The sequence below is a fragment of the Phaseolus vulgaris genome, chromosome 4, assembly GCF_000499845.2.
Source record: "Phaseolus vulgaris cultivar G19833 chromosome 4, P. vulgaris v2.0, whole genome shotgun sequence".
Classification (NCBI taxonomy): domain Eukaryota; kingdom Viridiplantae; phylum Streptophyta; class Magnoliopsida; order Fabales; family Fabaceae; genus Phaseolus; species Phaseolus vulgaris.
In genome coordinates this window covers 354,308-418,462 of record NC_023756.2, presented here as the reverse complement: position 1 = coordinate 418,462, position 64,155 = coordinate 354,308, and the positions used below count along the sequence as shown (strand labels likewise).

General features: G+C 36.1%; 4 protein-coding genes, 1 long non-coding RNA gene and 2 pseudogenes across 6 annotated transcripts; all 7 read right to left on the bottom strand.

The window, feature by feature from the left end:
* Positions 1–15,058: 15,058 nt before the first annotated feature.
* LOC137836356 (alkane hydroxylase MAH1-like) lies at positions 15,059–16,747 on the bottom strand. Its single transcript, XM_068645087.1, has one exon. The coding sequence runs from the start codon at positions 16,705–16,707 to the stop codon at positions 15,178–15,180; it is 1,530 nt and encodes a 509-aa protein (XP_068501188.1). The 5' UTR covers positions 16,708–16,747; the 3' UTR covers positions 15,059–15,177.
* A 5,821-nt stretch (positions 16,748–22,568) lies between these two features.
* On the bottom strand, positions 22,569–24,292 carry LOC137836355 (alkane hydroxylase MAH1-like; annotated as a pseudogene).
* A 5,821-nt stretch (positions 24,293–30,113) lies between these two features.
* On the bottom strand, positions 30,114–31,798 carry LOC137836354 (alkane hydroxylase MAH1-like; annotated as a pseudogene).
* Positions 31,799–35,817: 4,019 nt separating this feature from the next.
* Positions 35,818–37,564, bottom strand: LOC137836353 (alkane hydroxylase MAH1-like). Its single transcript, XM_068645086.1, has one exon. The coding sequence runs from the start codon at positions 37,491–37,493 to the stop codon at positions 35,964–35,966; it is 1,530 nt and encodes a 509-aa protein (XP_068501187.1). The 5' UTR covers positions 37,494–37,564; the 3' UTR covers positions 35,818–35,963.
* Positions 37,565–44,444: 6,880 nt separating this feature from the next.
* On the bottom strand, positions 44,445–46,387 carry LOC137836662 (alkane hydroxylase MAH1-like). The gene has a single exon (XM_068645342.1). It carries the CDS (start codon positions 46,115–46,117, stop codon positions 44,591–44,593), a length of 1,527 nt encoding a protein of 508 aa, XP_068501443.1. The 5' UTR covers positions 46,118–46,387; the 3' UTR covers positions 44,445–44,590.
* Positions 46,388–48,324: 1,937 nt separating this feature from the next.
* Positions 48,325–49,911, bottom strand: LOC137836352 (alkane hydroxylase MAH1-like). Its single transcript, XM_068645085.1, has one exon. It carries the CDS (start codon positions 49,900–49,902, stop codon positions 48,391–48,393), a length of 1,512 nt encoding a protein of 503 aa, XP_068501186.1. The 5' UTR covers positions 49,903–49,911; the 3' UTR covers positions 48,325–48,390.
* Positions 49,912–53,092: 3,181 nt separating this feature from the next.
* On the bottom strand, positions 53,093–56,232 carry LOC137836661 (uncharacterized). 2 transcript variants are annotated; one of them, XR_011085326.1, is made up of 3 exons: positions 55,892–56,232; positions 53,578–55,031; positions 53,093–53,372 (listed from the first exon to the last, which is right to left on the bottom strand). It is a non-coding gene; the product is annotated as an uncharacterized lncRNA (long non-coding RNA). The 2 variants fall into 2 exon arrangements; XR_011085325.1 differs by lacking the exon at positions 55,892–56,232 and having other exon boundaries at positions 53,578–55,880.
* Between the last annotated feature and the right edge of the window lie 7,923 nt (positions 56,233–64,155).

Genomic DNA, 64,155 nt, shown 5'->3' with positions numbered 1-64,155 from the left:
GCCAGCGCCGAAACGAAGGTTCGTTTGTGTGCGAAACTGTTTGATTTTTTTCCTAGGTCAATACTCATCCGTTTGACCTGAAATCTGTCGCGTTTTGTCCCAAATACAGTCGAGATCCATACGTGGAATTTCATGAAAAAACTATTTCGGGAGAATTTTTCAGAAATTTTGTGCAAACCAAGGCTATCCTCTACCAAAACTTGTGAAATTTGGCCCTACTTTCTGCAATTAAATTCTGGGTCCGTATTGCGCCTAAAAAATTCAGACGAGTACCCTCATGTGTTGTTTTCACCCAGGTAAGGAGGCACGCCCATAAACAAATCACAAAAAGAAGATACGGGGAAGAAAAGCCATGACGTTTTCTTTTCGGAAAACCAGTTTTGTTCACTCTCGGCCTGGGACTTACTACGCCTTACTCCATGGGTATTTTTGTCTGAAAATTTTACCAGACATTCTTCATTTTGTCTATTGAGTTTTGGATGAGATTTGAGCCCAAAATTCGTCCCACAACATTTGCAGTAAATTTTTTATTTCATCACTGCCAGCGCCGAAAGGAAGGTTCGTTTGTGTGCGAAACTGTTTGATTTTTTTCCTAGGCCAATACTCATCCGTTTGACCTGAAATTTGTCCCGTTTTGTCCCAAATACAGTCGAGATCCTGACGTGGAATTTCAGGAAAAAACTATTTCGGGAGAATTTTTCAGAAATTTTGAGTAAACCCAGGCTATCCTCTACCAAAACTTGTGAAATTTCGCCCTACTTTCTGCAATTTTATTCTGGGTCCGTATTGCGCTGACAAAATTCACACGAGTACCCTCATGTGTTGTTTTCACCCAGGTAAGGAGGCACACCCATAAACAAATCACAAAAAGAAGATACGGGGAAGAAAAGCCATGACGTTTTGTTTTCGGAAAACCAGTTTTGTTCACTCTCGGCCTGGGACTTACTACGCCTTACTCCATGGGTATTTTGGTCTGAAATTTTTACCAGACATTCTTCATTTTGTCTATTGAGTTTTTGATGAGATTTGTGCCCAAAATTCGTCCCACAACATTTGCAATAAATTTTTTATTCATCACTGCCAGCGCCGAAACGAAGGTTCGTTTGTGTGCGAAACTGTTTGATTTTTTTCCTAGGTCAATACTCATCCGTTTGACCTGAAATCTGTCGCGTTTTGTCCCAAATACAGTCGAGATCCATACGTGGAATTTCATGAAAAAACTATTTCGGGAGAATTTTTCAGAAATTTTGTGCAAACCAAGGCTATCCTCTACCAAAACTTGTGAAATTTGGCCCTACTTTCTGCAATTAAATTCTGGGTCCGTATTGCGCCTAAAAAATTCAGACGAGTACCCTCATGTGTTGTTTTCACCCAGGTAAGGAGGCACGCCCATAAACAAATCACAAAAAGAAGATACGGGGAAGAAAAGCCATGACGTTTTCTTTTCGGAAAACCAGTTTTGTTCACTCTCGGCCTGGGACTTACTACGCCTTACTCCATGGGTATTTTTGTCTGAAAATTTTACCAGACATTCTTCATTTTGTCTATTGAGTTTTGGATGAGATTTGAGCCCAAAATTCGTCCCACAACATTTGCAGTAAATTTTTTATTTCATCACTGCCAGCGCCGAAAGGAAGGTTCGTTTGTGTGCGAAACTGTTTGATTTTTTTCCTAGGCCAATACTCATCCGTTTGACCTGAAATTTGTCCCGTTTTGTCCCAAATACAGTCGAGATCCTGACGTGGAATTTCAGGAAAAAACTATTTCGGGAGAATTTTTCAGAAATTTTGAGTAAACCCAGGCTATCCTCTACCAAAACTTGTGAAATTTCGCCCTACTTTCTGCAATTTTATTCTGGGTCCGTATTGCGCTGACAAAATTCACACGAGTACCCTCATGTGTTGTTTTCACCCAGGTAAGGAGGCACACCCATAAACAAATCACAAAAAGAAGATACGGGGAAGAAAAGCCATGACGTTTTCTTTTCGGAAAACCAGTTTTGTTCACTCTCGGCCTGGGACTTACTACGCCTTACTCCATGGGTATTTTTGTCTGAAAATTTTACCAGACATTCTTCATTTTGTCTATTGAGTTTTTGATGAGATTTGTGCCCAAAATTCGTCCCACAACATTTGCAATAAATTTTTTATTCATCACTGCCAGCGCCGAAACGAAGGTTCGTTTGTGTGCGAAACTGTTTGATTTTTTTCCTAGGTCAATACTCATCCGTTTGACCTGAAATCTGTCGCGTTTTGTCCCAAATACAGTCGAGATCCATACGTGGAATTTCATGAAAAAACTATTTCGGGAGAATTTTTCAGAAATTTTGTGCAAACCAAGGCTATCCTCTACCAAAACTTGTGAAATTTGGCCCTACTTTCTGCAATTAAATTCTGGGTCCGTATTGCGCCTAAAAAATTCAGACGAGTACCCTCATGTGTTGTTTTCACCCAGGTAAGGAGGCACGCCCATAAACAAATCACAAAAAGAAGATACGGGGAAGAAAAGCCATGACGTTTTCTTTTCGGAAAACCAGTTTTGTTCACTCTCGGCCTGGGACTTACTACGCCTTACTCCATGGGTATTTTTGTCTGAAAATTTTACCAGACATTCTTCATTTTGTCTATTGAGTTTTGGATGAGATTTGAGCCCAAAATTCGTCCCACAACATTTGCAGTAAATTTTTTATTTCATCACTGCCAGCGCCGAAAGGAAGGTTCGTTTGTGTGCGAAACTGTTTGATTTTTTTCCTAGGCCAATACTCATCCGTTTGACCTGAAATTTGTCCCGTTTTGTCCCAAATACAGTCGAGATCCTGACGTGGAATTTCAGGAAAAAACTATTTCGGGAGAATTTTTCAGAAATTTTGAGTAAACCCAGGCTATCCTCTACCAAAACTTGTGAAATTTCGCCCTACTTTCTGCAATTTTATTCTGGGTCCGTATTGCGCTGACAAAATTCACACGAGTACCCTCATGTGTTGTTTTCACCCAGGTAAGGAGGCACACCCATAAACAAATCACAAAAAGAAGATACGGGGAAAAAAAGCCATGACGTTTTCTTTTCGGAAAACCAGTTTTGTTCACTCTCGGCCTGGGACTTACTACGCCTTACTCCATGGGAATTTTGGTCTGAAATTTTTACCAGACATTCTTCATTGTGTCTATTGAGTTTTGGATGATATTTGAGCCCAAAATTCGTCCCACAACATTTGCAATAAATTTTTTATTCATCACTGCCAGCGCCGAAAGGAAGGTTCGTTTGTGTGCGAAACTGTTTCATTTTTTTCCTAGGCCAATACTCATCCGTTTGCCCTGAAATTTGTCGCGTTTTGTCCCAAATACAGTCGAGATCCTTACGTGGAATTTCAGGAAAAACCTATTTCGGGTGAATTTTTCAGAAATTTTGTGCAAACCAAGGCTATCCTCTACAAAAACTTGTGAAATTTCGCCCTGCTTTCTTCAATTTTATTCTGGGTCCGTATTGCGCTGAAAAAATTCACACGAGTACCCTCATGTGTTGTTTTCACCCAGGTAAGGAGGCACGCCCACAAACAAATCACAAAAAGAAGATACGGGGATGAAAAGCCATGACGTTTTCTTTTCGGAAAACCAGTTTTGTTCACTCTCGGCCTGGGACATACTACGCCTTACTCCATGGGTATTTTTGTCTGAAATTTTTACCAGACATTCTCCATTGTGTCTATTGAGTTTTGGATGAGATTTGAGCCCAAAATTCGTCCCACAACATTTGCAATAAATTTTTTATTCATCACTGCCAGCGCCGAAAGAAAGGTTCGTTTGTGTGGAAAATTGTTTGATATTTTTCCTAGGCCAATACTCATCCGTTTGACCTGAAATTTGTCGCATTTTGTCCCAAATACAGTCGAGATCCTTACATGGAATTTCAGGAAAAAACTATTTCGGGAGAATTTTTCAGAAATTTTGTGCAAACCAAGGCTATCCTCTACCAAAACTGGTGAAATTTCGCCCTCCTTTCTGCAATTTCATTCTGGGTCCGTATTGCGCTGAAAAAATTCATACGAGTACCCTCATGTGTTGTTTTCACCCAGGTAAGGAGGCACGCCCATAAACAAATCAAAAAAAGAAGATACGGGGAAGAAAAGCCATGACGTTTTCTATTCGGAAAACCAGTTTTGTTCACTCTCGGCCTGGGCCTTACTACGCCTTACTCCATGGGTATTTTGGTATGAAATCTTTACCAGACATCCTACATTGTGTCTATTGAGTTTTGGATGAGATTTGAGCCCATAATTCGTCCCACAACATTTGCAATAAATTTTTTATTCATCACTGCCAGCGCCGAAAGAAAGGTTCGTTTGTGTGGAAAATTGTTTGATATTTTTCCTAGGCCAATACTCATCCGTTTGACCTGAAATTTGTCGCGTTTTGTCCCAAATACAGTCGAGATTCTTACGTGGAATTTCAGGAAAAAACTATTTCGGGAGAATTTTTCAAAAATTTTGTGCAAACCAAGGCTATCCTCTACCAAAACTCCTGAAATTTCGCCCTACTTTCTGCAATTTTATTCTGTGTCCGTATTGCGCTGAAAAAATTCACACGAGTACCCTCATGTGTTGTTTTCACCCAGGTATGGAGGCACGCCCATAAACAAATCAGAAAAAGAAGATACGGGGAAGAAAAGCCATGACGTTTTCTTTTCGGAAAACCAGTTCTGTTCACTCTCGGCCTGGGACTTACTACGCTTTACTCCATGGGTATTTTGGACTGAAATTTTTACCAGACATTCTTCATTATGTCTATTGAGTTTTGGCTCAGATTTGAGCCCAAAATTCTTCCCACAACATTTGCAATAAATTTTTTATTCATCACTGCCAGCGCCGAAAGGAAGGTTCGTTTGTGTTCGAAACTGTTTCATGTTTTTCCTAGGCCAATACTGATCCGTTTGACCTGAAATTTGTCGCGTTTTGTCTCAAATACAGTCGAGATCCTTACGTGGAATTTCAGGAAAAAACTATTTCGGGAGAATTTTTCAGAAATTTTGTGCAAACCAAGGCTATCCTCTACCAAAACTGGTGAAATTTCCCCCTACTTTCTTTAATTTAATTCTGGGTCCGTATTGCGCTGAAAAAATTCACACGAGTACCCTCATGTGTTCTTTTCACCCAGGTATGGAGGCACGCCCATAAACAAATCACAAAAAGAAGATACGGGGAAGAAAAGCCATGACGTTTTCTTTTCGGAAAACTAGTTTTGTTCACTCTCGGCCTGGGACTTACTACGCCTTACTCCATGGGAATTTTGGTCTGAAAGTTTTACCAGACATTCTTCGTTGTGTCTATTGAGTTTTGGATGATATTTGAGCCCAAAATTCGTCACACAACATTTGCAATAAATTTTTTATTCATCACTGCCAGCGCCGAAAGGAAGGTTCGTTTGTGTGCGAAACTGTTTCGTTTTTTTCCTAGGCCAATACTCATCCGTTTGCCCTGAAATTTGTCGCGTTTTGTCCCAAATACAGTCGAGATCCTTACGTGGAATTTCAGGAAAAACCTATTTCGGGAGAATTTTTCAGAAATTTTGTGCAAACCAAGGCTATCCTCTACAAAAACTTGTGAAATTTCGCCCTGCTTTCTTCAATTTTATTCTGGGTCCGTATTGCGCTGAAAAAATTCACACGAGTACCCTCATGTGTTGTTTTCACCCAGGTAAGGAGGCACGCCCATAAACAAATCACAAAAAGAAGATACGGGGATGAAAAGCCATGACGTTTTCTTTTCGGAAAACCAGTTTTGTTCACTCTCGGCCTGGGACTTACTACGCCTTACTCCATGGGTATTTTTGTCTGAAATTTTTACCAGACATTCTTCATTGTGTCTATTGAGTTTTGGATGAGATTTGAGCCCAAAATTCGTCCCACAACATTTGCAATAAATTTTTTATTCATCACTGCCAGCGCCGAAAGAAAGGTTCGTTTGTGTGGAAAATTGTTTGATATTTTTCCTAGGCCAATACTCATCCGTTTGACCTGAAATTTGTCGCGTTTTGTCCCAAATACAGTCGAGATCCTTACGTGGAATTTCAGGAAAAAACTATTTCGGGAGAATTTTTCAGAAATTTTGTGCAAACCAAGGCTATCCTCTACCAAAACTCCTGAAATTTCGCCCTACTTTCTGCAATTTTATTCTGTGTCCGTATTGCGCTGAAAAAATTCACACGAGTACCCTCATGTGTTGTTTTCACCCAGGTATGGAGGCACGCCCATAAACAAATCAGAAAAAGAAGATACGGGGAAGAAAATCCATTGACGTTTTCTTTTCGGAAAACCATTTTTGTTCACTCTCGGCCTGGGACTTACTACGCTTTACTCCATGGGTATTTTGGACTGAAATTTTTACCAGACATTCTTCATTATGTCTATTGAGTTTTGGCTCAGATTTGAGCCCAATATTCTTCCCACAACATTTGCAATAAATTTTTTATTCATCACTGCCAGCGCCGAAAGGAAGGTTCGTTTGTGTTCGAAACTGTTTCATGTTTTTCCTAGGCCAATACTGATCCGTTTGACCTGAAATTTGTCGCGTTTTGTCTCAAATACAGTCGAGATCCTTACGTGGAATTTCAGGAAAAAACTATTTCGGGAGAATTTTTCAGAAATTTTGTGCAAACCAAGGCTATCCTCTACCAAAACTTGTGAAATTTCGCCCTACTTTCTTTAATTTAATTCTGGGTCCGTATTGCGCTGAAAAAATTCACACGAGTACCCTCATGTGTTGTTTTCACCCAGGTATGGAGGCACGCCCATAAACAAATCACAAAAAGAAGATACGGGGAAGAAAAGCCATGACGTTTTCTTTTCGGAAAAACAGTTTTGTTCACTCTCGGCCTGGGACTTACTACGCCTTACTCCATGGGAATTTTGGTCTGAAAGTTTTACCAGACATTCTTCATTGTGTCTATTGAGTTTTGGATGAGATTTGTGCCCAAAATTCGTCCCACAACATTTGCAATAAATTGTCCCACAACATTTGCAATAAATTTTTTATTCATCACTGCCAGCGCCGAAAGGAAGGTTCGTTTGTGTGCGAAACTGTTTGATTTTTTTCCTAGGCCAATACTCATCCGTTTGACCTGAAATTTGTCGCGTTTTGTCCCAAATACAGTCGAGATCCTTACGTGGAATTTCAGGAAAAACCTATTTCGGGAGAATTTTTCAGAAATTTTGTGCAAACCAAGGCTATCCTCTACAAAAACTTGTGAAATTTCGCCCTGCTTTCTTCAATTTTATTCTGGGTCCGTATTGCGCTGAAAAAATTCACACAAGTACCCTCATGTGTTGTTTTCACCCAGGTAAGGAGGCACGCCCATAAACAAATCACAAAAAGAAGATACGGGGATGAAAAGCCATGACGTTTTCTTTTCGGAAAACCAGTTTTGTTCACTCTCGGCCTGGGACTTACTACGCCTTACTCCATGGGTATTTTTGTCTGAAATTTTTACCAGACATTCTTCATTGTGTCTATTAAGTTTTGGATGAGATTTGAGCCCAAAATTCGTCCCACAACATTTGCAATAAATTTTTTATTCATCACTGCCAGCGCCGAAAGAAAGGTTCGTTTGTGTGGAAAATTGTTTGATATTTTTCCTAGGCCAATACTCATCCGTTTGACCTGAAATTTGTCGCGTTTTGTCCCAAATACAGTCGAGATCCTTACGTGGAATTTCAGGAAAAAACTATTTCGGGAGAATTTTTCAGAAATTTTGTGCAAACCAACGCTATCCTCTACCAAAACTGGTGAAATTTCGCCCTACTTTCTGCAATTTCATTCTGGGTCCGTATTGCGCTGAAAAAATTCACACGAGTACCCTCATGTGTTGTTTTCACCCAGGTAAGGAGGCACGCCCATAAACAAATCAAAAAAAGAAGATACGGGGAAGAAAAGCCATGACGTTTTCTTTTCGGAAAACTAGTTTTGTTCACTCTCGGCCTGGGCCTTACTACGCCTTACTCCATGGGTATTTTGGTCTGAAATTTTTACCAGACATTCTTCATTATGTCTATTGAGTTTTGGCTCAGATTTGAGCCCAAAATTCTTCCCACAACATTTGCAATAAATTTTTTATTCATCACTGCCAGCGCCGAAAGGAAGGTTCGTTTGTGTTCGAAACTGTTTCATGTTTTTCCTAGGCCAATACTGATCCGTTTGACCTGAAATTTGTCGCGTTTTGTCTCAAATACAGTCGAGATCCTTACGTGGAATTTCAGGAAAAAACTATTTCGGGAGAATTTTTCAGAAATTTTGTGCAAACCAAGGCTATCCTCTACCAAACCTCCTGAATTTTCGCCCTACTTTCTTTAATTTAATTCTGGGTCCGTATTGCACTGAAAAAATTCACACGATTACCCTCATGTGTTGTTTTCACCCAGGTATGGAGGCACGCCCATAAACAAATCACAAAAAGAAGATACGGGGAAGAAAAGCCATGACGTTTTCTTTTCGGAAAACCAGTTTTGTTCACTTTCGGCCTGGGACTTATTACGCCTTACTCCACGGGAATTTTGGTCTGAAATTTTTACCAGACATTCTTCATTGTGTCTATTGAGTTTTGGATGATATTTGAGCCCAAAATTCGTCCCACAACATTTGCAATAAATTTTTTGTTCATCACTGCCAGCGCCGAAAGGAAGGTTCGTTTGTGTGCGAAACTGTTTCATTTTTTTCCTAGGCCAATACTCATCCATTTGCCCTGAAATTTGTCGCGTTTTGTCCCAAATAAAGTCGAGATCCTTACGTGGAATTTCAGGAAAAACCTATTTCGGGAGAATTTTTCAGAAATTTTGTGCAAAACAAGGCTATCCTCTACAAAAACTTGTGAAATTTCGCCCTGCTTTCTTCAATTTTATTCTGGGTCCGTATTGCGCTGAAAAAATTCACACGAGTACCCTCATGTGTTGTTTTCACCCAGGTAAGGAGGCACGCCCATAAACAAATCACAAAAAGAAGATACGGGGATGAAAAGCCATGACGTTTTCTTTTCGGAAAACCAGTTTTGTTCACTCTCGGCCTGGGACTTACTACGCCTTACTCCATGGGTATTTTTGTCTGAAATTTTTACCAGATATTCTTCATTGTGTCTATTGAGTTTTGGATGAGATTTGAGCCCAAAATTCGTCCCACAACATTTGCAATAAATTTTTTATTCATCACTGCCAGCGCCGAAAGAAAGGTTCGTTTGTGTGGAAAATTGTTTGATATTTTTCCTAGGCCAATACTCATCCGTTTGACCTGAAATTTGACGCGTTTTGTCCCAAATATAGTCGAGATCCTTACGTGGAATTTCAGGAAAAAACTATTTCGGAAGAATTTTTCAGAAATTTTGTGCAAACCAAGGCTATCCTCTACCAAAACTGGTGAAATTTCGCCCTACTTTCTGCAATTTCATTCTGGGTCCGTATTGCGCTGAAAAAATTCACACGAGTACCCTCATGTGTTGTTTTCACCCAGGTAAGGAGGCACGCCCATAAACAAATCACAAAAAGAAGATACGGGGATGAAAAGCCATGACGTTTTCTTTTCGGAAAACCAGTTTTGTTCACTCTCGGCCTGGGCCTTACTACGCCTTACTCCATGGGTTCTTACCAGACATTCTACATTGTGTCTATTGAGTTTTGGATGAGATTTGAGCGCATAATTCGTCCCACAACATTTGCAATAAATTTTTTATTCATCACTGCCAGCGCCGAAAGGAAAGTTCTTTTGTGTGCGAAACTGTTTAATTTTTTTCCTAGGCCAATACTCATCCGTTTCACCTGAAATTTGTCGCGTTTTGTCCCAAATACAGTCGAGATCCTTACGTGGAATTTCAGGAAAAAACTATTTCGGGAGAATTTTTCAGAAATTTTGTGCAAACCAAGGCTATCCTCTACCAAAACTCCTGAAATTTCGCCCTACTTTCTGCAATTTTATTCTGTGTCCGTATTGCGCTGAAAAAATTCACACGAGTACCCTCATGTGTTCTTTTCACCCAGGTATGGAGGCACGCCCATAAACAAATCACAAAATGAAGATACAGGGAAGAAAAGGCATGACGTTTTCTTTTCGGAAAACCAGTTTTGTTCACTCTCGGCCTGGGACTTACTACGCCTTACTCCATGGGTATTTTGGTCTGAAATTTTTACCAGACATTCTTCATTGTGTCTATTGAGTTTTGGATGAGATTTGAGCCCATAAGTCGTCCCACAACATTTGCAATAAATTTTTTATTCATCACTGCCAGCGCCGAAAGGAAGGTTCGTTTGTGTGCGAAACTGTTTCATTTTTTTCCTAGGCCAATACTCATCCGTTTGACCTGAAATTTGTCGCGTTTTGTCTCAAATACAGTCGAGATCCTTACGTGGAATTTTAGGAAAAAACTATTTCGGGAGAATTTTTCAGAAATTTTGTGCAAACTAAGGCTATCCTCTACCAAAACTGGTGAAATTTCCCCCTACTTTCTGCAATTTTATTCTGGGTCCGTATTGTGCTGAAAAAATTCACACGAGTACCCTCATGTGTTGTTTTCTCCCAGGTAAGGAGGCACGCCCATAAACAAATCACAAAAAGAAGATACGGGAAAGAAAAGCCATGACGTTTTCTTTTCGGAAAACCAGTTTTGTTCACTCTCGGCCTGGGACTTACTACGCTTTACTCCATGGGAATTTTGGTCTGAAATTTTTACCAGACATTCTTTATTGTGTCTATTGAGTTTTGGCTGAGATTTTAGCCCAAAATTCGTCCCACAACATTTGCAATAAATTTTTTATTCATCACTGTCAGCGCCGAAAGGAAGGTTCGTTTGTGTGCGAAACTGTTTCATGTTTTTCCTAGGCCAATACTCATCCGTTTGACCTGAAATTTGTCGCGTTTTGTCCCAAATACAGTCGAGATCCTTACGTGGAATTTCAGGAAAAAACTATTTCGGGAGAATTTTTCAGAAATTTTGTGCAAACCAAGGCTATCCTCTACCAAACAAGATTTGAAATAAATTATTAATTCGTCAATGTCAAGGCTAGAAGGAAGGTTCGTTTGTGTGTGAAACCGTTTGATTTTTTTCATAGGTAAATACTCATTCGTTTAACCAAAATTTATCGCGTTTTATCCCAAATTCAGTAGAGATTCTTACGTGGAATTTCAGCAGAAAATTATTTCGGGGGAATTTTTCTGAAATTTTTTGCAAACCAAAGCTATACTCTACCAAAAATTTTGAAATTTCGCCCTACTTTTCTGAAATTTTATTCTAGGTCCGTATTGCGTTGAAAATTCCGAAAAAATTCACACAAGTACTTTCATATGTTGTTTGCACCCAGGTAAGGAGGCACGTCCATAAAGAAATCACAAAAACGACATATAGTGAAGAAAATCAATGACATTTTGTTTTCGGAAAACCAATTTTGTTCACTCTCGCTTTGGGACATAGTACACCTTATTCCTTGGGTCTTTTGGTCTGAAATTTTTAACAAACATTAGTCATTGTGTGTACTGAGTTTTGGCTGAGATTTGAGCCCCAAATTCTTTCCACAAGATTTTCAATTAAAAAAAATTTCTTCACTGCCAGGGCCGGAATGAAGGTTCATTTATGTGTGAAACTGTTTTATTTTTTTCCTAGGTGAATACTCATCCATTCGACCTGAATTTTGTTGCGTTTTGTCCCAAATTTAGTTGAGATTCTTACATGGAATTTCAGCATAAAATTATTTCTGGAGAATTTTTCAGAAATTTGGTGCAAACCAAGGGTACCAAAAATTGTGAAATTTTGCCCTACTTTTCTGCAATTTTATTCTGGGTTCGTATTGTTGAAACAAGTGGTGTTCAAGCTTTGAAGAATCCAAACCCTTTGAAGGATGATGAAGCCTTGGCTATGCTTGTTGTTGATGTGCTGTTATAGTCTAGTTCTGGGGTAGTTTGAGTGTTGTAATCCACCCCTTGATCGAATCTAAAGCATAGGCATTCTCAATCTTTGTGAAAGTAAAATGTTTTCAAACTAAGTTAAAACAACTGATTGTTTTGTCGAAACAACCGATTGTTTATACTTAGATGTTTTGAGAAAAGATTTGAAAACTGGTTTTCAAATGGTTAAGCTGTTAAAACCAAAACAACCGATTGATTCGAGGAAACAACCGATTGTTTGTTTTGGGACCATAACAGAAAAATTGTTTTATCTTTGACTGAGCTTAAAATGATTTAACTGATTACGCTCCAGTCATTAAATGCTTTGACCAATCTTTTAATGCAATTTAAGAGTTTGTTAAGATTTGATAACAAACTACATCTTTGAATAAATTCAGAAAAACAGAATTGAGAATCAATCTTTGAAAAGTTTTTGCTAAGAGTTTTTGAGTTTTTCAAAGAGCTGAGATTGCTAAAAGTTTGTGATTGATCAAAGTTTGTGGAATAGGATTCTGCTTGTATTGATTTCAGATTATCTTCTGTAACAAGTGTAATCCTTGTACTCTGTGAATCAAGTTTCGTTTCAGTGTTTGCTGAGATTGGCTGTGTGTTCTTGAGGGGATCAAGATCAGCAATCTTTGTGTTGGTGTGTTGGCCAAGAAGAGTGTGTGTCTTGAGGTGTTCAAGGTCACTTTCTTGGTTGTGGTGTAAGTGATCAAGGTTGTGATTGCTTAGTGGATTTCCTCAGGGTTTCTGAGAAGACTGGATGTAGCTGTGGGTTTGGAGTGAACCAGTATAAACATCTGTGTGAAATCTTTCTATCCTTAACTCTTTAAATTCAGTTTTGTTTGTTGTTTACTGGTATAAACAACCGATTGTTTCTGTGAAACAACCGATTGTTTTTCTGGTACTACTGTTTTTAATTGCTGTTTTGATAAACTGAATTTCTTATCAATTGTTTCTTGTAATAATTTCATTCTTGTATTAAAAGTTTTCGAAAATCCTCTTTAAACAATTCACCCCCCCTCTAGTTTAAAGTCATCCATTCTAACACGTATTGCATTGAAAAAATCCGAAAAAATTTATACAAGTACTTTCATATGTTGTATGCACCCAGCTATGGAGACACGTCCATAAACAAATCACAAAGAGGAGATATAGGGAAGAAAAGTCAGGACGTTTTGTTTTCGAAAAACCAATTTTGTTCACTCTCGGTTTGTGACTTACTACGCTTTATTCCTTGTGTATTTTGGTCTAATATTTTTTCCATATATTCGTCATTGTGTGTACTTTGTTTTGATTGAAATTTGAGCCTTAAATTCGTCTCACAAGATTTGTAATAAAGTTTTTATTCATCACTGTCAGGGTTAACAGAAAGGTTTGTTTCTGTGTGAAACACTTTGATTTTTTTCCTAGGTGAATACTCATCCGCTTGACCTGAAATTTTTTGCAATTTTTCCCAAATTCAGTTGAGATTCTTTCATGGAATTTTGACAAAATATTATTTCGGGAGAATTTTTCATAAATTTTGTGCAAAGCAAGGCGAGTACAAAATATGTGAAATTTCGCCCTACTTTCTGCAATTTTATTCTAGGTCCATATTGCATTGAAAAAATCCATAAAAATCACACAAGTACTTTCATACGTTGTTTGCACCCAGCTAAGGAGGCACGTCCATACACAAATCACAAAAAGGAGATATTGAAAAGACAAGTCAGGACGTTTTGTTTTCGGAAAATCAGTTTTGTTCATTCTCGGTCTGGCTTAACTGGTTTAAGATGGGCCACATATTACACCCATGGCAAAACTGGACACCCACCCTACCATAACTTATTACCCAGCTATAGGTTCCTCCACATGTACTGGCACACGCAAAACTGGTTACATGTGTGCCTATAAGTGGTCACTTCTGTGACGTTTATTGCCACTCACTCTTCATGAAAAAAAAAATCAAAAAGTTTTTTAATATGGGGCATATATTACACTAGTTAGATGACTTAACCGGTGTAATATGGGTTATATTTTACACCCATCGCAGAACTGGTCACCCACCCTACCAGAACTTACCCTTCCACGGGTTCCTTCACATGTACTGGCACACGCAAAACTGGTTACCTGTGTTCTGTAAGTGATCACTTCTGTGACGTTTATGGTTACTCACTCTACATGAAAAAAAATTCAAAAAGTTTTTGAACATGGGTCATATAATACACCGGTTAGATGGCTTAACCGGTGTAATATGAGCCATATATTACACCCATGGCAAAACTGGATACCCACCCTACCAGAACTTGTTACCCAACCACAAGTTCCTCAACATATATTGGCACACGCAAAACTGGTTAACCGTGTGCCTGTAAGTAGTCACTTTTGTGACGTTTATGGGCACACATTCTTCATGAAAAAAAAATCAAATTTTTTTTAATATGGGTCATATATTACATTGGTTAGATGGCTTAACCGATGTAATATGGGTCATATTTTACACCCATGGCAGAACTGGACACCCACCTACTAGAACCTTTTATCCAGCCATAAGTTCCCCCACATGTACTGGCACACGCAAAATTAGTTATTTGTGTGCCTTTAAGTGGTCACTTTTGTGACGTTTATGGTCACTCACTCTTCATGAAAAAAATTCAAAAATATTTTGAAGATGAGCCATATATTACACCAGTTAGATGGTTTAACTTGTGTAATATAGGTCATTCTGAGTAAAAACAAATAATATATTACACCGATTGTTACTAAGAACTAGTGTAATATATTCTTTTTTACCTTATTTTGAAGTTCGCGCCTCACTACTCATTCACGCTACTATCCTATTTTGAACTTGTCACGTCACCGAACGCAATCTCACTCTGTCACGTCATTGACATGTTTGGAGCGTCAAATATATGTTACTGTGCAGAAGGTGTCAATATACCAAAACTCCATTATATGGATTAAACATGACATCTTCTCTAACACTACTGAAAACGTAATACGTTATCACAACTTCAACAATAAAATGTGATATTTGTACTACTTAATAAGTAAATTTTCAAAAATAAACTCATTTCTATACTACTTTAAGAAAATTGCCCGGAAGAGAAACCTGGGAACTTACTGCAATAAGCCAAATGCATTCATCAAACCAAAGGCATTCATCAAACCAAAGGCATCTTATACACCATCATTATTAGCTTCATTTCACATACATCACACTTTATTTTATATCTTTTACACTTCTTTCTGTTTCTGACATCGTTATTCCCACATACATCAAATTACATTTCTCTCTTCTTTATTGTAACCTTTAACCCATCCTTCATCAGAAGAACGATGGAAAGCTTTGGCTTAGCAACATGACCTTCCACCACTTGGAGACGATACTTGTGCAAAATTGCAGTTGCCACCATCTTCATTTGAATTAAGGAGACACCTTTGCCCAAGCAAGTCCTAGGTCCTGTGTTAAAAGCAACAAATTTGTAAGATGGTACATAAACAATACCTCCTTTCTCTGAAATCCATCTCTCTGGCTTGAACTCCATGCAATCTTCTCCCCATATTTCCTCAGATCTTCCCATTGAATACAAGAAAAACAATATAACTGTACTTGGATTAACACCATGACCACTAGGAAGCACGTCAGATTTAAGTGCTTCCTTGCGTTCAAAGGGTATGGGAGGAAACAGCCTCAGTGATTCACATATAGCACCATGCAGATAAACCAGTTTTTTCACTTCTTCCACACTTAAAACCTCTGCTTTCTTTTCATTTCTTCCAAACGTTTCTTTGATCTCTTCAAGAATCTTGGCTTCCACCAAAGGGTTTGTAGCAACAAGCCAAAAGAACCAAGTGAGAGCTGAAGTTACGGCATCTCTCCCAGCCACAAAAAAATTGAACACAGTATCTCTTAGAAATATATCATCATGTTCTTCTCCTTTTTCCTTCCCTTCTCTCATCAAAGTTGTCAACAAGTCAACATCAGAAGTTTCTTCCGTTTCATTTTTTTCTATGCACTTGCTAAGATTTTTTCTCTTGGACGCTATGCATGCATATATGAACTCATCAAGATTCTTACACGCTTCTGTCATCTTCTTCTCTTGCCCAATCTGAAGCCATTTCTGCAGCTTCCAAACACACTTTGGCACTACATGTCTGCGAAAAATGGTCTCTCCCGCATCATTAAAGGCCTTCTCAATTTCAACTTCGGGAAAATCCACGGAAAGGCAATTAGGGTCATGGCCATTAACTGAATAACATAAGTTATCGAAAGTGAAGCGGTTGAAGAGATCTTGAAGATCCACCACGCTCCCTTGTTGGTGTACATGATCCAATACGGGAAGTAGGCTATTCTGGATCTTCTTGTGAATGGTTTTCTCTAGAAACACCTCGAACTTTTTCTGTTTCAAGAGATAATGAACGAGATCCCTGTTGTATTTCCATGCTTCTGAATCAGTGCCTACAATCCCTTTTCCGAAGACTTCAAAAATGTCACGAAACACGGGTCCCTTCCCGTAGTTGTGGAAACTCGTGTTCATGACGTGGCGCACGTTTAGGGGGTCACTCGTGAACAAATAGTTCATGTTGGTAAACCATGGTCCGGTGAACTCACCAGTTCCCCCCTTCTGTTTCAATATCTCAGTGAAAAAATCATGGAAACGCCACAAATTGAAGAGTAACTGTGGTAGCATGCCAAGGATGGGGTGGTCAGTGAGGATAGGGTACCTGCAACATGCTCTCCGATGGAAGAAATACATGATGCAGAAGAGTGCTGCAACTGTTGCTGCTGCATAGCCAAGCAATAGTGCCATAGTAAATTGATGAACAACACAAAAACCTTTGTTTCTTATGTTGTTTCTTGAGGATGTGTGTGGCACTTGCATACATATTATGCTCTTATAAAGGGTTAGATGTTGATTTATGTTCACGTGAAAAGTGTATATTAAATTTTTGGGGAGATATAGAAGAAACGATGAACATTGTACGAAGTTGGAAAAGAGGATGTTGACTAGTTAGGTCAGAAATTGAAGAAATTGTTGGCATGAAGGTAGACAGAGGTGCACGTCTTCTTTGTTTCACAAAGAGCAACATCTTTAATGTACTGGTAGGGCCAGCTCGATCAAGACTATGATTCGGTACCTGTTCATTATGTCGATTGACACCACAAAGCCAAACAGAATTAGTGAGCCTAATCAACAATCAAGAGTTAGGTAATCAAGAGAAGAAATGAGGAGATCACTTGGAAGAATGAGAATGAAATTCTAGCTCTTCAAAAGGAGAATGAAGAGATGAAAAGAAAGTGTGGAGGGGGGACAGTTGTTGGGCTGACCAATCTTGTCGGGAGGTCCTTCACCAGCCCCACCGGCCCCAAGACTGTTGAGGAGCCGAAGGACAAAGTTCACACCCAAGAGGTCAAAGGCGAGTCTTATCTGAACAGGTTGATCCCCACGACCGGTACTATGGACTCGGTCTGCCAACACCCTTTTACCGACTCCATAATCGGAGTACCACTACCGGACAAGTGGAAAGACTTCAATAGGAATTGTTATGATGGCACGATCGACCTGGACAAGCACATTTTTTTTTTTGATCAGCAATGAATAAGTAAAATTAAAGGGGATACTTCAGGGGTATCCCAACCCATATACAGTAACCAGAAGTGGACTTCCTATATCCCGGACAAGCACATGAATGTGTACACCACGCACATGAGCTTGTATACCTCGAACAACGCAGTTCTATGCCGAGTGTTCCCCACATCACTGAAAAGAGGGGCTTTGAGTTAGTTTACAAAACTCCCCCCAAACTTCGTCCACTGCTTTGAGGCACTGGTGTCCAAGTTCTTATTGATTTTATACATATGAAAGGATTCAGGCACTCGTCTGAATAAGAGAAACTTGCAGCTTCTGTCTTAGACGTGACCCAAGACCATACATTTAGTTGTACCATTGTAAACATTTCAATGTGATTAATTCTGTTATTCTTAAAAATGCTTTTTGTTTTTGTGCTTCCAAATTTCTTAACTGTCATCCATATAAATCCCTACACAAAATTCACTGTTCCTTCATTCTAAATTGTAGAAATAGCCCTTTGGATCATAATGATCTACCCATATTTAATGGCCCTTTGTATCACATAAGCTTTAATTGGATTGATATTTAATTTTTATGTAAAAACCCATAGTTTTTGTAAAAATATATTACGTTATTTAATTATTTCATTATGTCCTAATTTTAAGTTTTGAGAATTAATTTAATGAGTTTGAAGAGTGAAATTTATAATATGTATCTCTTGAGAAGTATCAATAAAATTTAAATATGAAATTTCATTTGAAAACATCAAATTTAGTTAAATAATGCAATTTTGTTTAGTTAGTTTAAATAATCTTTCAGAAAACAAATAATATTATCACATATATTATTAAATTTTATAATGATTAAGTAAAAAATCTTATTTAAAATAATTTATAATTAGTTCATAATGTAAAAAATACTTTATATGATATTGATATAGTATATTAAACTTGAATTCTTTAACAAATTGTTATAAATAAACTTTCGAACAAGTAGCAAATGTAATGACGTAAATGGGGATTTATTGTCCTTAAGTTTGAGGGAGGTTACATATGCCTTCAACTTCATACAACAAACAGCTATCAATAAATGGTAGCGTGCATATATTAGGTGAGTGAAAGACAATTTTTTGTTGACTTGCTTCTGTTGTACCATTAATGGTTGGAGTTCATACCTCTCCCAAACGTGTATGTTATTAAAGAAAACACAATTGAATTAGTTTGATTCAAGAACAACTTTTACAAACTTCTTTTTCATGCAATCAACTATGTGATCCCTTAAAATGAATGTACGTCCATTTTTTTACTATAATAAATTGTTAAATAAAAATTAATTTTAAAGATAAAAAAAAATAATTAGTTACTATATTGACTTAAGTTCTCTTAGTTGTGTATCGTAGTTTAGATTATGGAATTTATTTGAACCAAGAAAATTTAAGAGATTGCATGCTATTATTACAATGTTGGTGAGAATGAAATGTTTTTTCCTTTCCCATCAATTAAGTAATTAATGGCAGAAGACATTGTTGTATGACTTGATTCCACTCGCAAAAAGTTAAATTTTTATGCACACTATTACTTTTCCAAATGAAACTTTGAATCATTATTAACTTTTTTTTTTCTTTCTAGTACACTGTCACCCAGAAAAACCCACCTACGAGTTTAGTGAGTTTAATAAGGAAGAAGTTGGATTAGTTAAAGTCCAAACTGGTTTAAGAGACCTACATTAAATCTTAACATTTATTGTCTCGTACTAATGACAATTTTTGCAATTCTTATGACATTTATTGTCTCGTACTAATGACAATTTTTGCAATTCTTGTGGACTCCTTACAAGAGAGCTGACATTGTTCCCTTAATAATTTGTTGAGGTTTATCTTGTTAATAGGGTAGTTCATTTTATATGTTTTGTCACCTTTGAATTTCATCAATTTGATTGAGTAATATGACAATTTAGGTTTCTACAAGATATTCCATCAAATCTATTAAACTTATATCAATTGTACAAAGAAGATATGACAGAACAAACAAAAGTTGGACAGAGTACCATCAAAGGTGGATAGTAATGTGGACTGATCGACATAATCGTCTCATTGAAGGTGTTCAGTTTAGCGATAATGGTCATTTGTATGACACAGTAATATACATGCAATAATACATTTTTGGTACATATCACCTTTGGAACTGACATATGACGACAATGTAAGTTAACTACGTTTTACTTTTCCTCATGTAATATCTAAAATTTGACATTATTATTCAAGAGTACGACACGCCATATGTCATGTAATATCTTACTCCTTGAGTATTTTGGTATGCCATTTATACCAGACATTCGTCATTGTGTCTATTGATTTATGGCTAAGATTTGAGCCCCAAATTCGTCCCACAAGATTTGCAATAAACTTTTTATTCATCTCGGCCAGGGTCGAAAGGAAGGTTCGTTTGTGTGTGAAACTGTTTGATTTTTTCCTAGGTGAATACTCATCCGTTTAACCTAAAATTTGTCACATTTTGTCGTCAAGATTCTTACGTGGAATTTCAGGAAATAACTATTTCGGGAGTATTTTTCAGAAATTTTGTGCAAACCAAGGCTATCCTCCACCAAAACTTGTGAAATTACGCCCTACTTTCTGCAATTTTATTCTGGGTTTGTATTGCGCTGAAAAAATTCACGCAAGTACCCTCATATGTTTTTTGCACTTAGGTAAGAAGGCACGTCCATAAACAAATCACAAAAAGAAGATATGGGGAAGAAAAGCCAGGACGTTTTGTTTTCGGAAAACCAGTTTTGTTCACTCTCGGTATGCGACTTACTACACCTTGGATATTTTGATATGAAATTTTTACCAAACAATCTTCATTGTGTCTATTAAGTTTTGCTTGAGATTTGAGCCCCAAATTCGTTCCACAAGATTTTTAATAAAAAAAATTTCATCACTGCCAGGGCCGAAAGAAAGGTTCATTTGTGTGTGAAATTTTTGATTTTTTTTCCTAGGTGAATACTCATCCGTTTGACATGAAATTTGTCTCGTTTTGTTCCAAAATCAGTCAAGATTCTTACGTGAAATTTCAGGAAAAAACTATTTCGGGAGAATTTTTTGGAAATTTTGTACAAACCAAGGCTATCCTCTACCAAAACTTGTAAAATTCGCCCTACTTTCTACAGTTTGATTTTGGGTCCATATTACGCTGAAAAAGTTCACGCAAGTACCCTCACATGTCTTTTGCAACCAGGTAAGGAGGCACGTCCATAAATAAATCACAAAAAGAAGATACGGGGAAGATAATCCAGGACGTTTTGTTTTCGGAAAACCAGTTTTGCTCACTCTCGGTCTGGGACTTACTACGCCTTACTCCTTGGGTATTTTGGTATGAAATTTTTACCATGCATTCATCATTGTGTCTATTGAGTTTTGGCTGAGATTTGAGCCCCAAATTCGTGCCACAAGATTTGCAAAAAAAAATTATTCATCATTTCCAGGGCTAAAAGGAAGGTTCGTTTTTGTGTGAAACTGTGTAATTTTTTTCCTAAGTAAATACTCATCCGTTTTACCTGAAATTTGTCGCGTTTTGTCCCAAATTAAGTTGAGATTTTTACATGGAATTTTAGGAAAAAACTATTTCGGGAGAATTTTTCAGAAATTTTGTCCAAAGCAAGGCTATCCTCTACCAAAACTTGTGAAATTTCGCCCTACTTTCTGCAATTTTATTCTGGGTTCGTATTCCGCTGAAAAAATTCACGCAAGTACCCTCATATGTTGTTTTCACACAGGTAAGGAGGCACGTTCATAAACAAATCACAAAATGAAGATACGGGGAAGAAAAGTCGGGACGTTTTCTTTTCGGAAAACTAGTTTGTGTCTGAAACTATTTAATTTTTTTCCTAGTTGAATACTCATCTGTTTGACCTGAAATTCGTCATTGTGTGTTTTGGCTGAAATTTGAGCCCCAAATTCATCCCACAAGATTTGTAATAAAAAATTTATTCATCACTCCAAGGGCCGAAAGGAAGGTTCGTTTGTGTGTGAAATTGTTTGATTTTTTGCATAGGTGAATACTCATCCGGTTGACTTGAAAGTTTTCCCGATTTGTCCAAAATTCAGTCAAGATTCTTATGTGGAATTTTAGCAGGAAATTATTTAGGTAGAACTTTTCAGATATTTTGTGCAAACCACGACTATTCTCTACCAAAAAATGTGAAATTCCGCCCTACTTTTCTACAGTTTTATCTAGGTCCATATTAAGTTGAAAATTTCCGAAAAAACTCACATAAATACTTTCATATGTTGTTTGCTCCCAGGTAAGAAGGCACGTCCATAAAGAAATCACAAAAAGGAGATATAGGGAAGAACATCTAAGACGTTTTGTTTTCGGAAAACTAGTTTGTTTCACTCCGGGTCTAGGACTTACTATGCCTTATTCCTTTTGTCTTTTGGTCTGAAACTTTTACCAAACATTCATCATTGTGTTTACTGAGGTTTGGGTGATATTTTAGCCCCAAATTTGTCCTAGAAGATTTGCAATAAAATTTTTATTCATCAATGTCAGGGTCAGAAGGAAGGTTTGTTTCTGTGTGAAAATGTTGATTTTTTTCATAGGTATACTCATTTGTTTGACCTGAAATTTGTCATGTTTTGTCTCAAATTCAATCGAGATTCTTACGTGGATATTCAGCATAAAATTATTTTGGGAGAATTTTTTGCAAACCAAGGCTATCATCTACCAAAAAAATGTGACATTTCGTCCTACTTTTCTGCAATTTTATTCTAAGTACGTATTACGTTGAAATATTCCAAAAAAATTCACACAAGTACTTTCATATGTTATTTGCACCCATGTAAGAAATCACAAAAATGAGATATAGGGAAGGAAAACAAGGACATTTTGTTTTTGAAAAACCAATTTTGTTCACTTCCGGTCTGCGACTTACTACTCCTTATTCCTTAGGTCTTTTTGTCTGAAATTTTTACCAGATATTATTTATTGTGTATATTGAATTTTGGCTGAGATTTCAATCCCAAATTCATCCCACAAGATTTACAATAAAATATTAATTTGTCAATGCTAGGGCCGGAAGGAAATTGCCCGGAAGAGAAACCTGGGAACTTACTACAATAAGCCAAATGCATTCATCAAACAAAAGGAATCTTATACACCATCATTATTAGCTTCATTTCACATACATCACACTTTATTTTATATCTTTTACACTTCTTTCTGTTTCTGACATCGTTATTCCCACATACATCAAATTACATTTCTCTCTTTTTTATCGTAACCTTTAAACCATCCTTCATCAGAAGAACGTTTGAAGGTTTGGCTTAGCAACATGACCTTCCACCACTTGGAGACGATACTTGTGCAAAATTGCAGTTGCCACCATCTTAATTTGAATGAAGGAGACACCTTTGCCCAAGCAAGTCCTAGGTCCTGTGTTAAAAGCAACAAATTTGTAAGATGGTACATAAACAATACCTCCTTTCTCTGAAATCCATCTCTCTGGCTTGAACTCCATGCAATCTTCTCCCCATATTTCCTCAGATCTTCCCATTGAATACAAGAAAAACATTATAACTGTACTTGGATTAACACCATGACCACTAGGAAGCACATCAGATTTAAGTGCTTCCTTGCGTTCTAAGGGTATGGGAGGAAACAGCCTCAATGATTCACATATAGCACCATGCAGATAAACCAGTTTTTTCACTTCTTCCACACTTAAAACCTCTGCTTTCTTTTCATTTCTTCCAAACGTTTCTTTGATCTCTTCAAGAATCTTGGCTTCCACCAAAGGGTTTGTAGCAACAAGCCAAAAGAACCAAGTGAGAGCTGAAGTTACGGCATCTCTCCCAGCCACAAAAAAATTGAACACAGTATCTCTTAGAAATATATCATCATGTTCTTCTCCTTTTTCCTTCCCTTCTCTCATCAAAGTTGTCAACAAGTCAACATCAGAAGTTTCTTCCGTTTCATTTTTTTCTATGCACTTGCTAAGATTTTTTCTCTTGGACGCTATGCATGCATATATGAACTCATCAAGATTCTTACACGCTTCTGTCATCTTCTTCTCTTGCCCAATCTGAAGCCATTTCTGCAGCTTCCAAACACACTTTGGCACTACATGTCTGCGAAAAATGGTCTCTCCCGCATCATTAAAGGCCTTCTCAATTTCAACTTCGGGAAAATCCACGGAAAGGCAATTAGGGTCATGGCCATTAACTGAATAACATAAGTTATCGAAAGTGAAGCGGTTGAAGAGATCTTGAAGATCCACCACGCTCCCTTGTTGGTGTACATGATCCAATACGGGAAGTAGGCTATTCTGGATCTTCTTGTGAATGGTTTTCTCTAGAAACACCTCGAACTTTTTCTGTTTCAAGAGATAATGAACGAGATCCCTGTTGTATTTCCATGCTTCTGAATCAGTGCCTACAATCCCTTTTCCGAAGACTTCAAAAATGTCACGAAACACGGGTCCCTTCCCGTAGTTGTGGAAACTCGTGTTCATGACGTGGCGCACGTTTAGGGGGTCACTCGTGAACAAATAGTTCATGTTGGTAAACCATGGTCCGGTGAACTCACCAGTTCCCCCCTTCTGTTTCAATATCTCAGTGAAAAAATCATGGAAACGCCACAAATTGAAGAGTAACTGTGGTAGCATGCCAAGGATGGGGTGGTCAGTGAGGATAGGGTACCTGCAACATGCTCTCCGATGGAAGAAATACATGATGCAGAAGAGTGCTGCAACTGTTGCTGCTGCATAGCCAAGCAATAGTGCCATAGTAAATTGATGAACAACACAAAAACCTTTGTTTCTTATGTTGTTTCTTGAGGATGTGTGTGGCACTTGCATACATATTATGCTCTTATAAAGGGTTAGATGTTGATTTATGTTCACGTGAAAAGTGTATATTAAATTTTTGGGGAGATATAGAAGAAACGATGAACATTGTACGAAGTTGGAAAAGAGGATGTTGACTAGTTAGGTCAGAAATTGAAGAAATTGTTGGCATGAAGGTAGACAGAGGTGCACGTCTTCTTTGTTTCACAAAGAGCAACATCTTTAATGTACTGGTAGGGCCAGCTCGATCAAGACTATGATTCGGTACCTGTTCATTATGTCGATTGACACCACAAAGCCAAACAGAATTAGTGAGCCTAATCAACAATCAAGAGTTAGGTAATCAAGAGAAGAAATGAGGAGATCACTTGGAAGAATGAGAATGAAATTCTAGCTCTTCAAAAGGAGAATGAAGAGATGAAAAGAAAGTGTGGAGGGGGGACAGTTGTTGGGCTGACCAATCTTGTCGGGAGGTCCTTCACCAGCCCCACCGGCCCCAAGACTGTTGAGGAGCCGAAGGACAAAGTTCACACCCAAGAGGTCAAAGGCGAGTCTTATCTGAACAGGTTGATCCCCACGACCGGTACTATGGACTCGGTCTGCCAACACCCTTTTACCGACTCCATAATCGGAGTACCACTACCGGACAAGTGGAAAGACTTCAATAGGAATTGTTATGATGGCACGATCGACCTGGACAAGCACATTTTTTTTTTTGATCAGCAATGAATAAGTAAAATTAAAGGGGATACTTCAGGGGTATCCCAACCCATATACAGTAACCAGAAGTGGACTTCCTATATCCCGGACAAGCACATGAATGTGTACACCACGCACATGAGCTTGTATACCTCGAACAACGCAGTTCTATGCCGAGTGTTCCCCACATCACTGAAAAGAGGGGCTTTGAGTTAGTTTACAAAACTCCCCCCAAACTTCGTCCACTGCTTTGAGGCACTGGTGTCCAAGTTCTTATTGATTTTATACATATGAAAGGATTCAGGCACTCGTCTGAATAAGAGAAACTTGCAGCTTCTGTCTTAGACGTGACCCAAGACCATACATTTAGTTGTACCATTGTAAACATTTCAATGTGATTAATTCTGTTATTCTTAAAAATGCTTTTTGTTTTTGTGCTTCCAAATTTCTTAACTGTCATCCATATAAATCCCTACACAAAATTCACTGTTCCTTCATTCTAAATTGTAGAAATAGCCCTTTGGATCATAATGATCTACCCATATTTAATGGCCCTTTGTATCACATAAGCTTTAATTGGATTGATATTTAATTTTTATGTAAAAACCCATAGTTTTTGTAAAAATATATTACGTTATTTAATTATTTCATTATGTCCTAATTTTAAGTTTTGAGAATTAATTTAATGAGTTTGAAGAGTGAAATTTATAATATGTATCTCTTGAGAAGTATCAATAAAATTTAAATATGAAATTTCATTTGAAAACATCAAATTTAGTTAAATAATGCAATTTTGTTTAGTTAGTTTAAATAATCTTTCAGAAAACAAATAATATTATCACATATATTATTAAATTTTATAATGATTAAGTAAAAAATCTTATTTAAAATAATTTATAATTAGTTCATAATGTAAAAAATACTTTATATGATATTGATATAGTATATTAAACTTGAATTCTTTAACAAATTGTTATAAATAAACTTTCGAACAAGTAGCAAATGTAATGACGTAAATGGGGATTTATTGTCCTTAAGTTTGAGGGAGGTTACATATGCCTTCAACTTCATACAACAAACAGCTATCAATAAATGGTAGCGTGCATATATTAGGTGAGTGAAAGACAATTTTTTGTTGACTTGCTTCTGTTGTACCATTAATGGTTGGAGTTCATACCTCTCCCAAACGTGTATGTTATTAAAGAAAACACAATTGAATTAGTTTGATTCAAGAACAACTTTTACAAACTTCTTTTTCATGCAATCAACTATGTGATCCCTTAAAATGAATGTACGTCCATTTTTTTACTATAATAAATTGTTAAATAAAAATTAATTTTAAAGATAAAAAAAAATAATTAGTTACTATATTGACTTAAGTTCTCTTAGTTGTGTATCGTAGTTTAGATTATGGAATTTATTTGAACCAAGAAAATTTAAGAGATTGCATGCTATTATTACAATGTTGGTGAGAATGAAATGTTTTTTCCTTTCCCATCAATTAAGTAATTAATGGCAGAAGACATTGTTGTATGACTTGATTCCACTCGCAAAAAGTTAAATTTTTATGCACACTATTACTTTTCCAAATGAAACTTTGAATCATTATTAACTTTTTTTTTTCTTTCTAGTACACTGTCACCCAGAAAAACCCACCTACGAGTTTAGTGAGTTTAATAAGGAAGAAGTTGGATTAGTTAAAGTCCAAACTGGTTTAAGAGACCTACATTAAATCTTAACATTTATTGTCTCGTACTAATGACAATTTTTGCAATTCTTATGACATTTATTGTCTCGTACTAATGACAATTTTTGCAATTCTTGTGGACTCCTTACAAGAGAGCTGACATTGTTCCCTTAATAATTTGTTGAGGTTTATCTTGTTAATAGGGTAGTTCATTTTATATGTTTTGTCACCTTTGAATTTCATCAATTTGATTGAGTAATATGACAATTTAGGTTTCTACAAGATATTCCATCAAATCTATTAAACTTATATCAATTGTACAAAGAAGATATGACAGAACAAACAAAAGTTGGACAGAGTACCATCAAAGGTGGATAGTAATGTGGACTGATCGACATAATCGTCTCATTGAAGGTGTTCAGTTTAGCGATAATGGTCATTTGTATGACACAGTAATATACATGCAATAATACATTTTTGGTACATATCACCTTTGGAACTGACATATGACGACAATGTAAGTTAACTACGTTTTACTTTTCCTCATGTAATATCTAAAATTTGACATTATTATTCAAGAGTACGACACGCCATATGTCATGTAATATCTTACTCCTTGAGTATTTTGGTATGCCATTTATACCAGACATTCGTCATTGTGTCTATTGATTTATGGCTAAGATTTGAGCCCCAAATTCGTCCCACAAGATTTGCAATAAACTTTTTATTCATCTCGGCCAGGGTCGAAAGGAAGGTTCGTTTGTGTGTGAAACTGTTTGATTTTTTCCTAGGTGAATACTCATCCGTTTAACCTAAAATTTGTCACATTTTGTCGTCAAGATTCTTACGTGGAATTTCAGGAAATAACTATTTCGGGAGTATTTTTCAGAAATTTTGTGCAAACCAAGGCTATCCTCCACCAAAACTTGTGAAATTACGCCCTACTTTCTGCAATTTTATTCTGGGTTTGTATTGCGCTGAAAAAATTCACGCAAGTACCCTCATATGTTTTTTGCACTTAGGTAAGAAGGCACGTCCATAAACAAATCACAAAAAGAAGATATGGGGAAGAAAAGCCAGGACGTTTTGTTTTCGGAAAACCAGTTTTGTTCACTCTCGGTATGCGACTTACTACACCTTGGATATTTTGATATGAAATTTTTACCAAACAATCTTCATTGTGTCTATTAAGTTTTGCTTGAGATTTGAGCCCCAAATTCGTTCCACAAGATTTTTAATAAAAAAAATTTCATCACTGCCAGGGCCGAAAGAAAGGTTCATTTGTGTGTGAAATTTTTGATTTTTTTTCCTAGGTGAATACTCATCCGTTTGACATGAAATTTGTCTCGTTTTGTTCCAAAATCAGTCAAGATTCTTACGTGAAATTTCAGGAAAAAACTATTTCGGGAGAATTTTTTGGAAATTTTGTACAAACCAAGGCTATCCTCTACCAAAACTTGTAAAATTCGCCCTACTTTCTACAGTTTGATTTTGGGTCCATATTACGCTGAAAAAGTTCACGCAAGTACCCTCACATGTCTTTTGCAACCAGGTAAGGAGGCACGTCCATAAATAAATCACAAAAAGAAGATACGGGGAAGATAATCCAGGACGTTTTGTTTTCGGAAAACCAGTTTTGCTCACTCTCGGTCTGGGACTTACTACGCCTTACTCCTTGGGTATTTTGGTATGAAATTTTTACCATGCATTCATCATTGTGTCTATTGAGTTTTGGCTGAGATTTGAGCCCCAAATTCGTGCCACAAGATTTGCAAAAAAAAATTATTCATCATTTCCAGGGCTAAAAGGAAGGTTCGTTTTTGTGTGAAACTGTGTAATTTTTTTCCTAAGTAAATACTCATCCGTTTTACCTGAAATTTGTCGCGTTTTGTCCCAAATTAAGTTGAGATTTTTACATGGAATTTTAGGAAAAAACTATTTCGGGAGAATTTTTCAGAAATTTTGTCCAAAGCAAGGCTATCCTCTACCAGAACTTGTGAAATTTCGCCCTACTTTCTGCAATTTTATTCTGGGTTCGTATTCCGCTGAAAAAATTCACGCAAGTACCCTCATATGTTGTTTTCACACAGGTAAGGAGGCACGTTCATAAACAAATCACAAAATGAAGATACGGGGAAGAAAAGTCGGGACGTTTTCTTTTCGGAAAACTAGTTTGTGTCTGAAACTATTTAATTTTTTTCCTAGTTGAATACTCATCTGTTTGACCTGAAATTCGTCATTGTGTGTTTTGGCTGAAATTTGAGCCCCAAATTCATCCCACAAGATTTGTAATAAAAAATTTATTCATCACTCCAAGGGCCGAAAGGAAGGTTCGTTTGTGTGTGAAATTGTTTGATTTTTTGCATAGGTGAATACTCATCCGGTTGACTTGAAAGTTTTCCCGATTTGTCCAAAATTCAGTCAAGATTCTTATGTGGAATTTTAGCAGGAAATTATTTAGGTAGAACTTTTCAGATATTTTGTGCAAACCACGACTATTCTCTACCAAAAAATGTGAAATTCCGCCCTACTTTTCTACAGTTTTATCTAGGTCCATATTAAGTTGAAAATTTCCGAAAAAACTCACATAAATACTTTCATATGTTGTTTGCTCCCAGGTAAGAAGGCACGTCCATAAAGAAATCACAAAAAGGAGATATAGGGAAGAACATCTAAGACGTTTTGTTTTCGGAAAACTAGTTTGTTTCACTCCGGGTCTAGGACTTACTATGCCTTATTCCTTTTGTCTTTTGGTCTGAAACTTTTACCAAACATTCATCATTGTGTTTACTGAGGTTTGGGTGATATTTTAGCCCCAAATTTGTCCTAGAAGATTTGCAATAAAATTTTTATTCATCAATGTCAGGGTCAGAAGGAAGGTTTGTTTCTGTGTGAAAATGTTGATTTTTTTCATAGGTATACTCATTTGTTTGACCTGAAATTTGTCATGTTTTGTCTCAAATTCAATCGAGATTCTTACGTGGATATTCAGCATAAAATTATTTTGGGAGAATTTTTTGCAAACCAAGGCTATCATCTACCAAAAAAATGTGACATTTCGTCCTACTTTTCTGCAATTTTATTCTAAGTACGTATTACGTTGAAATATTCCAAAAAAATTCACACAAGTACTTTCATATGTTATTTGCACCCATGTAAGAAATCACAAAAATGAGATATAGGGAAGGAAAACAAGGACATTTTGTTTTTGAAAAACCAATTTTGTTCACTTCCGGTCTGCGACTTACTACTCCTTATTCCTTAGGTCTTTTTGTCTGAAATTTTTACCAGATATTATTTATTGTGTATATTGAATTTTGGCTGAGATTTCAATCCCAAATTCATCCCACAAGATTTACAATAAAATATTAATTTGTCAATGCTAGGGCCGGAAGGAAATTGCCCGGAAGAGAAACCTGGGAACTTACTACAATAAGCCAAATGCATTCATCAAACAAAAGGAATCTTATACACCATCATTATTAGCTTCATTTCACATACATCACACTTTATTTTATATCTTTTACACTTCTTTCTGTTTCTGACATCGTTATTCCCACATACATCAAATTACATTTCTCTCTTTTTTATCGTAACCTTTAAACCATCCTTCATCAGAAGAACGTTTGAAGGTTTGGCTTAGCAACATGACCTTCCACCACTTGGAGACGATACTTGTGCAAAATTGCAGTTGCCACCATCTTAATTTGAATGAAGGAGACACCTTTGCCCAAGCAAGTCCTAGGTCCTGTGTTAAAAGCAACAAATTTGTAAGATGGTACATAAACAATACCTCCTTTCTCTGAAATCCATCTCTCTGGCTTGAACTCCATGCAATCTTCTCCCCATATTTCCTCAGATCTTCCCATTGAATACAAGAAAAACATTATAACTGTACTTGGATTAACACCATGACCACTAGGAAGCACATCAGATTTAAGTGCTTCCTTGCGTTCTAAGGGTATGGGAGGAAACAGCCTCAATGATTCACATATAGCACCATGCAGATAAACCAGTTTTTTCACTTCTTCCACACTTAAAACCTCTGCTTTCTTTTCATTTCTTCCAAACGTTTCTTTGATCTCTTCAAGAATCTTGGCTTCCACCAAAGGGTTTGTAGCAACAAGCCAAAAGAACCAAGTGAGAGCTGAAGTTACGGCATCTCTCCCAGCCACAAAAAAATTGAACACAGTATCTCTTAGAAATATATCATCATGTTCTTCTCCTTTTTCCTTCCCTTCTCTCATCAAAGTTGTCAACAAGTCAACATCAGAAGTTTCTTCCGTTTCATTTTTTTCTATGCACTTGCTAAGATTTTTTCTCTTGGACGCTATGCATGCATATATGAACTCATCAAGATTCTTACACGCTTCTGTCATCTTCTTCTCTTGCCCAATCTGAAGCCATTTCTGCAGCTTCCAAACACACTTTGGCACTACATGTCTGCGAAAAATGGTCTCTCCCGCATCATTAAAGGCCTTCTCAATTTCAACTTCGGGAAAATCCACGGAAAGGCAATTAGGGTCATGGCCATTAACTGAATAACATAAGTTATCGAAAGTGAAGCGGTTGAAGAGATCTTGAAGATCCACCACGCTCCCTTGTTGGTGTACATGATCCAATACGGGAAGTAGGCTATTCTTGATCTTCTTGTGAATGGTTTTCTCTAGAAACACCTCGAACTTTTTCTGTTTGAAGAGATAATGAATGAGATCCCTGTTGTATTTCCATGCTTCTGAATCAGTGGCTGCAATCCCTTCTCCCAAGACTTCAAAAATGTCACGAAACACGGGTCCCTTCACGTAGTTGTGGAAACTCGTGCTCATGACGTGGCGCACGTTTAGGGGGTCACTCGTGAACAAATAGTTCATGTTGGTAAACCATGGTCCGGTGAACTCACCAGTTCCCCCCTTCTCTTTCAATATCTCAGTGAAAAAATCATGGAAACGCGACAAATTGAAGAGTAACTGTGGTAGCATGCCAAGGATGGGGTAGTCAGTGAAGAGAGGGTACCTGCAACATGCTCTCCGATGGAAGAAATACATGATGCAGAAGAGTGCTGCAACTGTTGCTGCTGCATAGCTAAGCAATAGTGCCATAGTAAATTGATGAACAACACAAAAAACCTTTGTTTATTATGTTGTTTCTTGAGAATATGTGTGGCACTTGCATGGATATTATGCTCTTATAAAGGGTTAGATGTTGATTTATGTTCACGTGATAAGTGTATATTAATTTTTTGGGCAAATAGAAGAAACGATGAACATTGTACGAAGTTGGAAAATAGGATGTTGACTAGTTAGGTCAGAAATTGAAGAAATTGTTGGCATGAAGGTAGATAGAGGTGCACGTCTTCTTTATTTCACAAGATTTGAAACAGCTACATCTTTAATTTACTGGTAGGGCTAGCACGACGGATGACTCGGTATTCGGTCATTATGTTGATTGATATTACAAGTCAATTACACCTAAGTAGAATTATTGAGGCTAATCAACAATCAAGGGTTAGGTAATACACTTCTAAACACGATTCAGCTCTCCAACCTGACCCAATGAGAAAGGCCCACCAAAATAATAGAATTAGCACAGATTTCAAGAATCAGGTACGTCATTACATAGTACACAGAATACCGAGTATCAAATACTAAATCTGACTTAAGGGTCGAAGTGTCTTCTGTATGTATCATCCGAGTTTGGATTACGTGAAGGTTGAGGAGTAGGGTGAGAAGAGAAGAACAGAAGTGCAAATCGACCAATCGATGAAGGAGGTAGTGGAGCAGGTTGAATCGTTCTCTAGGCCCTAACCCCATTCGAAAACAATTGGCGCCCACCGTGAGGCCTAGAGAATCAGAGCGAAGAAGAAAGTAGATTGTATCAAGCTAAAGCATGGCTACTGAAAGGATGTCAGAAATTAAGCAAATGGCATTGTTGATGTCTCTGAAAAAAGAGAGATGGTTGAGATGAAGAGAAGAAATGAGGAGATCACTCAGAAGAATGAGGATGAAATCTTGGGGATCGTCCGCTGGACCGACCAATCTTGTTGGGAGGTCCTTCACCACCCTCACCAACCCCAAGACTGTTGAGGAGCCGAAGGACAAAATTCATACCCAAAAGGTCGACAGTGAATCTTATCTGAACAAGTCAATCCCCATTATCGGTACTATGGACTCAGTCCGCCAACACCCTTTTACCGACTCCATAATCGAAGTACAACTACAGCACAAGTGGAAAGGTTTCAATAGGGATTGTTATGACGGCATGATCGACCTAGACGAGCACATGAACGCATACACCACACACATGAGCTTGTATACATCGGATGTCGCGTTCCTATGCCAAGTGTTCCCCACATCGCTGAAAGAAAGGGCTTTGTGTTGGTTTACAAAGCTCCCCCAAACTTCGTCGACGGATTAGAGGCACTGGTGTCCAAGTTCGGGACACAATTTTCCACCAGTCAACCTCCATCACCCTGGTCAACATCGGCCAGGAGAAGGGGGAATCACTGAGGAAGTTTGTAGACAGGTTTGGTAAAATGGCCAAGAGCATCTGGAACCTAAGCCCGGATGTAGCAATGTATCACATGTTGACGGTCTTACGATCAGGACCTTTTGCTGACAGCTTGGGCATGCAGTCGACTGCAAGTTTAGACGAGCTTAGGCGGAGAGCCGCCAAATTTATGTAGCTGGAGGAGTTGAGAGAGTTCAAAACTCAGTCTCAGGCGTAGGCCAGTGGATATAAGGGGAAGGATGATAAAGAGCATTAGAACCGACCAGCTTCTGGTCGGGGGATAGGCGTAGAAACACCCGGGGGAGCTGGTTCACGACGTATACCCCCTTGAGTGTCGATAGGGGGAGGATCCTGGATGAGGCCCTAAGCGCCAAGTTGATACACCACCTAGGAAGGTCGCGAGCCCTAAGAATGTCGACCGTACTCGTAGGTTTCAGTACCACAGAAACAATGGACATACCACTGAGGAGTGCCAAGCGTTGAAAGATAAAATTGAGGAACTTATCCAAGCTGGTCACCTTCGTCAGTTTGTGCAAGGGGGTCGAGGTGTCAAACGATCCCACGAAGGGAAAAGCAAAAGTGACAGAGTTTTAAGAAAATATTTAAGATGTAACCATACGTGTAAAAGAATTGAGTTCACTCTTAATAAATTTGAATAGTTATCACAATTTCTTATTGATTTCATACATACGAAAGGATCCTTCACCAATCTGAATAAGAGAAATTTGAAGCTTCTACCTTAGAAAGTGACCTAAGATCATACATTTAGTTGTATCATTATAAACATTTCAATGTGATTAATTGTGTTATTCTTAAAAATGCTTTTGTTTTTGTTCTTTCAAATTTCTTCTATAACTGTCATCCATATACTTCCCCACACCAAATTCACTAATGGCCCTCCCCACACCAAATTCACTAATGGCCCTTTGTATCACATAATTAAGCTTTAATACCCATAGTTTTTGTAAAAATATATTACTTTGATTTAATTATTTTATTATGTCCTAATTTTAAGTTTTAAGAATTAATTTAATGAGTTGTAAGAGTGAGATTTATAATATGTATCTCTTGAGAAATCAATAAAATTTAAATATGAAATTTCATTTGAAAACATCAAATTTAGTTAAATAATGCAATTTTGTTAGTTAATTTAAATAATCTTTCTGAAAACAAATTATATTATCACATATATTATTAAATTTTGTAATGATTAAGTAAAAAATTTTATTTAAAATAATTGATAATTAGTTAATAATGTAAAAATACTTTATATGATATTGATATAGTATATTAAACTTGAATTCTTTAACAAATTGTTATAATTAAACTTTCGAACAAGTGAATAGAATTGTGTTAACAAGTTGTTTAATCTAAGTTAAATCATCTAAAATTAAAAATGGCTACCTAACATCCATATTATAAGTTGATTATATTTCATTTAGTAGCAAATGTAATGACGAAAATGGGGGATTTATTGTCCTTAAGTTGAGGGAGGTTTAAGTTTATAGTAGTAATGGATGTAATACGGATGTGGTGACCCTTAATTCACATCAAGAAAAAGTACCAATAAATGGTAGCGTGCATATATTAGGTGAGTGGCAATTTGGATGGTTTTCCACTAATTTTTGTTGACTTGTTTTTGTTGTACCATTAATGGTTGTACGTGAAGAATAAGTGTGCATTCTTTCACTTATGGTTATACTTCGTAATACAATAAAATTATTAAATAAAAACTAATTTTAAAGATAAATGTTGTAGGACTTATTTCACTCGCAAAAGATAAATTTTTATGTACACTATTACTTTTTCAAATGAAACTTTTAATCATTATTAGCTTTTTTGTTTTTTTTAAAACATTTATTCTGAACACCCACCTACGAGTTTAGTGAGTTTAATAAGGAAGAAGTTAGATTAGTTAAAGCCCAAACTGGTTTAACAGACCTACATCAAATCTTAACATTTATTGTCTCATACCAATTTTTGCAATTCTTGTGGACTCCTTACAACAAAGACGACATCGCTCCCTTAATAATTTGTTGAGGTTTATCCTGGTAATAGGAAAGTAGTTCATTTGATACTTTTTGTCACCTTTGAATTTCATCAAGTTGATTGAGTGATATGACAATTTAGGTTTTGACAAGATATTCCATTAAACTTGTATCAATTGTACAAAGAAGATATGAGAGACAGAACAAACAAAAATTGGACAGGGTGCCATCAAAAGTGGATAATAATGTGGATTGATCAACACAATCATCTCATTGAAGATATTCAGTTCAGCAATAATAGTCATTTGCGTGACACGATAATATACATGCAATAATACATTAACCATATTATTTGGTACATATCACCTTTGGAACTGACATCTAACGACAATGTAAGTTAATTATATTTAACTTTTCCTCATGTAATATCTAACATTTGACATTATTTCTCAAACTCAACATTTCCCTGCAAAATAAGACAGTTTCTTTTTTAACCATCGCTTAAAATGGTCCTATGTGAAAATTACGACAGATATTTTCTGAACCGTCGTTAAAAATGGGTTCTGCATCCAAACACCGACGGTTTAGCACTTAACTGTCGTTAAAAAACGACAACCTGGGAACTTACTGCAATAAGCCAAATGCATTCATCAAACCAAAGGCATATTATACACCATCATTATTAGCTTCATTTCACATACATCACACTTTATTTTATATCTTTTACACTTCTTTCTGTTTCTGACTTCGGAATTCCCACATACATCAAATTACATTTCTCTCTTCTTTATCGTAACCTTTAACCCATCCTTAATCAGAAGAACGATTGAAAGGTTTGGCTTAGCAACATAACCTTCCACCACTTGGAGACGATACTTGTGCAAAATTGCAGTTGCCACCATCTTAATTTGAATGAAGGAGACATCTTTGCCCAAGCAAGTCCTAGGTCCTGTGTTAAAAGCAACAAATTTGTAAGATGGTACATAAACAATACCTCCTTTCTCTGAAATCCATCTCTCTGGCTTGAACTCCATGCAATCTTCTCCCCATATTTCCTCAGATCTTCCCATTGAATACAAGAAAAACAATATAACTGTACTTGGATTAACACCATGACCACTAGGAAGCAAGTCAGATTTAAGTGCTTCCTTGCGTTCAAAGGGTATGGGAGGAAACAGCCTCAGTGATTCACATATAGCACCATGCAGATAAACCAGCTTTTTCACCTCCTCCACACTTAAAACATCCATAGCTTTTTCATTGCTTCCAATCTTTTCCTTCATCTCTTCAAGAATCTTGGCTTCCACCAAAGGGTTTGTAGCAACAAGCCAAAAGAACCACGTGAGAGCTGAAGTTACGGCATCTCTCCCAGCCACAAAAAAATTGAACACAGTATCTCTCAGAAATATATCATCATATTCTTCTCCTTTTTCCTTCCCTTCTCTCATCAAAGTTGTCAACAAGTCAACATCAGAAGTTTCTTCCGTTTCATTTTTTTCTATGCACTTGCTAAGATTTTTTCTCTTGGACGCTATGCATGCATATATGAACTCATCAAGCGTCTTACACGCTTCTGTCATCTTCTTCTCTTGCCCAATATGAAGCCATTTCTGCAGCTTCCAAACACACTTTGGCACTACATGTCTGTGAAAAATGGTCTCTCCCGCTTCATTAAAAGCCTTCTCAATTTCAACTTCGGGAAAATCCACGGAAAGGCAATTAGGGTCATGGCCAAGAACTATATAACATATGTTATCAAAAGTGAAGCGGTTGAAGAGGTCTTGAAGATCCACCACACTCCCTTGTTGGTGTACATGATCCAATACGGGAAGTAGGCTACTCTGGACCTTCTTGTGAACGGTTTTCTCTAGAAACCCCTCGAAATTTTTCTGTTTTAAGAGATAATGAATGAGATCCCTGTTGTATTTCCATGCTTCTGAATCAGCGGCTGCAAGCCCTTCTCCGAAGGCTTCAAAAATGTCACGAAACACGGGTCCCTTCACGTAGTTGTGGAAACTCGTGCTCATGACGTGGCGCACGTTTAGGGGGTCACTCGTGAACAAATAGTTCATGTTGGTAAACCATGGTCCAGTGAAGTCACCAGTTCCCCCCTTCTGTTTCAATACCTCAGTGGCAAAATCATGGATGCGCCACAGATTGCAGAGTACCTCTGGTAGCATTCCAAGGATGGGGTAGTCAGTGAGGAGAGGGTATCTGCAAGATAGTCTCCGATGGAAGAAATAGATGATGCAGAAGAGTGCTGCAACTGTTGCTGCGGCATGGCCAAGCAATAGTGCCATAGTAAATTGATGAACAACACAAAAACCTTTGTTTCTTAGGTTGTTTCTTGAGGATGTGTGTGGCACTTGCATGGATATTATGCTCTTATAAAGGGTTAGATGTTGATTTATGTTCACGTGAAAAGTGTATATTAATGTTTTGGGCAAATATAGAAGAAACGACGAACATTGTACGAAGTTGGAAAAGATGATGTTGACTAGTTAGGTCAGAAATTGAAGAAATTGTTGGGATGAAGGTAGATAGAGGTGCACGTCTTCTTTATTTCACAAGATCTGAAACAGCTACATCTTTAATGTACTAGTAGGGCCAACGGCCTATGACTGGGTACCCGTTATTATACCGATCAACATCACAAAGTTAATTACGTCTAAGCAGAATTAGTGAGGCTAATCAGCATTCAAGAGTTAGGTAATACATTTCTAAACACGACCTAACTTTCTAACCTGACCCAATAAGAAAGGTCCACCAAAATAATATAAATAACACAGATTCTAATATTCAGGTTCGTCATTACACAATACTCAGAATACCAAGTGCCAAATACTAAATCTGACTTGAGCATTAGAGTGCCTTCTGCAGGTACCATCCAAGTCTGAACTACGTGAAGATCGAGGAGTAGGGTGAGAAGAGAAAAGTAAGGAGCTTGCTTGGAGAGGAACAGAAGTGCAAACCGACCGATCAAGGAGGTAGAGGAGCAGCTTGAATTGTTCTCTAGGCCCCAACCCCAATTGAGAACAATTGACGCCCACCGTGGGGCCCAGAGAATTAGAGCGAAGAAAAAAGTAGATGGTATCAACCCGAAGCATGGCTAGTGAAAGGATGTCTGAAATTGAGAATATGGCATTGTTGATGTCTCTGCAAAGAGAGATGGATGAGATGAAGAGAAGAAATGAGAAGATCACTCGAAAGAATGAGGATGAAATCCTGGCTCTCCGGAAGGAGAATGAAGAGATTAAAAGGAAGTTTGTGGAGGGGGGACCGTCCGCTGGACCAACCAATCTTGTTAGGAGGTCCTTCACCACCCCCACCAACCCCAAGACTATTGAGGAGCCGAAGGACAAAGTTCACACCCAAGAGGTTGACGACGAGTCTAATCTGAACAGGTCGACCCCCACGACTGGTACTCTGGAATCGGTCCACCGACACCCTTTTACCGACTCCATAACCGGAGTACAACTATCGGACAAGTGGAAAGGCTTCAATAGGGATTGTTATGACGGCATGACCGACCCGGACGAGCACATGGACGCGTACACCACGAACATGAGCTTGTATACTTCGGACGACGTAGTCCTATGCCGAGTATTCCCCACATCACTCAAAGGAGGGGCTTTAAGTTAGTTTACAAAGCTCCCCCCAAACTCCGTTGACTGCTTTGAGGCACTGGTGTCCAAGTTCGGGACACAATTTGCCACCAGCCGACCACATCATCTGACCTCCATCGTCCTGGTCAGCATCTGCCAGGAGAAGAAGGAATCGCTGAGGAAGTTTGTAGACAGGTTTGGTAAAGTGGTCATGAGCATCCGGAACCTAAGCTCGGATGGAGCAATGCATCTCATGTTGATGGCCCTGCGGTCGGAACCATTTGCTGACAGCTTGTGCATGCAGTCGGCTGCAAGTTTGGACGAGCTTAGACGGAGAGCCCCAAGTTTATGCAACCGGAGGAGTTGAGAGAGTTTAGAAATCAGGCCTGAGCGGAGGCCAGTGGAGACAAGGGGAAGGACGAGAAATAGCGTCAAAACCAACCAACTTTTGGTCGGGGGGATAGGTGTAGAGACAACTGAGGGAGTCGGTTCATGACATATACCCCCTTGAGTGTCAATAGGCGGAGGATCCTAGAAGAGGCCCTAAGCGCCGAGTTGATTCCACCACCTAGGAAGGTCACGAGCCTTGAGAATGCCGATCGTACTCGTAGGTGTTGGTACCATAGAAACAGTGGACATACCACTAAGGAGTGTCAAGCGTTGAAAGATAAAATTGAGAAACTTATCCAGGTCAGACACTTATTTCCACTTAATTGGATTTTTAAGAAAATATTTAAGATGTAACCATACATGTAAAAGAATTGAGTTCACTCTGAATAAATTTGATTAATTATCACAATTTCTTATTAATTTCATACATATGAAAGTATCCAGACAGCAATCTAAATAAGAGAAACTTAAAGTTTTTACCTTAGACATAACCCAAAATAAGAGAAACTTAAAGTTTTTACCTTAGACATAACCCAAGACCGTACATTTAGTTGTATCATTGTAAACATTTCAATGTGATTAATTTTGTAATTCTTAAAAATGCTTTTGTTTTTGTAGTTCCAAATTTCTTCTATAATTAAGATCATAGTTATCTACCGATATTTAATGACCCTTTGTATCACATAAGCTTTAATTGGATTGATATTTAATTTTTATGTAAAAACCCATAGTTTTTGTAAAAATATATTACTTTGATTTAATTATTTTATTATGTCCTAATTTTAAGTTTTAAGGATTAATTTAATGAATTTTAAGAGTGAAATTTATAATATGTATCTCTTGAGAAGTATCAATAAAATTTAAATATGAAATTTCATTTGAAAACATCAAATTTAGTTAAATAATGCAATTTTGTTAGTTAGTTTAAATAATCTTTCTGAAAAAAAAAATATTATCACATATATTATTAAATTTTGTAATGATTAAGTAAAAAATTATATTTAAAATAATTGATAATTAGTTCATAATGTAAAAATCCTTTATATGATATTGATATAGTATATTAAACTTGAATTCTTTAACAAATTGTTATAAATAAACTTTCGAACAAGTGAATAGAATTGTATTAACAAGTTGTTTAATCTAAGTTAAATCATCTAATAAAATTAAAAATGGCTAGCTAACATCCATATTATAAGTTGATTATATTTCATTGAGTAGCAAATGTAATGACGTAAATGGGGGATTTATTGTCCTTAAGTTGAGGGAGGTTTAAGTACATAGTAGTAATGGATGTAATGTGACCCTTAATTCACATCAAGAACAAGTATCAATAAATGGTAGCGTGCACATATTAGGTGAGTGTCAATTTGGATGGTTCTTCACGTGAAGAAAGACTATTTTTTGTTGACTTTGGTTCCCTATACCAATAATTGTTGGGATTCATATCTCTCACAAATGTTACTAAAACAAAATTAAATTAGTTTGATTCAAGATCAACTTTTACAAACTTCTTATTCATGAAATCAACGATGTGATCCCTTAAAACGAATGAGCATGCATTCTTTTACTTATGGATAGTACACTTATGTCAAATACTTCGTAATACAATAAAATTATTAAATAAAAACTAATTTTAGAGATAAAAAAAATAATTAGATATTATATTGATTAAGTTGTCTTGACTTGTGTATCGTACTTTAGATTATGGAATTGATTTCAACCCAGAAAATTTAGGATGTTGCATGTTGTTATTACAATGTTGGTGAGGATGAAATAAATGTCTTTTCCCATCAATTAAGTCATTAATGGCAGAAGACATTGTTTCAGGACTTGATTCCTCTCGAAAAAGGTAAATTTTTATATACACTATTACTTTTCCAAATAAAACTTTGAATCATTCTTAACATTTTTGTTCTTTCTAATACATTTATTATTTATACAAGGTGGTTTCGTGTATTGTCATTGATACAACACCCTCCTACGAGTTTAGTGAGTTTAATAAGGAAGAAGTTAGATTAGTTAAAGCCAAAACTGGTTTAACAGACCTACATCAAATCTTGACATTTAATGACAATTTTAGCAATTCTTGTGGACTCCTTACAACAGAGACGACATCGCTCCCTTAATAATTTGTTGAGGTTTATCCTGTTAATAGGGAAGTAGTTCATTTGATATGTTTTGCCACCTTTGGATTTCATCAAGTTAATTGAGTGATATGACAATTTAGGTTTTAACAAGATATTCCATTAAACCCATTAAACTTATATCAATTGTACAAAGAAGATATGAGAAATAAAACAAACAAAAATTGGAGGTACCATCAAAGGTGGATAGTAATGTGGATTGATCAACACAATCATCTCATTGAAGGTATTTAGTTCAGCAGTAATGGTCATTTACGTGACACGATAATATACATGTAATAATACATTAACCATATTATTTGGTACATATCACCTTTGGAACTGACATCTGACGACAATATAAGTTAACTACATTTAACTTTTCCTCATGTAATATCTAAAATTTGACATTATTTTTCAACAGTACGACACACCATAAGGTTTAACCAACCTCAAACTAGTACAACAAATCTTTAAAACCACACTGAATAACGACAGTTGGCAGAAACCCGTCGTTGGAAAAAGCACGGTGGCATTTTTGTTATTAACTCAACATTTCATTGCAAAATAACGACGGTTTCTTTTTGAACCATTGTTAAAAATGGTCCTATGTGAAAACTACGACGGTTCTTTTCTGAACCATCGTTAAAAATGGGTTCTGCATCCAAACTGCGACGGTTTAGCACTTAACTATCGTTAAAAAACGAAAAATAAACCTATCCCACGCACACTCATTCACTCATTTTCTCCCATTTGCGCCTTCAATCAAATCTCTGCACCCTCCTCCATTCTCCATTCTCGCCTCTCACTCTCCAATACACTCAAAGATTTGGCCCCTCCTCCATTCATTCTTCTTCTCCCATTCTCGTCATCTGCTCCAATACACTAAAAGTTGTGCGTCGTCCTCCAACTCCATCCTCATATCTCCACGCCTTGTCCAGTCGTCCAAACCTTACACCGCACAACACAAGTCAGCGCAAAATGCGCCAACCATCGAAGTTCCCCAACATGCCAAGCATCTTTTTTTCTCCTCTGCACGCACAAGCAAACAGTTTCCTTCGCCTCCGCGCGCCAACTCTTCACCTTCGCACATCGGCAACACCTTCTGCACACCGCCAACATCTCCACCACACACTGCCACCGCAGACTTGGCTCCAAAATGTTAGTATTTTTAGGGTTTTGGGTTTTAAATTTTTATAAATATTTGAATGTATGTTTTGATTAGTTAATAGTTTAGGGTTTGTGGGAACTTCATTTAGTGGATATTTGATGGAAGAGTCCTGACATTGAAGAGAAAAGTGATAGATTTGGAGTTGGCAAAAATTAGCATGAAGAAACTTCACACGACCATAACTTTTGATAGAAAAGACGGATAGAGACACGTAAAAAATGAAAGTTTGTCGAAACAAGGTAACAAATCACATGGCCAATCCCCGAGGACTATTGGGATCCACCAAAATTCCAAAAATCCATTGTTTACTATTATTTTTTTATTTTTAAGTATTATTTGGGTATTTTTCAGGTATTTCGAGGTTTTAGTTCTCGTACTTACACTTGTCAGAAAATTCTGAAATTTTGCATGATGTTTTCTGGTATAAATTAGAGATTTATCAAACCATTATAATTATATTACATTTATCTGGTATTTTATGCAAGATTAGGATATATATATATATATATAATATTATTTTTTTTAAATTACTTATAATGACATAACCGTCCTTAAAATTCCATTTTTGGGGTTATAATGATGGTTCTAGGCCCGAACTCTCGTTATAAATATATTTTTTATTTTTCCTTTATTTGGTAGAATAATGACAGTTTTTTACACGTGTCGTTAATGTTGTTTTATAACGAGGGTTATTATAAACAGTTGATTTATAACGATACCCGCAATAACGACTATTCTCGAACCGTCTTTATATGACCTTTTTAACCATCGTTAATGTATTGTTTTGTACTATTGTCAACCACAACCCTCCTTATCAGCATGTTGGGTTCTTCTTTTTGTAGTCAACAGTTTCATGTTGGTTAGTCCAATTTGTCCGATCTTCAACAATTATCAATGTCTACATACATGGATCAGCATTGCTACTTGTAGTTCATTCTCCACGACAACAGGTTCTCTACCCATATAATGATTTTCCTAGTCTACAGGATCTTTTTTGGGATTAACCAAATATGTTTGAAAATTCAACATTCACTCATACAACTATATACAATATGACATTATTCATGTATTATTGTTGTCCCATCATATCCTCCTAAGGACCTCATAATGAAGGTAATAATAATGACAACAAAGGCATCAATATTGATCCACATTCACCATCTTCCAACCGTCACCATCCATGGAGGCCTAGAAGACAAACAAAAAAAATCACATTGTCGCACATCCTTTCATAGATAAATTATTTTATGTAATATAACAATATTCATATTACAATTTCAATTATTAACTTTCCCTGTTTCTTCTTTATTTTATGGTCAAATTTCTACCTTCAATTTTTTCAATTTTCCCACATTTAATTACTAATTTCTATATTTTTAATATTTTTTTTTTATAATCGATCTCTAAAACCCTACCAACTACTCTTATTTATTTCTCAATTGCACAATATTAATTTTGAATTTAATAATTAATATTTTCACGTAAAAAAACTTATAATGCTAAAATATCAAACAATAAAATGTTAAATGCCATTTATTTATTTATTTAAGACTAGTGCATTGTTTATTTTTTATTAAATCATCCAATAATTTTTCAGAGTATAATCAAATATTACTTAATTTATTTAAATTTAGTCTTAATTTCTATTTAATTTAAACAAATTTAATAACTAAATAATTAAATCATAGGAAACAAACATAATTTCAGGTAAACATACCTATCCAACTTTAATTAGATATAACTTTAAAGTCATTCTAATACGACACCCCTCATTAAGAATATAAAAATAAATCTCAATTAATATTAGTCAAACTTATGTTACATGGATTAAACATGACTTCTACTGCAACAATAAAATGATGTGGTATGTGTACTACTTATTCGTATAAGTAAATTTTCTAAAAAAAACTCATTTCTATAATATTTTAAAAACATTGCCCAGAAGACAAACCTCGAAACTTACTGCAATAAGCCAAATGCATTCATCAAACCAAAGGCATCTTATACACCATCATTATTAGCTTCATTTCACATACATATGACACTTTATTTTATATCTTTTGCACTTTTTTCTGTTTGAGATTTGAATTCCCACATACATCAAACTAAATTTCTCTTTTCTTTATCTTAACCTTTAACCCATCCTTCATCAGAAGAACGATTGAAAGGTTTGGCTTAGCAACATAACCTTCCACCACTTGGAGACGATACTTGTGCAAAATTGCAGTTGCCACCATCTTCATCTGAATGAAGGAGACATCTTTGCCCAAACAAGTCCTTGGTCCTGCATTAAAAGCAATGAATTTGTAAGATGGTACATAAACATTACCTCCTTTCTGTGAAATCCATCTCTCTGGCTTGAACTCCATGCAATCTTCTCCCCATATTTCCTCAAATCTTCCCATTGAATACAAGCAAAACAATATAACTGTGCTTGGATTAACACCATGACCACTAGGAAGCACGTCTGATTTAAGTGCTTCCTTGCGTTCAAAGGGTATGGGAGGAAACAGCCTCAGTGATTCACATATAGCACCATGCAGATAAACCAGTTTTTTCACTTCTTCCACACTTAAAACCTCTGCTTTCTTTTCATTTCTTCCAAACTTTTCCTTCATCTCTTCAAGAATCTTGGCCTCCACCAAAGGGTTTGTAGCAACAAGCCAAAAGAACCAGGTGAGAGCTGAAGTTATGGTATCTCTCCCAGCCACAAAAAGATTGAACACAGCATCTCTTAGAAATATATCATCGTGTGCTTCTCCTTTTCCCTTCCCTTCTCTCAGCAAAACTGTCAACAAGTCAACATGAGAACTTTCTTCCTTTTCATTTTCATCGTACTTGCTCAGATCTTCTCTCTTGGACTCTATGCATGCATATATGAACTCATCAAGTGTTTTACATGCTTCCCTCATCTTCTTCTCTTGTCCAATCTGAAGCCATTTCTGCAGCTTCCAAACACACTTTGGCACTACATGTCTGTGAAAAATGGTCTCTTCCGCTTCATTAAAAGCCTTCTCAATTTCAACTTCTGGAAAATCAAGGGAAAGGCAATTAGGGTCATATCCAAGAACTATAGAACATATGTTATCGAAAGTGAAGCGGTTGAACACATCTTGAAGATCCACCACGCTCCCTTGCTGGTGTACATGATCCAATACGGGAAGTAGGCTATTCTGGACCTTCTTGTGAATGGTTTTCTCTAGAAACATCTCGAAGCTTTTCTGTTTAAAGAGAGAATGAAAGAGATCCCTGTTGTACTTCCATGTTTCTGAATCAGCAGTGAAAATCCCTTCTCCGAAGGCTTCAAAAATGTCACGAAACACGGGTCCCTTCACGTAGTTGTGGAAGCTCTTGCTCATGATGTGGTGCACGTTTAGGGGGTCACTGGTGACCAAATAGTTCATGTTGGTAAACCATGGTCCAGTGAACTCACCAGTCCCCCCCTTCTGTTTCAATACCTCAGTGAAAAAATCATGGCAACGCGACAAATTGAAGAGTAACTGTGGTAGCATGCCAAGGATGGGGTAGTCAGTGAGGATAGGGTACCTGCAACATGCTCTCCGATGGAAGAAATACATGATGCAGAAGAGTGCTGCAACTGTTGCTGCTGCATAGCCAAGCAATAGTGCCATAGTAAATTGATGAACAAGACAAAAACCTTTGTTTCTTATGTTGTTTTTTGAGGATCTGTGTGGATATTATGCTCTTATAAACCAGAAGGGTTAGATCCTGATTTATGTTCACATGAACAGTGTGTATTAATTTTTTTGGGAGATATATATGAAGAAACGATGAAGATTGTAAGAAGTTGGAAAAGTGGATGTTGACTTGTTAGGTCATAAATTGAAGAAATTGTTGGCATGAAGGTAGATAGAGGTGCACGTCTTCTTTATTTCACAAGGTCTGAAACAGCTACATCTCTAACCTATGCTCTTGTTCTTTTCCTTGGTCCCCCACTATCTTTTTACAAGATCTAAATATTAAGAATATTTAATGTATTCAAGTGTTTTTATGAATACTATGATTTTAATTATCCCACGGATTAATTATGAATATACTTTAATTAATAACAATATATCACAGAAAACTCAGATACTATATATAGTTGCTTTAAGTTTAAGGTTTTTTTTTTATTGAAAGTGATATATTCACTTTTTTTTATACCAGATACATGATTTGTTGGTGTTGAATGTTTTTTCACTGAAAAAAAAAATTGGATTAAATCTTATAAACTTAATTTCGCAATACAATATAAAATTTATTTAAGATGTAACCATACATGTAAAAGAATTGAGTTTACTCTTGATAAATTTGAGATAATATCCAACTAAAAGCCAAACATAGCCTTTGGGTTTAAAGAAAAATCCTAATCACATGTCTGTGGGATATTGCTATGTGTTCATCATGTAGCACTAAAAGTAACATTGAATAGCTGGTTTTTTTAGCAGTGTTATTTGTCTTTGTCTAGGGTATATAATTTGAAAAGATACAAAAAGTACAAGTGATAATGCTTGGGATACAGAATAAATTTTACTTTTTTTTCTATGCATAAAAAATATGCACTCTAATTTTATCTTAGTTAATTTATAATAAATATATTTAATTTTATCAGTGTAGATGTTAATATATTTAATTTTGATTAGTTGGATGAAATGTTAAGTGTTATAGTGATCTCTAACATACAAACTTTTATACAGAAAAATATATTTAATTTTTACTTAATTAGATCTTGTTCATATATATAAATAAATATCTTGGACATTAATTTTGTTTTCAATGAATATTTAAATTTTTTATACTTTTTCAATATTATAAGAAAGTTATTAAATAAAAATTAATTTAAGAAAATGTAATTAATTATTATATTAATTATAAATCAGATTATATTTTATATAGTAAAAAATATTGATATTTAAAATAATTTTTATTATTAATAAAACTTATAAATTAATTTCTAAATTGATATTTAATTAGTTATCAAGATTTTATTAATATTAAAAATTACTTTGTATATTAATAATTTTTAATTTTTAAAATAAAATTTAATTTATTATTTAATTAATATAATGATTAATTATTTTTTATCTTTAAAATTAGATTATTTGAAAACAAAACTTAGTAAAATAGTCACTCAAGACAAAAAAAATATCTTTGTGATTTATTGACCACATGTTTTGCTCACATGTGGATTTGAGGGTTTGTTTGTTTGCAACATGTTAGATTTTATTATTTTATTGGAAATACTTGGTGATATTTTTGACACCCTAAAAAAAGAAAAAAAAAATTAGTGAAAATATAATCAAAATGCAAAATGTTAAAATAATTTTTAAAATTAAAAAAATTATAAATGATTAAAATATTAGTATTTATTGGAGTGTAGGTGGATATGGGTGTAAAAAAAATCATTTTTGATATATTTTTGTACAAGAGAAGGAGTTCAAATATTTCTTAAATAATTTTATATATTAATTTTTATTTTATGATAAAAAAAATTACTTGACAGAAACATGTTGGCTGATAAAGGCTTTCACATATTATTATTGCTTTTCTCATAACCATGTTCAAAACATGATTGATTCCTTTTTTGGAAAAAACACTCCACTAACTTCATCATTGGAACAAAATCGAATCATTTACTTGTTATATATCATTCAACACTTAAAACTATCTCACTGCACATAAGTTCTTTTTACACACAAACATAATCTGGTACAGAATAAATCAACAAGGATGTTTATCAGTAAAGTAACTGTTAATTAACCAACATATATTTTGATACAAGAATTGTTCCTTTCAATGTTGTTTTATTCATATTTTCTTTTACTGAGAAAGTAGACATGATACACATAAGATTCATCATAGTATATTCTACATATCTGACATAGAAATTCCCAGATAAGTCAAATTAAGTTTCTCTTTTTGTTATCTTAACCTTGAAACCATCCTTCATGAGAAGAACAACTGAAAGGCTTGGCGTAGGAACGTAACCTTCCACCACTTGGACATGATAATTCTGCAAAATAGCAGTTGCTACAATCTTCACTTGAAGGAAGGACAAGTCTTTGCCCAAGCAAGTTCTTGGTCCTGCATTGAAAGCAATGAATTTGTAAGATGGTACATGAACATTACCTCCTTTCTCTGAGATCCATCTCTCTGGCTTGAACTCCATGCAATCTTCTCCCCATATTTCCTCAGATCTTCCCATTGCATACAATGAAATTAGTAACACTGTACTGGGATCAACACCATGACCACTAGGAAGCATGTCAGCTTCAAGGGCTTGCTTGCGTTCGAAAGGTACAGGAGGAAACAGTCTCAGTGTTTCACATATAGCACCATGCAGATAAACCAGTTTTTTCACTTCTTCCACACTTAAAACTTCTGCTTTCCCTTCATTTCTTCCAAACTTTTCCTTCATCTCTTCAAGAATCTTGGCTTCCACCAAAGGGTTTGTAGCAACAAGCCAAAAGAACCACGTGAGAACTGAAGTTATGGCATCTCTCCCAGCCACAAAAAGATTGAACATAGCATCCCTTAGAAATCTAGCATCATGTTCTTCCTTCCCCTCTCTCATCAGAGTTGTTAGCAAATCAGCACTAGCTTCTCCCGTTTCATTCTCATTGCACTTGCTCAGTGCTTCCAACTTAGACGCTATAAGTGCATGTATGAACTGATCAAACGATTTGCATGCTTCTGTCATCTTCCTCTCGCCACCAATTTGAAGCCATTTTTGCAGCTTCCAGAGACTCTTTGGCTTTATATGTCTGTAGAAAATAGACTCCTCTGCCTGGCTAAAAGCCTTCTCAATTTCAACTTCTGGAAAGTCAAGGGAAAGACAATTAGAGTCATATCCAAGAACTATGGAACAAATGTTATCGAAAGTGAAGCGGTTGAAGAGGTCTTGAAGATCCACCACCCTCCCTTGTTGTTGTACATGATCCAATATAGGAAGGAGGCTGTTCTGCACCGTCTTCCGAATGGTTTTTTCCATAAACACCTCGAAGCTTCTGTGTTTGAAGAGGGAATGGAAGAGATCCCTGTTGTATTTCCATGCTTCTGCATCAGTAGTGAATATCCCATCTCCAAAAGCCTGAAAAATCTCACGAAACTCGGGTCCCTTGATGTAGTTGTTGAAATTCTTGCTGAGGACATGATGAACGTTGAGGGGGTCACTGGTGACCAAAAAGTTCAAGTTGGTAAACCAAGGTCCAATGAACTCGGCAGTGCCCCCATGTGATTTCAGCATCTCAGCTGAAAAATCATGGATGTGCCACAGATTGCAGAGTACCTCTGGTAGCATTCCAAGGATGGGGTAGTCAGTGTAGAGAGGGTATCTGCAAGATAGTCTCCGATGGAAGAAATAGATGATGCAGAAGAGTGCTGCACTTGTTGCTGCTGCATACCAAACCATGGCCATTATACTTTATTCAACAACACAACAAAAGCTATTTGGTTGTGTTGTGATCTTTCATGCTTTCTCATCTTATATAGAATCACTTGTTTAGGAAAAAATTTAAGAGAAATGATAGTTTCAAAGGACGTTGGAAAAGTATACTTTGTACTAGATAATAACTCTCGAACATGCGTGTTTGGATCTAGGGTTCTAGGTGTAAATGAAAATGTGAAACCAAAGAAAAATGTGAGATGTGTTGAAAGAAGAAGAAAGTCACATCGAATGCATACTAACAAATCAATATAAACTAATTTTTAAAATACATAAATTATTTAAAATTATTGATAGAAACCAGTTTTTAGATACCAAAATAATTAGTTGTAATAGTAACTAAATTAGATATCATTTTAGAAACAAAAAATAAATTGGTTTCTAAATTAGTTTCTATTATTGTTAAATAGTTTCTAAATTGGTACCAAAAACATTAGTTGCTAATTAGATACCAATTTAGATCTATTTAACAATAATAGAAACTAATTTAGAAACCAAAAAAAAATTAGTTTTTAATTTAGGATTTAGGTTTTTTTTTTTTTTTGATCAGCAAAGAATTAATTTAAATTAAGGGGATACAAGAGGAGTATCCCAACCCTTTACAAAATCCAAACTCTATTTTCTTCTCACGCTCAGAGATCACCACTACATTTCTAAGACAACAATGATGCACAACTTTGGCGATCCTCGACTTCACACGCACGGATGTGAGATGTGTTGAAAGAAGAAGAAAGTCACATCGAATGCATCTTGGAGATCCCACGTCGACTAGAAATTAGAGTCATTCATTGTATATAAGTGGGTGCAAACCTCAACCCTATGAGCTGGTTTTATGGGGTTGAGTTAGGCTTAAAGTCCACTTCTTAATATGGTATCAGAGCCATTTCGAGCCTATCCTAGCGAGTATTTGTTGGGCTTATCAGGCCACCCGCTATCGGGCCGCTATCGGACCACCCATAATATATAGTCCCACGAGTTGGTAGTCTCGGCGTGAGGGGGGTGTGTTGGAGATCTCACATCGACTAGAGATTAGAACCTTTCATTGTATATAAGTGGGTGCAAACCTCAACCCTATGAGCCAGAAACAAAAATTTAATTTTTAAAATGGTCTCTCATTTAGTTACTATTGCAACTAATTATTTTGGTATTGTTTCTATTTTATGATTTTCTTGTAGTGAATGTACACAAAAGAAATAGTGTTCTTAGATATAGGGTTTAGGATTTAGGTATATAAATAACTTATCATCATTCATTTTAAGTTTATCATTTAATTTTTACACCAATTTCTGTTTTTTTTATTGTTTTAAAATTTTATAATTTCATCAATTAAAAAAATAATTTTATTAATCACACACATATATTCACAAATTTTCTCTTTCAAATCAAATCCATCTTTTTCATCTTCAAATCATGGAAACAGTAGAGAGAAAAAGATAGATAATGTTATATAGAAAATGACATTTTGAAAATGATATAAATCTGTTAACAACATGCTTTTTGAAGGTTAATAAATAAAATTAAAACACTCATTTAATATCTAATTTTTATTTATATTTTTTGCTTACATATCATAGAGTATATAACATACACGTTTTGACAAAATATCAATGAAATAAATGCCACGTTTAATGTTTTAAGATATTGGGTTGGATGATGTTAAATTCATTTGTAAATACATTTAATTTAATATTTTCTTCTATGTTTCCATCTCATTGTATTCTACGACCAGCTTTTAAAATAGAGAGTTAAGAAAAAAGGCAATTTCTTCATGCACCACCTTCATGCTTGCTACTGCACCTTCATAGAAGATGAAAAGGACAATTTTGCCCTTTACTTCCTTTTCTCATGACATTTCTCTTTCCTTTTTTATTTAAAATTCTAAACTCTAATAATTATTAATAATAAAAACTATTTATCAATAATATATAAAATAATTTAAAAATTAATATTTTTTAATCTCTAAAATAATTTAATTTATTTTTATTTTTAATAATCTTTTAGTAATGTTTCTATATTTTTATTCAACACTAAAGCCATAGATAAATACTTCACTCTTGAGTTTAAATTCTATATATAAGATTATTTAATTAAAAAAGAAATATTTCCAATTTATTCTCTCAAGGCAGATGCATCTAACTGGACATTGTTAAGTTCCCTATAAATTCAAAGAAAAGACACATTGTCTTCCACACATTTTTGAACATTTGAGATTCGCATTTCCACAAAGGGTAATCATATATTAAAAATCCATATTTTTTATATAATTATATTATTATTTTAATTTTTTTCATATTATTTAATTTTAAACTTATCCTTTATCATATATATTTATTTTTAAATTTAATATTTTAAAGGTTACGTACACTACAGAAAAATCACTAAATAAAAATCAATTTTAGATACCAAAAATAATTAGTTGTTATATAATTAAATTAGAGATTATTTTAAAGACTAAAAAATTATTGATTTTTAAATTAGTTTCTATTATTGATAAATAATTTTTAAATTAGTATATAATTAGCTACCAAGATTTTAACTACCAATTGTTTAGATTCTAAATTTGGTAAAAAAAACTTGATAATTAATTAGATGTCAATTTTGAAACTATTTATTAATAATAGAAACTAACTTAAAAATTAATAATTTTTTTATCTTGTAAAATAATTTTTAATTTAATTTTTGTCTCTAAATATGGTAGGATGTTGGTAATATGTGAAGAGGGGTGTCTGCAACATAGTCTTGGATGGAAGAAGTACTGTAAGAAGCATAGCATAGTCTATTTGATGATTTTCTTGTAGTGAGTGTGGAAAAGGTAGTTTAAGTATGTGTTCATGAAAACAACTTTTAAGTTATTATCAATTAGAGTTTGTTCTCTAAATTTGATCATTAAACTTAAAGGAATAAGCTAAAAGGAGTTTTTTGGAAAAAGGTTATCTAAGAAGCTTATTGAAATAATAGAGATTATACGAGTCATAAGCTCAAATACACTTCCAATAAGCTCTTCAACATACTTCCTTCGCTAGAATTAAAATCCTCAATTTCTTCATTTGTTATGAATTCAGAGAATGTTAATCTTTTTAAAGGCAGGTAAAAGCATGGACCACATAGGTATAACCAAGTGAATATTTAGACGTGAATTCCTCCTACACCACTCATGCCAACATAATAATAACTTCCATGTTTTTCCAATGGCAGGATATCTCAGAATGAAGAGTGATCACTATTTGTTTAATGTCTTATCTAAAAGTAAACCAAAAGCATAGCTGTAAAAGGAAAAGGAAAATAAAACTAGTTTATATTCAATACAAGTTCCTTGGAAACAGAATTCAGAAGAAGCCATTCTTAATGTACCCAATGTTCTCAGTCATTTCCTTTCATCTTGTCTCCAGACAATACCCCTAGCTTCATTTTATCATGGACAGCCTTTTCAATATATCATGAACCTGTATTTTCATTCAAAAATAATCAAGAACATGAAAACTGAACTGGTGTGAATAACTGCATTCTATTAAGTTTGTTTTCTTTGTCACAAACTTTATTAATTTAACGCACCAAGCATGGATCAAGAAGAAAGATGGATGAGTGTGGACAAGAAAAATCAATTTTGTGGAATACCAAGCTACAGGATGGTGATGGATGGAACCATACCTTCCAACTACAGAGTAATCTTTAGAGAACAAACGCCACATGCTAGAACTTCATGCACTTCACAATTTTTAGTGTCCACATCCACTTTCTGAATATTCAAGTCACAACCATCGATCACTATTTCACAACTGAGTAAGTCCAAAAGCAGAAGGCATGTCACCAGAACCAAACTCACTTTATATCTATAAAAGAAAAGGCTGAATTTCAATGTTGAAATATTTGTTAATTATATGAGAAACACTACAATCATATTGCCAAAGTATCGTATAAAAGATGCTTTAAATTAGTAATTAAAATTAAGATATTTCTAATCCCAGGTATTTATATTATTTAGTTGAACTCATGCATTAAATGAACTAACTAGCAGTGTATGAATCAAATAATTTATAAAATATCTCAAGTTGTGTTTTATCTTACTGAGGGCTAAATGTGATTTTCTTTCTAATGGTAGGAATTGAACACAAGTAGCAGAAGGTTTTCAATAACTCACACTACTGAACCAATTGAGTATAAAGTTGTTTTTCTAATGGGCAGTAGTGTTACATTTATTTGCTTCTCTTTATTCAAGATATTGAATCATAGTACTCTTGAATACAAACAGAAAACTATGAGATCAGTCTCAGCAGGAAAAAGTTGAAAATATGAATTTGAGTCTCAAGATCAGAATATTAAGGAAACTAAAATTGGACCATTACAAGGTTGTGTGGGTGAACACTAAAATGGATGGATGCATGGCCTTACACATTAGACCCTGTTTTAAAAATATTACTGAAATTGTCTCAGTTTAGGTTCATTATGCATAGCAGTTTGGTTGTCACCAAAGAACTTCATGAGGGTTTGGCAGCTTAACACTCATATTCTGAACAATATTCAAGCTATTTCTGTTACTATTTTTTCTGAAAACTCAGTCTTGATTGAACTCCATAAAACTTCTTTTAATGTTTAAATATCTTGATGGAACATCACAAGAGCTTTTTAATAAAGAAAAAAGTGGTTTAAAAATACTTTTAAATTTCAATTACAAGTTCCTTAGATACAGAATGTCCTTAATGTCCACTTCAGTTTCCATTCATCTTTCCTCCACTCAAAACCCATAACTTCATATTTTGGATCATTTAGTTCCAATGATTTCTTATTAAGTTTAAGTTCATTTTTTTTTTGTCAGAAACTGTAGTAGCATGAAATAAGAACCATCCTCCTTTAAGTATAACATGTGCTGCTCTTGTTTGGAAAATGACAATTATAGGGTTAACGTTTGCAAATAAGAAAATGGTAATCGAAAAGGTACAAAGATATTGTGGAGAATTGGAACCTGTTGAAGTGGCAGACAAATTGAAATAGATGCACGACTAATTTTGAACTTCTGACTCATCTTATGATCGAACATCCAGTTTTTGGATGTGAGCAATCTTTCCCCTGTCTTCGCCATTTGGATTCCGACAACGCTCTCATTCCTGGACCAAGTTGTTTTTCTTCTTATTAGGTGGTTATATATGTTGATTGCCATTCCTTTCTACATAAGAAGCAATTTTTGTTTTTGCAATATGTAAATGTTATAGCAAGGTTAGTTTCCGGGACTTATGTTCAGTGAATGATTTAGTTGGGGTATCCCTATTTTCTGTGCAAATGTATGTTTGGGTGTGGAATTGTTTTTTGCCTAAGTGCATTAGGCTGAGGGGTTGGAACTGATCTTTAAGATACTATCCTTAGAAATAGAAATATATGTTCTTTAATTAATTCCATTTAGGCTTATGCTAACCCACTACTTTCATTCAATGTCACCTAGTAAATGATATATAAAAATTGAAGCGATTGTAGCGTTGCCTCAACCTGTAGGGGTTCTATTTCAAGTTTTTTTAGTTATCCCCACTTTTTTAGCTTTAAAGTAGATTAGATTAAAATCTTCTATAATGTTTAAATAGTTGTGTTTATAGCAGTGAAAGTGTTGATAACAACTAAGGTGGGAAAGATGAGGAGTAATAATAGTAATTATTATAGTAAATCTAGTAGCAGTGATGTTGGCATTGATGACAACAATGAAGACATTGTCTATGGTAGTACTTGATGTTGATAATAGAGGTAATAATAATAGGGATGTTGATAATAGAGGTAATAATAACAGTATCAATGAGGATGGTGGTGGAGACTGTGGTGATGTTGCTTGATGAAGTGGTGGTATGAGTGCCATGTCAATATCACAAACACTTGGCGGAATTGAAAGGAAAGCAAGAACAAAACAAGAACACAAATAGAAAAACAATTGAAATGTGTAATTGCAAAAACTGGACAGAATTGAAAGAAGAAATGAATCTACCGATTGAAATTGAAGAAACAAGATGAAGGAAGATGAAACTTATGTGGTTGAAGCTTGGTTTGGGAAATGGACACGCCACTTGGATGATGAATGTTCCAAGATAAGTGCAGATTTGCCGCCACTTGAATGCTCCCAATGCATCACAAGATAAGACAAGGAAGAGGAGAACTAGTCTCACAATCACTCACAAATTGAGCATAGTAACTTTACTCTATTTTCAAATCTGAATTTTACAAGAGCAAGCACCTCTATTTATAGCCTTAGAGGTGCTGAAATGAAAAGCTAATCAAATTCAAATTTCCCTCTAAATCTAATTCAAATTTGGAGCCAAACTTGAGTCACATGGAAGGTGTGACCTTTTTTTTCTATTTTGGAACCTCTTAAACTACTCCTACACCATCCCCCTAAGTCACATGGACAATGTGACTTTATTTTGTACATTCCCACTCCTATTTTAATATCCACACCTCCTACAACTATACAAGAGTGGTGATGCTCATTTATTTAATGCTTGTGCCCTTGCTCCTAGTAGTTCTTTGAGTTATGACTTGAGCTTGGGCCTTATGTTGGGCTTGGGCCTCATATTTGAAAGAAGACTACTAGGAAGAACTTCAACTATTGTTGTCCTTGACCATTCCTCTTATTGATGGCCTCTGTAATTGCTTGTTGAGAATACCTTTAGAGTATAGCATCCTTGGTCATCTTCATGTATTTTTCATTCTCATCACCTTTTGTGATTTGGTTATGGATGTGCCTCCTTACCTGAGTGCAAACAACATATGAAAGTACTTGTGTGAATTTTTTCAGCGCAATACGGACCCATAATAAAATTGCAGAAAGTTAAGCGAAATTTCACAAGTTTTGGTAGAGGATAGCCTTTAGTTTACACAAAATTTTTGAAAAATTCTCCCGAAATAGTTTTTTTCCTGAAATTCCACGTAAGAATCTCCACTGAATTTGGGACAAAACGCAACAAATTTCGGGTTAAACGGATGAGTATTCACCCACGAAAAGAATCAAACAGTTTCACACACAAACGAACCTTCCTTTCAGCCATGTCACTGATGAATAAAAAATTTATTGCCAATCTTGTGAGACGAATCTGGAGCTCAAGTCTCAGCCAAAACTCAATAGACACAGTGACGAATGTATGGTAAAAATTTCAGACCAAAATACCCAAGGAGTAAGGCGTAGTAAGTCCCAAACCGAGAGTGAACAAAACTCGTTTTCCGAAAACAAAACGTCCTGGCTTTTCTTCCCCGTATCTTCCTTCTGTAATTTGTTTATGGGTGTGCCTCCTTACCTGGGTGCAAACAACATATGAAATTACTTGTTTGAATTTTTTCAGCGCAATACAGACCCAAAATAAAATTGCAGAAAGTTGGGCGAAATTTCACCAGTTTTGGTAGAGGATAGCCTTTGGTTTGCACAAAATTTCTGAAAAATTCTCCCAAAATAGTTTTTTCTGGAAATTCCACGTAAAAATATCCGTTGAATTTGGGACAAAACGTGACCAATTTCAGGTCAAACGAATGAGTATTCACCCAGAAATAGAATCAAACAGTTTCACACAGAAACGAAGCTTCTGTTCAGCTCTAGCAGTGGTGAATAAAAAATTTATTGCATATCTTGGAGGACGAATCTGGAGCTCAAGTCTCAGCCAAAACTCAATAGACAAAGTGACGAACCTCTGGTAAAAATTGCAAACCAAAATACCGAAGGAGTAAGGCGTAGTAAGTCCCAGACCGAGTGTGAATAAAACTAGTTTTCTGAAAACAAAGCGTCCTGACTTTTCTTTCCCGTATCTTCCTTCTGTGATTTGTTAATGGACGTGCCTCCTTACCTGGGTGCAAACAACATATGAAAATACTTGTGGGAATATTTTCAGCGCAATACGGACCCAGAATAAAATTGAAGAATATTTGGGCGAAATTTCACAAGTTTTGGTAGAGGATATCCTTTGGTTTTGCACAAAATTTCTGAAAAATTCTCCCGAAATAGTTGTTTTCTGAAATGCCACGTAAGAATCTCCACTGAATTTGGGACAAAACGCGACAAATTTCGGACCAAACGGATGAGTATTCACCAGCGAATAGAATCAAACAGTTTCACACACAAACGAACCTTCCTTTCAGACCTGGCAGTTATGAATAAAAAATTTATTGCCAATCTTATGAGACGAATCTGGAGCTTAAGTCTCAGCCAAAACTCAATAGACATAGTGACGAACGTCTGGTAAAAATTTTAGACCAAAATACCCAAGGAGTAAGGTGTAGTAAGTCCCAGACCGAGAGTGAACAAAATTGGTTTTTTGAAAACAAAACGTCCTAGCTTTTCGTTCCCGTATCATGCTTCTGTGATTTTTTTATGGACGTGCCTCCTTACCTGGGTGCAAGCAACATATGAAAGTACTTGTTTGAATTTTTTCAGCGCAATACGGACCCAGAATAAAATTGCTGAAAGTTGGACGAAATTTCACAAGTTTTGGTAGAGGATAGCCCTTGGTTTGCACAAAAATTCTGAAAAATTCTCCCGAAATAGTTTTTTCCTGAACTTCCACGTAAGAATCTCCACTGAGTTAGGGACGAAACGCGACAAATTTTGGGTCAAACGGATGAGTATTCACCCACGAAAAGAATCAAACAGTTTCACACACAAACGAACCTTCCTTTCAGTCATGGCAGTGATGAATAAAAAATTTATTGCCTATCTTGTGGGACGAATTTGGAGCTCAAGTCTCAGCCAAAACTCAATAGACACAGTGACGAACGTCTGGTAAAAATTTCAGACCAAAATACCCAAGCAGAAAGGCGTAGTAAGTCCCAGCTGAGAGTAAACATAACTGGTTCTCGGAAAACAAAACGTCCTGGCTTTTCTTCCCCGTAACTTCCTTCTGTGATTTGTTTATGGACGTGTCTTCTTACCTGGGTGGAAACAACATATGAAAGTACTTGAGTGAATTTTTTCAGCGCAATACAGACCCAGAATAAAATTGCAGAAAGTTGGGCGAAATTTCATAAGTTTTGGTAGAGGATAACATTTGGTTTGAACAAAATTTCTGAAAAATTCTCCCGAAAGAGTTTTTTCCTGAAATTCCACGTAAGAATATCCACTGTATTTGGGACTAAACGTGACAAGTTTCGGGTCAAACGTATGAGTATTCACCCACGAAAAGAATCGAACAGCTTAACACACAAACGAACCTTCCTGTCAGCCCTTGCAGTGGTTTATTAAAAAATTATTGCCAATCTTGTGGGACGAATATGGAGCTCAAGTCTCAGCAAAACCTCAATAGACACAGTGACGAACATCTGGTAAAAATTTCAGACCATAATACCGAAGGACGAAGGAGTAGTAAGTCCCAAACCGAGAGTGAACAAAACTGGTTTTTCGAAAACAAAACGTCCTGGCTTTTCTTCCCCATATCTTCCTTCTGTGATTTTTTTATGGATGTGCCTCCTTACCTGGGTGCAAACAACATACGAAAGTACTTGCGTGAATTTTTTCAGAGCAATACGAACCCAGAATAAAATTGCAGAAAGTTAGGCGAAATTTCACCATTTTTGGTAGAGGATAGTCTTTGGTTTGCATAAAATTTGTGAAAAATTCTCCCGAAATAGTTTTTTCCTCAAATTCCACATAACAATCTCCACGGAATTTGGGACAAAACGCGACAAATTCCGGGTCAAACGGATGAGCATTCACCCACGAAAAGAATCAAACAGTTTCACACACAAACAAACCTTCCTTTCAGCCCTAGCAGTGCTGAATTAAAAATTTATTGCAAATCTTGTGGGACGAATCTGGAGCTCAAGCCTACGCCAAAACTCAATAGACACAGTGACGAACATCTGCGAAAAATTTCAGACAAAAATACCCAAGGACGAAGGCGTAGTGAGTCCCAGACCGAGAGTGAACAAAACTGGTTTTTCGAAAACAAAACGTCCTGGCTTTTTTCACCGTATCTTCCCTCTGTGATTTGTTTATAGAGGTGACTCCTTATTTGGGTGCAAACAACATATGAAAGTACTTGTAGTAGTTTTTTCCTGAAATTCCACGTAAGAATCTCCACTGAATTTGGGACAAAACGCGACAAATTTCGGGTCAAACGGATGAGTATTCACCCACGAAAAGAATCAAACAGTTTCACACACAAACGAACCTTCATTTCAGCCCTGGCAGTGATGAATTAAAAATTTATGGCAAATCCTGTGGCACAAATTTGGAGCTCAAGTCTCAGCCAAAACTCAATAGACACAGTGACGAACCTCTGGTAAAAATTTCAAACCAAAATACCCAAGGACGAAGGCGTTGTAAGTCCCAGACCGAGTGTGAATAAAACTTGTTTTCTGAAAACAAAGCGTCCTGGCTTTTCTTTCCCGTATCTTCCTTCTTTGATTTGTTAATGGACGTGCCTCCTTACCTTGGTGCAAACAACATATGAAAATACTTGTGGGAATATTTTCAGCGCAATACGGACCCAGAATAAAATTGAAGAATATTTGGGCGAAATTTCACAAGTTTTGGTAGAGGATATCCTTTGGTTTTGCACAAAATTTCTGAAAAATTCTCCCGAAATAGTTGTTTTCTGAAATTCAACGTAAGAATCTCCACTGAATTTGGGACAAAATGCGACAAATTTCGGGTCAAACGGATGAGCATTCACCCACGAAAAGAATCAAACAGTTTCACACACAAACAAACCTTCCTTTCAGTTCTGGCAGTGATGAATTAAAAATTTATTGCAAATCTTGTGGGACGAATCTGGAGCTCAACTCTATGCCAAAAGTCAATAGACACAGTGACGAACGTCTGGTAAAAATTTCAGACCAAAATACGCAAGGACGAAGGTGTAGTGAGTCCCAGACTGAGAGTGAACAAAACTGGTTTTTCGAAAACAAAACGTCCTGGCTTTTCTTCCCCGTATCTTCCTTCTGTGATTTCTTTATGGACGTGACTCCTTATTTGGGTGCAAACAACATATGAAAGTACTTGTGTGAATTTTTTCAGCGCAATACAGACCCATAATAAAATTGCAGAAAGTTGGGCAAAATTTCACCAGTTTTGGTAGAGGATAGGCTTTGGTTTGCAAAAAAATTTTGGAAAATTCTCCTGAAATAGTAGTTTTTTCCTGAAATTCCACGTAAGAATCTCCACTGAATTTGGGACAAAACGCGACAAATTTCGGGTCAAACGGATGGGTATTCACCCACGAAAAGAATAAAACAGTTTCACACACAAACGAACCTTCCTTTCAGCCCTTGCAGTGGTTTATTAAAAAATTATTGCCAATCTTGTGGGACGAATATGGAGCTCAAGTCTCAGCTAAACCTCAATAGACACAGAGACGAACATCTGGTAAAAATTTCAGACCAAAATACCCAAGGACGAAGGCGTTGTAAGTCCCAGACCGAGAGTGAACAAAACTGGTTTTCAGAAAACAAAACGTCCTGGCTTTTCTTCCCCGTATCTTCCTTCTGTGATTTGTTTATGGACGTGCCTCCTTACCTGGTTGCAAACAACATATGAAAGTACCTGTGTGAATTTTTTCAGCGCAATACGGATCCAGAATAAAATTGCAGAAAGTTGGGAAAATTTTACCAGTTTTGGTAGAGGATAGCCTTTGGTTTGCATAAAATTTCTGAAAAATTCTCCTGAAATAGTTTTTTCCTGAAATTCCACGTAAGAATCTCCACTGAATTTGGGACAAAACGCGACAAATTTCGGGTCAAACGGATGAGTATTCACCCACGAAAAGAATCAAACAGTTTCACACACAAACGAACCTTCATTTCAGCCCTGGCAGTGATGAATTAAAAATTTATTGCAAATCTTGTGGGACGAATTTGTAGCTCAAGTCTCAGCCAAAACTCAATACACACAGTGACGAACGCCTGGTAAAAATTTCTGATAAAATACCCAAGGACGAAGGCGTAGTGAGTCCCAGACCGAGAGTGAACAAAAATGGTTTTTCGAAAACAAAACGTCCTGGCTTTTCTTCCCCGTATCTTCCTTCTGTGATTTGTTTATGGACGTGCCTCCTTACCTGGGTGCAAAAAACATATGAAATTACTTGTGTGAATTTTTTCAGCGCAATACAGACCCAGAATAAAATTGCAGAAAGTTGGGGGAAATTTCACCAGTTTTGGTAGAGGATAGCCTTTGGTTTGCACAAAATTTCTGAAAAATTCTCCAGAAATAGTTTTTTCCCGAAATTCCACGTAAAAATAGCCGTTGAATTTGGGATAAAACCCGACCAATTTCGGGTCAAACGAATGAGTATTCACCCAGAAATAGAATCAAACAGTTTCACACAGAAACGAAGCTTCTTTTCAGCTCTAGCAGTGGTGAATAAAAAATTTCTTGCAAATCTTGAGGGACGAATCTGGAGGTCAAGTCTCAGCCAAAACTTAATAGACAAAGTGACGAACCTCTGGTAAAAATTTCAAACCAAAATACCGAAGGAGTAAGGCGTAGTAAGTCCCAGACCGAGTGTGAATAAAACTAGTTTTCCGAAAACAAAACGTCCTGACTTTCTTCCCTGTATCTTGCTTCTGTGATTTGTTTATGGACGTGCCTCCTTACCTGGGTGCAAAAAACATATGAAAGTACTTGTGTGAATTTTCTCAGCGCAATACGGACCCAGAATAAAATTGCAGAAAGTTGAGCGAAATTTCACAAGTTTTGGTAGAGGATAGCCTTTGGTTTGCACAAAAATTCTGAAACAATCTCCCGAAATAGTTTTTTCCTGAAACTCCACGTCAGAATCTCCACTGAATTTAGGAAAAAACGCGACAAATTTCGGGCCTAACGGATTAGTATTCACCCACGAAAAGAATCAAACAGTTTCACACGCAAACGAACCTTCATTTCAGCCCTGGCAGTGATCAATAAAAAATTTATTGCCAATCTTGTGGGACGAATCTGGAGCTCAAGTCTTAGCCAAAACTCAATAGACACAGTGACGAACGTCTGGTAAAAATTTCAGACAAAATACCCAAGGATTAAGGCGTAGTAAGTCCCAGATCAAGAGTGAACAAAACTGGTTTTTCGAAAACAAAACGTCCTGGCTTTTCTTTCCTGTATCTTCCTTCTGTGATTTGTTTATGGACGTGCCTCCTTAACTGGGTGCAAACGACATATGAAAGTACTTGTGTGAATTTTTCAGTGCAATACGGACCCAGAATAAAATTGCAGAAAGTTGGGCAAAATTTCACAAGTTTTTGTAGAGGATAGATAGCCTTTGGTTTGCACAAAATTTCTGAAAAATTCTCCCGTAATAGTTTTTTCCTGAAATTCCACATAAGAATCTCCACTGAATTTAGGATAAAATGCGACAAATTTCGGGTCAAACGGATGAGTATTCACCCATGAAAAAAATCAAACAGTTTCACACACAGACGAACCTTCCTTTCAGCCGAGGCAGTGATTAATAAAAAATTTATTGACAATCTCTTGGAACGAATCTGGAGCTCAAGTCTCAGCAAAAACTCAATAGACACAGTGATGAACGTCTGGTAAAAATTTCAGACAAAAATACCCAAGGAGTAAGGCGTAATAAGTCCCAGACCGAGAGTGAACAAAATTGGTTTTCCGAAAACAAAACGTCCAAGCTTTTCTTCCCCGCATCTTCCTTTTGTGATTTGTTTATGGACGTGCCGCCTTACCTGGGTGCAAAAAACATATGAAAGTACTTGTAAGAATTTTTTTCAGTGCAATACAGACCCATAATAAAATTGCAGAAAGTTGAGCGAAATTTCACAAGTTTTGGTAGAGGATAGCCTTTAGTTTGCACAAAATTTCTGAAAAAATCTCCTGAAATAGTTTTTTTCCTGAAATTCCACGTAAGAATCTCCACTGAATTTGGGACAAAACGCGACAAATTTCGGGTTAAACGGATGAGTATTCACCCACGAAAAGAATCAAACAGTTTCACACACAAACGAACCTTCATTTCAGCCCTGGCAGTGATGAATAAAAAATTTATTGCCTATCTTGTGGGACGAATCTGGAGCTCAAGTCTCACCCAAAACTCAATAGACACAGTGACGAACGTCTGGTAAAAATTTCAGACAAAAATACCCAAGGATTAAGGCGTAGTAAGTCCCAGATCGAGAGTGAACAAAACTGGTTTTCCGTAAACAAAACGTCCTGACTTTTCTTCCCCGTATCTTCCTTCTGTGATTTGTTAATGGACGTGCCTCCTTACCTTGGTGCAAACAACATATGAAAGTAGTTTTGTGAATTTTTTCAGCGCAATACGG

Bases quoted from the DNA above. Each gene is read 5' to 3' on its own strand.
- LOC137836353 (XM_068645086.1), bottom strand. From the start codon at position 37,493: ATGGCACTATTGCTTGGCCATGCCGCAGCAACAGTTGCAGCACTCTTC.
- LOC137836356 (XM_068645087.1), bottom strand. From the start codon at position 16,707: ATGGCACTATTGCTTGGCTATGCAGCAGCAACAGTTGCAGCACTCTTC.
- LOC137836662 (XM_068645342.1), bottom strand. From the start codon at position 46,117: ATGGCACTATTGCTTGGCTATGCAGCAGCAACAGTTGCAGCACTCTTC.
- LOC137836352 (XM_068645085.1), bottom strand. From the start codon at position 49,902: ATGGCCATGGTTTGGTATGCAGCAGCAACAAGTGCAGCACTCTTCTGC.